Source organism: Malus sylvestris, chromosome 6, assembly GCF_916048215.2.
Source record: "Malus sylvestris chromosome 6, drMalSylv7.2, whole genome shotgun sequence".
Lineage (NCBI taxonomy): Eukaryota > Viridiplantae > Streptophyta > Magnoliopsida > Rosales > Rosaceae > Malus > Malus sylvestris.
In genome coordinates, this window is record NC_062265.1 from 14,492,956 (window position 1) to 14,565,044 (window position 72,089).

The 72,089-nt window shown below is 39.5% G+C and overlaps 1 protein-coding gene and 1 long non-coding RNA gene across 3 annotated transcripts; both read right to left on the reverse strand.

Annotated features, from left to right (window-relative positions):
• Positions 1–25,740: 25,740 nt before the first annotated feature.
• Positions 25,741–45,687, reverse strand: LOC126626438 (uncharacterized). Its single transcript, XR_007624690.1, has 2 exons — positions 44,820–45,687; positions 25,741–26,049 (listed from the first exon to the last, which is right to left on the reverse strand). It is a non-coding gene; the product is annotated as an uncharacterized LOC126626438 (long non-coding RNA).
• A 2,813-nt stretch (positions 45,688–48,500) lies between these two features.
• Positions 48,501–51,781, reverse strand: LOC126626436 (ACT domain-containing protein ACR8-like). Of its 2 annotated transcripts, XR_007624688.1 has the most exons (8): positions 51,362–51,780; positions 50,771–50,816; positions 50,537–50,651; positions 50,381–50,448; positions 49,712–50,278; positions 49,507–49,611; positions 48,966–49,395; positions 48,501–48,888 (listed from the first exon to the last, which is right to left on the reverse strand). XR_007624688.1 is itself a non-coding variant. In XM_050295762.1 (7 exons), exons 1-7 carry the CDS (start codon positions 51,421–51,423, stop codon positions 49,036–49,038), a joined length of 1,323 nt encoding a protein of 440 aa, XP_050151719.1. In that variant the 5' UTR covers positions 51,424–51,781; the 3' UTR covers positions 48,501–49,035. The 2 variants fall into 2 exon arrangements, 1 of the variants encoding a protein (XP_050151719.1); XM_050295762.1 differs by having other exon boundaries at positions 48,501–49,395; positions 51,362–51,781.
• Positions 51,782–72,089: the final 20,308 nt, after the last annotated feature.

The following is a 72,089-nucleotide window of genomic DNA, read 5'->3' on the forward strand; positions in this document are numbered from 1 at the left end:
CAGAAAACTTGGATTGATATTAGCATGGGTTTCATTGTTGGGTGCCTACTTGCCACGGGAAATTAGTTATATTTATGGTGGTTGATAGGCTAACCAAATATGAGTTTGGCATTGCTAAAGTCAATGTTGGAAGTATGCCCACAAAGCCACTCATTTGATGTAATAGCTTTTTGGAATACTTAATGTATTAAACTTTTATATGTTTAATGAATGGCAAAGCTTATTGTTGATCACTATTTATTGTATCATGTGTTTAAGTAATAAGGGAATCCAAGGGATGTATTTGATCTAAGAGACAAGTGATCTAAGTGAGTTAGATTATCGAGACCATTCTTTTATGTTCATTCCTAAAATGTTCCTAGCCATAGGATTGCCAATTGGGTATTGACAATCCGCTAAGGTTAGTATGTGTTATGTCGACTCAAGCTTGAGTATGACTAGTCTCAAGTCATTTGGTGTTGGACACTAAGACAAACACATAGGTGCTCGAAAGAGTAATCGAGTACACTGAACAACGATCGAAAGAGAGTTCGAACATACATGTCATGTAAGAACTCGAAAGTTGCAATATGCAAAGTAGTCATTTGACCTGAGGCATCATAGATGTCTAATGGTTAGGTCCTTGATCTTTGATCATGTCAACGGCATTCCATCGGAGTGTCCACGGCATTGTTGGGGTCAAGCTATCTAGTCTTGTAGGCATATGAATGCACAACAAGGGATCTCTAACTTTCCATGGTGGAAGGAGAATACTCTAAGATATGATTCGTAAGTCTTTGGCCAAAGCAAATGAATATGACATAGGAAGTTTGTTCCAATTCATATTCAAAGGAATCATATAGAAAAGTATCACATTGGATAGTAGACATGAAACAAACTATCACTTAAACAATGTGATTAAGAGTATTGTATTAGAGAAGGACCGTATTGCTTTGTAGTTGTAACTTGATAGGTTCTCCAACCAATTCTACTTTGCTTGGGTAACCATGACATACTGCTAGGTGTCACTCATGGTTTGTGGAAGCCCTAATGACTAGCAAACACTAATCATAAAGGGAGAATTGAAATGTGGTTTCAATTCACAATCGATCGTTAAGAGTAACAATCGCCCACTACCTCGCTAATTGGAACCTAATGGATCGTACACTGAGTAAGGGCGATAGTGAAGAAATTAAATGAAATGGATATGCAATTAAATGGTTTAATTGAAGAATGGTCAAGATTAATTAATTAGTTAATTAATTATACAAAAGGTTCGTATTGGGCTTTTAAGTTGGTTTTGGGTTTCGGGGCCCAAAAGTGTTTTGGTCCATAAGGCCTATTATGTTTAAGTTGTATGACAACTAAAACAAAATGGGCAATAAGCCCAATCACAACATATAGGCCGGCCATGGTGAGGAGATGGTGAAAGTTTGCTTAATTGCAAGTTTGCCACTCACCAAAGAAAAGTGTTATAAAAGAAACTTTATAGCTATTTTCTCATTAGGGTTTTCTTTGAGGCAAAGAGGTGAAACATTTTCTCTCTTTCTCTCTACAAAGAGGCCGGCCACTTAGGGAGATTAATCTAGCAATCTCTTCTTCCCTAAATCATCCATTTCATCTTCACACTTAACCCTTGGTGTGGAGACTTAGAGACACCAAACTTTTGGTGTTTTGGAGATCCTTTCCTTACACCCACAAAGTCCAAAGGAGCACAAAAGGAGAAGGAAATCACAAGCAATATCCAAGGAGCTAGGAGGTGACTTGAAGGCCCTTCACTTGGGTGAATCCCTTGTGTAAACAAGGATGAGCTTCAAGGGTAAAGAAACTCTAAATCTTTACTTCTCTTTAATGTTGTTAAAGAGTCTTTTGGTTCACCATATACTAGGCTTTGAAAGTCATGGGTTTTATGAATTGTTTTTTAATGCATGCCTACTTTAAAGTGTTAATAGTTTGCATATGTATTCAAATGTTCTTACATGTTCTTAGCTAGGACAAAAGTTTTCCTTCAATCAACACTTTTGAACATGAAATTTTGGAGAGGGATCACTTACTCACAGTGCTCAAGAACAACCTAGCTATGGCTCAGAACCAAATGAAAGTGTATGCAAACAAAAATAGGATCGAAAGGGAGTTCGAAGTTGGAGATTATGTCTATTTAAGGTTGCTGCCTTATCAGTTGCAATCTTTAGCCTCATATTCCTATCACAAACTACACCCCAGGTATTATGGACCATATAAGATGCTGGAAAGGATTGGCCCAGTTGCCTACAAACTGAAGCTACTGAAGGAACAAAGATACACCGATTTTCCATGTGTGTTGTCTAGAAAAAACATGTGGGAAATAGGGATTTGCAAATGGCAGCTCTCCTAATAATCAAAGAAGATGGAAAGGTACAGGATGCTCCATTAGCAGTGCTTGTTAGGAGGATGTACAAGAAAGGAAACAAAGCTAGTGTTCAATTCCTGATATAGTGGGTGGGATAAGAGGAGAATGTAGCGACCTGGGAGGATTATGACGACTTCCACATCCAATTTCCAAAGTTCCAGCTCTAGAACCTTGTGGACAAGGTTATTTTGAAGGGAGAAGTGATGTTAGGAATGGTTTTTCTTGCACCTCTTGTATTTTAAGGGTTTTATTTTAAATAAGAAAGGAGTTTGTTTTGTAAGTGAGTGAGTTAACTAGTGGAATGCTGAGTTGGCATTTCCCATTGGGATGTTTTAAATGGAGCAATAGCCTCAGTGCTTTCACGATGGTTATTTGGAGAATATACTAAAAAAAAATACCATATGAGTTTTTTGCTCGTTTTCTTCCTTCCTTCATTCCCTTTCTCAATCTTCATTGCTGCAATTGCTTGGTTGATGCAGGTTTTTATCAAAATTTCTCAATCAATCTCTCTCCTCCATCGAACTAAACCCTGCCCACTCATACCCAACCTTCTCCTTCGCCATGGCAGCATTTACACACCTGCTCACTCATTGGTCGTGACTTGGTGCCGCTTCCCTTCCTTGCCGCCATGGTTGCATCAAGAAAAAGATGGTCGCAGGTTTGACGAATGAGAGATAAAGGAGGAGGATACGTGGATGTGGTTGATGGAGGTAGAGGTTGGAAGAGTTCAGAATTTCTCCAACGCAGAACCTTAAGAGGATAAGAGGTGATTGGTTAAGGAAATTGTAGTAGTCTGAAATAACATAAAATGGACAGGTGTCACATTTTTATTGGTGGTTAGTAAAATTGGGTACTGACTAATCAGAACCCAAGTATTGTCCTAAACATATTGCATTCCCATGTGGAGATGCACATATTTTTCTATTTGTAACTAACGTGTCTTGATCGAATAAAATCAACAATTAAAATGGTTTAATTTATTAATCTTCATTTGAAGATTAATCGTACAAAAAAATTGTTCAAATTGGAGATCGTTCAATCATTTAAATGTTTTATATAAATGGACGGTTCATTATGAATATAGAGATAAATTATAGGGTAAATTACACTTTACCACCTCATGTTTGAGGTCTTTTGCAACCTCATACAACATCTTCAAAACATTTCACTTTCATACCTCAACTACTATTTTATTTCAATATAATACATTCGTTACATTTTCTATCCATTGATCTGTTAAAAGCTAACATGGCTGCCACATTTGTGCTGATGTGGATGCCAAATTTGTGCCACATGGCAAAAAATAATTTTTTTTATGAATTTAAAAATAATTAATTAAAGACAAGTTAAAAAAAAAAAAACCCTAAAACCCATCTTCCTCGATCCATTTATCCTCCACTCTCTTCACCTCCCCTCTTTTCTCTCTGCCACTCCTCCCTCTTCACCTCCCCGCCACATCATCCGCCTCCTCATTTTCCTCCCACTCCACCAAACCCACTATTCAATTCCCCTTCAACCCCCAAACCCCTACCCTCACCCACCGTGCCACCCATATTCGCCCCTTCGCCGCGGTCGAAGCCTAGAAAAGATCGAGAAGCTCGGCACCGACATCTCCAGCCTCACCCTCGAGGAAGCCCACATCTTCATCGACTACCTCCAGAATAAGCTCGATATCTCCGCTGCTACTGAAGGATAATTTTGTGAAAACATGTTCATTTGAATAACATCTATAGCATGCATTTAACAATTAAAAGGCGGAATCATGCTTGCATGCATTCAAAAACAAAACATTACCCATGAAATTCAAAGCCTAGTAGATTGGTGAACCAAGAATCAACTCAAAACAAAGTGAGTTGAGATTTATACCTTTGTAGATTCCTCTTTGCATAAGCAAAGGCTAATCACCCAAGGAGAGGGCCTTCATTCCTTGCATCTAAAATCTATGGATTTGGATGGATGAAAAGGTTTCTCCAAGTTCCCAAAATTCAGAACCTCTAAGTCTCCACACCAAGGAGAGATTGGAGAAGGAATGAGTGACCTTGGAGTAGTGGGATTGCTAGATCCACCCTCCAAGGGGGCCGGCCTCCTAGAGAGAAAAGGAGAGACAAGTTCTCACCAATTTTCTCCAAAAGAACCCCCTTATGAATTTTAGGCTATAAAGTTCTTTATATAGTCACTTCTATAAATGACCTAAAGAACCAAAAAACACTAATTTAACACATATGGCCGGCCACATTAGGGATTTGGGCTTTTGGGCCTTTGTGAATCGTTATTCATTAAATTGTCATACAACTTAAGTCAATGGGCTTGACGTTCGAAGCCCATTGGGCCTTAAGGTCCAAAACTATCCCGAGGTCTTTAACGAACTTATTCGTTTGATTAATTAACATATTAATTAATCCTTGCCATAAATAATTAAACCTTTTAATTATTCTTACTCATCTCCATTGTTTCTTCAATCTCCACCTTACACGGTGTACGATCCATTAGGTTCCTTTTAGCGAGGCAGTGGGCGATTAGAACTCTTTCAAATCGATTGTGAATTGAAACTTACTTTCAATTCTCCCTTTAGTGATTACACATGTTTAGGGCTTCCACAAACCATGAGTGACACCTAGCAGCATATCATGGTTACCCAAGCTAATCAGAAGAGGTGGAGAACCTATTCAGTTTAGGATTACAAATGCAATATGGTCTTTCTCTAATACAATACTCTTGACCACATTGTTTGGTTTGATAGTTTATTCATGTCTACTATCCAATGTGATTCGTGTGCTTATATGATTACCTTGAATGTGATTTGGAACGCCTTCCTAAATCTCATTCATAATTTGGCCAAAGATTCTTAATCATATCATAGAGTATTCTCCCTCAAACGGTTTGAAGGTTAGAGATCCCTTGTTGCGCATTCACTTGCCTCCATGGCTAAGTAGCTTAACCCCAACGATGCCGTGGACACCCGCGGATGGGGTGACTTTGACATAATCAAAGATTAAGGACTTAACCACAAGACAGCTGTGATGCCTCAGGTCAAAGGACTACCTTGCATTATCCCAACCATGAGTTCTCATGTGACATGAATATGAGAACTCTTCGTTGATCGTGTTCAGTAAACTCATTCTCTATTGAGCACCTACGTACTTGTCTTGATGTCACACACACCAATGACTCGAGACTAGTCACTCTTCCTGAGAGAAGACACAGCACGTACTGATCTTAACGGACTGTCAATGCCCAATTGGCAATCCTATGATCAGGAACGTTTAGGATGTGTCTACGAAAAAATGGTCTCATGAATCTAACATCTTTAGATCGTATTCTCCCAATCACATATTCCTTGGACTTATCGTTTAAGCATATAACATTTATATGAGACAGCTTAAAACAATAATCTATACCCTTGATATTAAACTAAATTAGTTTAACATGTGAAATGTCCGTAAAGTATCATCATATGATTGGTTTTAGGGCACATTTCCAACAATCTCCCACTTGCACTAGAGCCAATCAGCTTGTTCATCAGTGATGATACCTCTTCTGTAGTCATTTCATAAATGGCTGAATAGTAGGCCTAGACAATGGATATCTATATGTTATCCATAGAAGCAACCTTGAGAATAACGACGTCACCATTATACATGATTCTCAATCATGTGGTTCAGTCTCTCATTTGAGTTCGGACCTTGATGAGACCTTGATTCCCTGGCTTGAGCTATCGCCCCATTAGTGTCATACACTTTCTGGTTGGAACCGAATAGAGAGTTCATAAATGAACTTTCCCATCCAAACAACATTGTTGTAAACTTCTATATGGCAATATATTTTGCATTCATAATGGAACACACTAAAGTCATTACTTTAATGTTTCCATCCAAATATCTCTTTAGTCATAATAAAGAGATATTTGTTTATCTCTTCATTCATAATGAAGAAACATCCAATGATGGATTAGATTCATAATCTAATACATTTACGCTTCCATTACTTTACTCTAATTCTTCCTCGATCTTTGAGGAATTTATCCTTTAGTATTTCTTAAATACTTAAGGACTCACTTGACAGTTGCTATGGTTCTGATCCTGGGCTTGCACTGATATCGTCTTGCACCTTTCTAGGTACAACTCATATCAATGTTTTTCATACAATATGAAATACAAAAATCACCTTTCTGCGTATGCATAAAGGGTTCTATTTACGCATTATTTCTTTGGGAGTCAAAGAGTACGTTCTCTTTGAGAAGAGCAACTCCTTAGTCTTACTAGAGCTGTCCATTTGATTGAAGTTCATCATCATATGAGAAACTTCCTATCATCTTTTGTCTATATTTAGGGCTTGATATAATCCAATTATATCCTAAAATCTATCAATATAGATTTCCATCCCATGTATATATACTATGTCTCCCATATACATTCTATCTTCATATAATGTTTTAAAGTCATAACTTTAAAGAAGAAGTATTCTTTTCATTTCCAAAATTAATATATCATATATATTTAAATTTTAGGAACATGATTAACTCCCATATACATTCTATCTTCATATAATGTTTTAAAGTTATAACTTAATGAAGAAGTATTCTTTTCATTTCCAAAATTAATATATCATATATATTTAAATTTTAGGAACATGATTAACTCCCACTAACCTTTTGTAAACCTAGTAAACAAAAGATTCATTTACATCTTTATAAGAAATCAAACGATTTGATCCTTTTCTCACAAGATGCTTATAGCTCCCACTAGCTTGCTAAGATTCATGATGGTTGGATCTCTACAACTTATATGTCTTGTGATTCATAGTTTTAGACATATATATTATCAAGACTATCTTAATAATGGTTTCGGAAACCCATATAATGTCCAAACATTGAATCACAATTTAGTTGTAGCTAGCAATCTTCGAATTAATTGAAACCTAGACTATCTCAAAGATGGTTTCTTCAAAGTCAACCATTCTCTTTGATTGGAGTCACCTTAAGCTACCAATTAGCTTATGAAGGTTTCATTATTTCGGGTCAAATGGTACTTTACCATTTCCTTGAGTATATATCATATATACACTCAATGTAGTCATAAGGATTTTCATTCTTATTTCTTTCGAATTAAGAGGTGTAACTCTATGACATAGTCATAAAGTTCAAACCATTCAACTGAGACGGTTTATAAATCCTTCTCGACTACCTTGGAGCCTTTAGTATAGGAACTAGGTTGTTATATTTGTTGATTACTTTCTTGTCTCTCAAAGAACTCGTTCATTAGCTCTTAGGCAAATCAAATTGTAGGATTACAATGAACTACCCAACAAAACAACATTTGTTAGTTGGTTTATAGAAGCGATATCCAAAAGTTAATTTAAGGATATCCCACAAGATTGTTATCAAACAAATATTGCTAAGATTTGTCTTTCTTTCCAACTACATCTTATGGAGTCATGAAAATTTTGGAAAGATCTTCTAATTTACAATCATATTGTTTTTAGAAGTATATATCCTATATATGGGTAATAGATAACATCTAACGAACTAAATTTTATTCAAGTTCGTTCTTCTCCTAATGGAGAAATTCATTATCTTATGATGCTTCTTTCCTTGATATCTTTCAAGGAAACTCATCTAAAGTGTTACTTTTCCTTGGATCAAATCTAAGGAGGTAAATACTTTAGACGTCTTACTCATTAACTTACATTTCTTGAATTCTTTGAAACCTTTTGCAAAGTATTCGGACTTGTGTTTATTAAAATAAACTATAGTCCAACCGAGAGTGATCTTCGGTGAATGTCATATAACATGAGTAGTATTATGTTGTGGACAAGTGCCACTAACATCTAAGTGAATTAACCTCAACAACTTTGTGATTCTTTCTTCTTTCCAAAAGAATAAAGATTCGAACATTTCGCCTCTATACAATTTTAATAAGAAGGTATTGGATCCGGATCTAACAATCCAAAGCATCCATCTTTCATTTTCATCAACTCATAACTTATGTTTTAAAGGTATCACAACTCAGTTGGGATTAGTCACTACCTTGCAACCTTTTGGGTTTTAAGCATCATTATATTCTAAACAGTTAACACTACCATATCATCTCTACTATAGAGACAATCAATTAGATTACTATAATCCAATCATTGATTAATAAAGAACAATGTTTTGTCAAACAAAGCATTCATCCATCTCTACTATAGTGACGAAATTAAGTTCCTTAAAATTGGAATGTAAAGACTATCTTTGGTTTTTCCAATTTCTTTGGTAGTTCATATGAGGAAGTAAGTACTATCTGCTTTCGCAGAGATCTATATTTTATTCACGTTCCGAATGTGAAGCACCTTTTCTTCTCTCATATATCTTCTACTTCTTATTAGTCACACTTTTACAACGATTGTAAAACATAGTTACTAATACGGAATCAAGCATTCAAGTAGAAGAACCAACTGTTTTGAACTATTCAAGAACAATTTACAACACCTTCGAAAGGTGTGTTCTTGACACTTGCAAGACATTTCTTGCAAATACCCCTTCCAATGTCCATCCTTTCATAAAGAAAGTTTGTTCCCTTTGAGTTATTTTTATCTTCTTTATTTGACTTTCACCTTTGACTACATTAGTCATGGTCCCTAAACTCCCACTATCTCTCTTGAAACTTATTTCAATTGTGTTATACACATCAAACATTTTGGAGAGCATGTGGTTATTGTTCACTACATAGTTTACAATAAACTTAGTGAACCATTAGGATAAGGAAACAAAGGTGAAGTCCTTGCCTAGTTTCCGTCTCGTTAAGTGGTTTTAACACTTCAACACTCAATGATTCAAAATCATCATAAGTCCATGTTGATGGACTATTTTTGTCAACCAACCATTATGTTCTAAACATAATTACAAACTTTCAAGAGTTGTACAGGGCAACTCTCATTTCTTCATACAACAATTTGTAAGTGAAGAATCATGGCACATAAAGTGTCCATGCCCTTGTGCTTACTTCTCCAGTTCCTTGTTCATGTAACAAAGAAACAAGCACTAAGTGTTTGCATTGACTAAGGGTTGTTCAAAGCAACTCTTATTTCTTCATACAACAATTTGTAATTGAAGAATTATGACATTAAAAGTGTTGTCCTCTTTATGATAGACATTTTCTAACATATTCTTCTACTGATACATTATCAATAGGAAGATTGTGAGGATGAGACTACTTAGGTACATTTACAAGCCATTAAAGACAATCTATGGTTTTGTAGTACCAAATCCGGAAACTAAAGCTTTCGGCTTTTATTTGTCAAGTGTTGGATAGCGTTTGCAAATATATTGGTAAACAAATACATAACGAATATAAATTGATTGATTTTAAGCCATTTGATTCGGGTCTTTAAATCAAATAGCACCACCCACTATTTTTGGCAAATTCCATATCCCTCATTGGAATTCGAGAGTTTTGGAGGAAACTCTTAGTAGGGTATGGGAGACTCACTACTACCAAGCCCACCTCACAATGATATGATATTGGCTAGCATTAATAATAATGAGAGAGTACGCTTACTCATTTGCATCTCTTGCAAGTACCCATCTTATTTGGCCTCTAGAGAATGTAACCTCACAATGATATGATATTGGTTCCATTGCACTTAGTTAAGTCATTCCCACCATGCTTAGTTCATGAAGGGGTTCAAGAATAGCCTCACAATGATATGATATCGGCCATCCTCGTTGCCTACACTCACCTCATCAAGTATGTATATAGACTCCTCCTGAGTATAAGCATGCACTTTGCACTCCCCCATGATAGGGTGAAGGCGGTGTACAAGTCATAAACGATTGGAGCTACCATGGTAGAAGGCCACGAAAGAGTGTTCAAAGCACTCTCACGCTTATCAACTTAATAATGGTTTGGTTGAGGGTTTTAGGTCTCATCACATATAAACATTCATTTTAATCTATATTAAAACAATTTTGGTCCTATTACAACTATTGGTCCATTTGATTGTTTTAGTTGTATATAATACTCCCACTATGCTTATAAAACGGTTTTTAAAGCAAGAGCATATGATACTACTAACATAAGGTTTGCATTCATTGATGGACTATATAGTTGCCTTAGGGCCTTAGGATGACTATGAACCTTTGTTTAGATTCAACACGAGCCTAGTGTTGAATCTCGGTCTAGGGATGGTGATTGATTTTAGTTACGCGTTTAATCACATTAAGGCGTGTTGTCTTAGGGGCGTTGGACCCAACTACTTCATTTTCATGCATATCAAATAAAGCAAGAAAGAAGTACTTCAAAGTAAAGGTGAGCTTATGCTCATTACAACATTTGCATAAAACAAATTACCTTAAAGTAAAGAAGGGCTTATGCCCTTTTACAACATTTGATCAAATCAAATTACAACCAAAATCTAATCTACACATTCCCATGGTTCAAACAAATTTGAAACGGCCTTTCACATAGCTCAATTATATTAGGCTTAGGTTCATAATCACCCTTTAATTAATTAACACTTTAACTAATTAAAAAGAATGCAACATTTTCATTTGGTTTTTGTATCCATAAAATTGATTTAAATGGAGCTAAATGAAATGCAAATCCAATTCTCATTTAAAGAGACAAAACAATTTTGTTCTCAACCTAATTTGGGCCAAAATGCAATTACCACAACCTTTGGGCAATATTGCAAAATCATAAACTTTTGGGGTCACTTTGTAAGAACACAAGAGTCCACTACTTCATGTAATTACACTAGAACCCAAAATTTAAACAATGTAAAAACTTCATTAAAGGAGCAAAATAATTTGTCCTTTAGAGTTTTTGGACCTAAACGTAAAAACGTAAACTTTTGGGCCAAAGTGCAAATACACAAAAGTATCAAAACTTTATGTAATTGCATAAAAGGCCCCAAAAGTACCCCCACTAGGGGGTGGCCGGTTTTGGAAGAAGAAATGGAGTGATGTGTGTGTTGATTTGTGAGTTTTGACATAAAGCAATCAAGTGGTGCAAGTGGTGTGTGTGAAAGGAAATTAATCCTTACACACCCACCAATATCTCTTACACCATTTAAACAAATATCTAAAACATTTAAACATTTGAAAATCATAAAACATAAACTTTATGAAATAAATCAAAACTTTGAATCAAAACACAAAACTTTTTGTTCTTGGCTAAAATGTCAAGAACAATGAAGAACATTCATAAAAAACTCAAAAAATTTCCATGAACATTTTTCACCCAAAAACATTCCAAAACCATTCAAACTTTAGGGAAATAACATATAACCAAACTAGGGTACATAGGGGTTCCAAAAGTCACTTTAAAACACTTTTAACAAGTCAAACAAGAAACCAAAAAATCACCCTATGTATTTGGCCGAATTTTCCCAAAATCATGGCACCAAATTTTAGCTCCAATATTCATGCTCATATAAACTACTGTAGACATTGAAATTTCGGTGGCATAAATGTTAGCCATTGCATTAAGATTACATTTGTAAACATTGAAATTTTGGTGAAATAAATGTTGACCATTGTATTAAAATTACAACCTTCATTCACTTCACCTATATCATACACTAAGTTCACCTACAACATCCACCAAGTTCACCTACAACATCCACTAAGTTCACCTACAACATCCACCAAGTTTCACCTACAACATCCACCAAGTTTCACCTACAAACATCCACCAAGTTTCACCTACAACATCCACCAAAACAAATGGATGGTGGTGATTCGTTCACAAAGCCTATAAATAGGCTCCTCCATCAAAGAATCAAGGGAGGAATTCATATTACACCTTGAAGCTCTGAAGCTCTGAAACTCCGAAGCTCTCAAGCAATTCCCGAAAGATCAAGAAAGCCCTTTTCGATCAACAATCATCCACCTTCAAGATCAAGCCCCGACGGCCCTTGAAGAAAGTGTTCTTCGTTCTTCATTCTTCGTTCATCATTCTTCCAAGATCAAGCCCCGACGACCCCTTGGATCAACAATCATCCACCTTCAAGATCAAGCCCCGATGGCCCCGTGAAGAACTTCCACCAAATTCGAGATCAAGCCCCGACGGCCCTTGAAGAAAGTGTTCTTCGTTCTTCGTTCATCGTTCTTCTAAGATCAAGCCCCGACAGCCCCTTAGATCAACAACATCAACAAATCCACGCGTCCAACCGTTCTTCAAGATCAAAGCCCAAAAGCCCCTGGAGATCCGTTCATCACTGTTCTTCAAAGATCAAGCCCAAAAGCCCCTTTGAAGATCCGCTCAAATCCACCTTCAAGATCAAGTCCACAGCCCTTGAAGAACGCTCATCCTTAGATCAAGCCTAACGGCCCTTTGGATCAATCGCACATCCACAAATCAACACCTTACGGAGATTGAATCAGAGGATCAAATTTAAGAGAGATTGTAACCCAAAATCATCAAATACAAATATTATTTTGTGCACATTGTTCTTGTCTCTTTCGTTTCAGGAAAATTTCGTGTTTACAAATTTGGCACGCCCAGTGGGACAATCTCTACCTCTCATCTCTTTTTTCGTTCAAGAAATTCGAGCACACTTCCAAAATCAATGGCATCAAGGAAGGCTCAAGCTGTTCCCACAACCAACACGAAGAACAAGAGCATCCTTGCCGCAGGCGGCGCCATTTCAGGCATCATAACTCGAAGCAAGGCAAGAGCTCTTGTTGCCTCCTCTTCCACCCCTACATCAACCTTGCCAAAGGAACAAGAGTACCCGAGGTACAAACCTGTGATCACCCTGGCCTCGCTAAGGGCACCAAGGGAGGAAAGCCCGAAGAAGTACTCCGAGTCTTTGTTTTCCGATGCTGACTCAAGCGACAGCACATCCATGCAAGTTATGGCTACCGGAGCACCTTCAATCGATGAGCAGCTAGCTCAGATGAATGAAGCAATTGCAAGGTTAACCCGAACTGTGGAAGAAAAAGACTTACAAATTGCAGCACTCGTCAACCGACTGGAGGCGCAGGATGGCGAGAAACCCAACCCGAAGATTGATCATCTAAAGAAGGAAGACAACGAAGAAGACGAGCCCCCGGTGAAGAAAATCGATGTGAAGCCGGAGCCAGACCAAGCAGCGGCACTCATGGGATCTCTTTCTATCCAGCAGCTGCAAGAGATGATCATTAACACCATTAAGGCACAGTATGAAGGAAGCTCTCATGCCTCCACGTTGTACTCGAAGCCTTACTCCAGGAAGATCGACGCCTTAAGGATGCCGAAGGGCTATCAACCGCCGAAGTTTATGCAATTTGACGGAAAGGGAAACCCAAAGCAACATATCGCACATTTCGTTGAAACCTGCAACAATGCAGGGACGGAAAGAGATTACCTCGCCAAGCAGTTTGTGCGCTCGTTAAAAGGAAACGCCTTTGAGTGGTACACAGACCTGGAGCCCGAGTCCATCAACAGCTGGGAACAGTTAGAAAGGGAATTCCTCAACCGCTTCTACAGTACCCGCCGCACTGTGAGCATGCTGGAGTTGATGAGCATGAAACAATAGAGGGAAGAACCAGTCATGGACTACATCAACCGATGGCGTAATCTAAGCCTCGACTGTAAGGACAGACTCTCCGAGATTTCTTCAATCGAGATGTGTATCCAGGGCATGCAATGGGGTTTACAATACATCCTTCAAGGTATCAAGCCACGGACTTTTGAAGAATTAGCCACCCGTACCCACGACATGGAACTGAGCATCGCCCACCATGGAAAGAAGGAGCCAATCACCGATTTCAAAAGGGATAAGGTGTTTACTTCAAGAGCAGACAATCATGGGAAAAAGCTCGCCAAGGAAGCTTTTACCACCAAAACCATCCCTATCAAGACCTCGTCCGCACCCGTCAAAATCTCCTTCAATAACAAAGCAAAGGAGATAAAAAGAAATGAGCCTTCCCACACCCAAGATAGGTACAAAAACACTTTGAGGGAACTGGAGCAGAAGGTATACCCTTTTCCGGACTCCGACATGGATGCAATGCTGGACGACTTGCTGGAGAAGAAGGTGATTGATTTGCCTGAATGCAAACGCCCTGAAGAGATAAATCGTACCAACGATCCTAAGTACTGAAGTACCATCGTATCGTGGGTCATCATGTGGGCAAATGTTTCATCCTAAAAGAACTCATCATGAAGTTGGCACAGGAAGGGCGAATTGAGCTCGACCTAGAAGACACACCCGCAACGCATACCACTATGATCGTGTTCGGGTCCTTTGATCCTGTGCCTCTTCAAGAAATACCCGACCATTCCTATCAATGCACAAGCTACACGGCACCTTCTGCACAACCATCATTGGGGGCAAATGACCAGGATGCACCTATCGATGATGAAGAAAGGTGGACATTGGTGACCTATAAGAAGACGAGGAAGCCAAGACCACAAGCTATAAAGCCAAAGGGGGAGCAAGCGAGAAAGCATCGTCGTCGCAACAATAGGAAGCCTAAAAGAAGTATAAGAGCTGCTAAGTCAACATATGCTGGGGAACCTATGGAGCAAGAGCCACGTATCCCTGTTGATGTGAAAAATAAGTTAACACACAAAATTAAACCCTCTTTTTATCAATTGTAGTAAAGTATGTAAGTAGGGATCGTTCTAGGCTGGGGATTATGAGGGATTGCTAAATCACTTGGAAACTGACTTGAAAACGTGAAAACAAAGTTTAAAACACTAACTAGACTCAAAGAATGCAAAACTATACTTTAAAACACTAAAACAAACCAAAAGACTCAAAACAGCCCCTAAACACTCAAAACTACCTTAAACACACAATCTGGGCAGTTTTGGGACTTTAACACAAACTTGGACGAATTTTGGTTTTCTAATGAACTAAAACACTTAAAAACATAATCTAAGACAAGTTCTAATTAATATGACTCAAAGAAATAAGATGGGGTTGATTTTGGACGAAAATAATTAAATTAAGACAAGAACAAAGTAAACAAATTCTTAGACAAATTTAAGTGAATCAAAACAGATTGTAAAATGAATTTGAATGAAACTTATGGATGGAAGGCTAGCTAGGAGGTTCTTCTCCACACATGTCACACTTGCATACAAAACGATTTCCAGTTGCTTTTTGATAAGCTATGAATACTCAACGCCCCAAATTAACCGTGAATTGCACTAATTAACCCTCAGTTTTTCCACAAGTTATTGGATTGGATGATTGCATACGACAACCCAAAACATTCCTTACAAGTTCCCTACATGAATTGCATAATAGAGATACAAGCAAGAATCATTAAGTTCTATGAAAAACATAAGCATTGACGAGGCACTCGTTACTATGATTTGCATGAAACTTATGCCAAGAATTTACTTAACGTGATTGTGACTAGCAACCTTCACTACTTGTGAATATAAGTTCATAACGATTAGGTGAAACTCCCTTATATTCTAGCGTCAAATTCATGCATGAAAATTAAGCGTGCACTCTCAACCAACATACACAAATCAGTTTTTATACAAACGGATAAGTAAATTGAATTCACAACTTATGAATCACAACTGGATGTAATCAAATCATATTGCAAGCATGAACATAGTTTCGAATCACCCCCTAACTAAGAGGGGTTTAGTTCCTCATACTTACAAAGCAAAGATGCATAAATTTAGACATTAAAAACAAAGATAGAAAACACCTAGAAACGCTCCAACACTCCCAAGGCTTGGGCATAGGCACGGCACAAGATGTTCCTTCTCTTTCCTTCCTTGCAAGCAGCGGCACTAGAGGTTTTGGACGGTTTTGGGTGGTTTTTATGGTGTAGAATGGATGGGGAATGGTATGGAAAGGTTTAGGGTAAGTGTGGAGGAGTGTTTGAGGGTTAGAGGGTGGTGGAGAACTAGGCAAAGAGGGTGGAAGAAGGTGGAGTGGCTGTTATGTTTTCTAGGCACTAGAATGGTGTTTTTGGGGTGTTTTGCTACCTAGAGGTTGTATGGACGAATTTTCTGTGATGAATGATGAATATGAGAGTGTGAACCCTTTGCCAAGGGGTGTAAACATGTATATATAGGCCCCAAAAACCTTAGAGAATCAGGTTAGGCTAGGGAGAATGCACGGCAAAGAGTGTATGTGGTGTGCAATGGTCCAAGGGTGAAAATGAAGTGATGATGCAAAGTGTGAAGGGTAAAATGGAGTGGTCTTGTAGCTAAGGAGCATGATGATTGTGTACATTGCATAGAGATGGAAAGGGAGCTGAAAATGTGTCAATAAATGGGTCAAAGGTGCAGCAACATGTGGTACACAAGGCATGGGATTCCAAATGTGAATGATGGAGCATCAATTGGTGCATGTTATGGTTGTGAAAGTTGTATAAAATTTTGTGGGTGAAGGGAACAAGAGGTATCAAGAAATTAAGTGTAATAATTAAATGAATTGAAGCATGAAATCAGAAATTATGTAGGGGACAAGAGTGATCAAGCATGGCATGGGAATCCAAAGGGAATTCTATGTTGTTTTGCATGGCAATGAAGGCAAGTTGGGGTGACAAATTTTTGGGCTGAGTTCTTCATCTTTTGGACCATAATTCTTCACATTCTTGGCCTCTTTAGTTCTCAAATTCGTCCATCCACTTTGGCCCAAATATGTGACATGCATTCCAAGCTCCATTTTGCTCCAAAATGCTCCAAAATGCATCTTCTTGCCTACTTTGTCCATAAAATCTGAAAACACACGAAAATGACTTTAAACACTAAAATAACTAAGGAAACACGACATAAATGCACAAGAACAAGCCAACTAAGTCGCATAAATATGCTCCTATCAAATTTCCCCACACTTAGCTTTTGCTAGTCCTCGAGCAAAACAAAGAGATAAAACGAAACAAAGTAAATAAAACACAACCTAAACCTTCCAACATTTGCCTCAGGGATTTCCAATGCACATGACATGTTAAAAATCATTATCCCCACAGATTTGAGTCATCTTCACACTTAAGCACGTACTTAATCATAGTCACTACTTACTTGTTCACAATTAATCGATTAAAATAATGTTTTTGATGTAGTAACATGCCTTAGAGAAATCACTCAATTCCTTACAAGATATGCACTCAATTTTCACTCAGATTTTCTAACTACACACCCTTTACTAGTTATATGTGAGAAGATTGATGTAGATATGAAAACGAACGCTCACATATATGTATCACAAAGAAAGCAATTTCTGGAGTTAATAAGCATGTTTAGATATGATCTCATGAATGGAATGCTACTACTTAGATGCGAGAACCAGTGACACCATATGCTCATATCAATTTCAAACTCCACATATTGAAACGCATGACACTCAAGATGAAGTTAAGGGTTGTAACGGGGCTTGGGGTGATGGCTAACAAATGAAGGATAAGGATAACAATCGTTCTTAAAGCAATAGCAAGTAAAGTAATGAAATTGAAACTTAGAATTCACTTAGATTGCAGAAATCAGCTTTTAGACACGAAGGGAAAATTCAAACAATATTTAGGGCCGAATTCTATGTTTTGGACCCTTTCTTCAACAAGCAGCACTTTAAAACTCTTTTTCGCATATTTTTTTATTTTTTTATTTTTTTATTTTCAACTCTTCTTTTCTTTTCAACAAGCATAATACCTCACACTTCCCCCACACTTGTTTTCTGCCATACATTAATCAAAAGAAATTCAATTTGAATCATGCTTTACTATGCTTCAAGAACAAGGGTATGGATGGTCCTAAACTAGGCTAGGTAAGGATAATGTGGTTTAACAAAGAATGTAGGCTATCAAGGCTCAATGGGGTTAACTTAAACATATAACGATATGGGATACATGGCAGTTTGGCTTTGGTGGTGGTAACTACACAACTTCATCTTGAATATGTGTTATGCAAATCAATATCCTGCTTTGAATGAAATGGGCATGAGTTTTAGCATTTGGAACTAAATGATGAAACGCCTTCTAAGTAGTAACCAAGCAAAGAAAAATGAGATCATGCAACGACTTTAGAAAACAATAATGCACAGATTATCAACTCTCCAAATAACGTTTAGGCTCAAGTCTCACAAGGTTGTAGCGTTAGTTTGAGTTCTTTCCTTCAAGCATGTTACAAAAACTAATTTTTTCTTTTATGATTACATGTGATTTCATAAGTTATAACCACAACCACGCATAAATAAAGAGTAAATCAAACTTTCATCCATGTTTATAACTCTCTTTAACAGTCATGCAATTACAAACCGAATCCTCATCATTGTGTTGGAAGGTACCCTAAGACACAAATAAGCACACAAAAACAACTCGTTTTGGGATTTTCAAAAACAATTTTTCAAATTTTTATGAATTTTCGGATTTTTATGTCAAAACACACTGAAATACTCCAAAACAGCTTAAAAATACTTAAAACAACAAGGAACAACACTAGAAGTAATGGGTGATAAATTTCTACAAATTTCATGCAAAACAATGGTTACCCCCCACACTTAAATCAAACATTGTCCTCAATGTTTCAAGCATATACTCACACCAAAAACAAGCAAATAACAAACGACAAATAAACATGACAAATATGGCAAAGTAAAAACCAGACAGAGTAGAGTTTAAGAACGCAAATCTGGTTTTGGAGATAGTTGATCTTGTTAACTTTCCACAGCTTTGATCTTAAACTGGTTTGGAATTCTGAGCGGGGAATATCAGAGTGCAGGCTGCATTCTTCTTTGCTTGTTTCTTCTGCACGGCGGGCAGGCACGAGGTAAAGGTGTTGGTCTGTTTCTTTCTTCAATCTTTCCAAGTGCCCACCTCTTGCTTTCTTTCTCCTTGTCCCTAGTTGAGGATGAATCAGCACATTGTCTCCACATGCTTCGAGGTATCATCTTCACTTCCCTTATACGTGAGAGACGAAGAGAAAACACAAGATGATGAGTACTCGAGAGCAGGTGCTGGCTGGAGAAAGGACAGGGAGAAAACATGATATGAGATACTCGTGCTCTCAATCTTTATGATATGAAACACTTGTGCTCTGGATGGGTTGTTTGTAGGGGTATCCCAGGGGATGAAAAATACAGAGTGACTCGAGAGGGTTTGTTGGAAAGCCATTTCAGAGAGGATGAAGGGATAAGTGAGGCTGAAAGTTGGGTGAGACTGCTTCACTTTGAAGTTCAACATTTATAGAATTTTCTTAATGGCTAGGAAGGCATTGTTTCATTACTCGTGTCGGCAAGCCTGGGATAATTTAACAGTAGTTTTCACGTGCATTCCGCTTCTCCAAAAATTTTCGACAGATTGCGCGTGATTTACGCAACGCAGATGTGCAAATTGACAGATGTTGACACGTCTCGATAAAGCAGAGGCCTCTTTAATATCCGGAATTTACGCTTCGAGTTCTGAGCTTCGTTGAGGGCAGAGATTGCATGTGACAAGTGCTGACGAGGCTGAGAGAGACAGATGGTTGGAATCGGTGCTTCGACAGACTGCCCGTAATTTTCGCAAAGCTGAGTTGCGTGTGATGGGTGCTGACGAGGCTGAGACAGTTGACACTCTTCGGTATCTGGAATTGGTGGTTTGTGAGCAAGCCCAACTTTTGAGAAAGCTGGCGCCTCTTCGATCTCCGAATGGCTTCTTCGATTTCTGAGCTCACCTCTTCGATCTCTGAAATCCCATCGCTTGCTGTTTTTTATAGAGGGATGCAGGACGCTCAAAGCACTCTTGAATTTCTGCCTGTAAAAACTCCCGTTTTGCACTTCTACGATCTTGACTTGTCTGATCTCCTCTTTCTTTAACACCTCTGAAAAATGTCTGGCCCTTCCGACCGTCGTTTTGACTTGAACCTTGATGAAGGAGCAGCCCCTCCTTCTCCAGAAAACATATAGCGCCCGTCCCTCATATCCCCTACTGGTCCTCTTACCGTTGGGGATTCGGTGATGAAAAATGACATGACCGCTGCGGTGGTGGCCCGGAACCTTGTCACCCCCAAAGATAACAGACTGCTCGCTAGACGGTCTGATGAATCGGCGGTTAAGGAGTCTCTGGCTCTTAGCGTGCAGTGTGCGGGTTCTGTGTCCAACATGGCCCAACGCCTATTTGCTCGAACCCGTCACGTTGAATCGTTGGCGGCTGAAATACAGAGTCTCAAATAGGAGATTAGAGGACTCAAGCATGAAAATAAACAATTGCACAAGCTTGCACACAATTATGCCACAAACATGAAGAGGAAAATTGACCAGCTGCAGGAAACTGATGGTCAGATTTTAATTGATCACCGGAGGTTTGTGGGTTTGTTCCAACAGCATCTGCCTTCGTCTTCTAGGGCGGCACCGCGTAGTGAAGCTCCAACTGATCAACCTCCGATACCTCCTCCTTCTGTGGCCCCACCGACTGCTGAGACTCCGCCGACTACTGCAACCTCTCCCACGCAGCCTTTGTGAAGGCTCCCTCTTGTATTATGCTATGTTTCTTTATTTCCCAGTTTCCTGTTCATTTCCATGAAGTTTAATGTTAAAATCCTTTGCATATTTGTTAATGTTTCAAAATAGAAAGTCACAACCAAAAATAATTAAACAAGTAATAAAATTGACAATCAAGCAGAATAAATGGGTTGCCTCCCTTAAAACGCTTGCTTTAACGTCTTCCAGCCGGACGATGAACACCTTGATCAACCTTCATGGGAACCCACGGCATAGTGGGTTGTCTCCTCCACATCTTGTTCTACAAAGCTCTCGTACATTGCATCCTTGAACGGAAATGGATAGTGATGTTTGTTGATGGGTGCGTTGTGTTGCCTAAGGTTCACGTTCCTGTGCCCACCGTCGGGGATCTGCTTGGGTATCTGCATCAAAGAAGAGAACCACCTATCAACTTTAATGGGAATTGGATTTGGATTAGGTGGCTTACCTATGTGATGTGATGAAGTGGCAGCAATGTGAACATTCTTCCCCATGGTGCTTTCGGCCAATTTGAGCATTGTGAGGGCAGTGGCCGTATGGTCCTTGTACTCCACTCCAATTCCCTCGTCTTGCATGGTTGTTGATGCATCCTTTTTGCTTGGTGCTGAACGGTCCAGTCCTATCTTTTCAATTTTATCAATGGCACAACAAGAATGAACAACATTAGGAGTCTCAATGGATTCAGAAATTTTAAAACTAATCATGTCACCACCAAATGCCATAGTGACTAATCCTTTGGCCACATCAATCTTCGTTTGAGCCGTTTTCATGAATGGCCTTCCAAGGAGGATGGGCAATGAAGGGGCATGGTCCGATTCATCCATTTCGAGGACATAGAAATCTGCCGGGAAGATTAAATGATCAACCTGCACTAAAACGTCTTCCAAAACTCCCTTTGGATAAGCGTTAGATCTATCGGCCAATTGTATGATTAGACCATCATTTTTCAATGCTCCTAAGTTCATAGATGCATAAATGGAATATGGCATAACATTTATAGAAGCACCTAAATCAAGCATGGCAGATTTGAAATTGGTATTACCAATGACACACGGAATTGTAAAACTCCCCGGATCTTTGCATTTGGGGGGTAGTTTATGTTGCAAGATGGCGGAGACATTCTCACTTACATGTACCACCTCTTTCTCCCGGACACGTTTCTTTGTTGTACAAAGCTTCTTTAAACACTTGGCATACTTCGGGATTTCCTTTATGGCATCAAGGAGGGGAATGTTGACATGCACCTTTCTAAATGTCTCTAGAACATCTTTTTCCTCCTCTTCGTTCTTTGATTGCAAAAATCTGCTAGGAAAGGGGACATTCAAAGGAAAAACATTAGTCAGAATTGAATTTAACACATTCTTACCCTTATTGGACAGATTTGAAGGTTTATGGGCCATGGACACTTGCGGCATAGGTGTGTCCATCCTTGCCGTGGGTGGGCTTGATTCCTCCTCTTCCATTTGCAACATTTCATCCTCTTTGGGACCTGTTTTTGATGAAGAACCTACCCCAACCTCCTTACCACTTCTTAGGGTGATTGCTTTGGCTGATTCAAACCCTCCCTTTGGATTTGGAATGGTAGAACTAGGGAGCCTTCCTTGGTCTCTAATCTGCCCAACAACCTCGGCAATCTGTCCCATTTGTTTCTCTAGTTGGTCCACCCTTTTGTTTTGATTTTCCTGCCCATTAGTCAAAGTGGTTAGTAACTTAACAAGTGTATCATTATCCAAAGCATTACTTGAAGTATTTGGGGCAGATTGTGGTTGGAATTGAGGGGGTGCGTATGGTTTGTTGTAGAAGCCCGGGGGTTGTTGCCTAAAGCCTCCTTGTGGTTGGGCTTGTTGTGGCTCTCTCCATTTGAAGTTTGGATGGTCTCTCCACCCCGGATTATACGTGTTGGAATATGGATCATGTTTTGGCTGATTTTGGCTTTGAAACCCAATGGCATTAGCGTTCTCCCATCCACCATTCTCAATGAGTTGAGGACACTTTTCGGATGCATGTCCTTGGATAGAACATACGCCACACACCATGGGTCCTTGAATCTTCATTCCCTCGGCCATCTGTGAAACAAGAGAAGTAAGATTAGCTAACTGAGATTGAATATTGGAAGTGGAACTTACCTCATGCACTTGTTACCGTGGGGGTCCTCTTTGGCCTACACCCTCGTATTGTTGAGCGTTCAATGCTTGATTAGCAATCAAGATTTTTGCAGCCATGGGCGTTTTGTCTACCAATGCTCCACCCGCCGAGGCATCAAGCATTTGACGTTCTAGTGGTAGGAGCCCTTCGTAGAAGTATTGCAAAAGCAATTCCTCCTTCATCTGATGCTGTGGACAAGAAGCAACAAGTGATTTAAATCGTTCATAATATGTAGGAAAAGACTCACCTTCATCTTGTTGAATTCCACTTATTTTTTTACGAAGAAGAATGATGCGAGAAGTTGGGAAAAACTTCTCCAGAAACGCCCTCTTCATACTCTCCCAAGATGTAACTGTACCGGGAGCCAACTCGTATAACCAATCATTGGCTTTGTCCATTAAAGAGAATGGAAAAGCCTTCATCTTTAAAATACTTCCGTCAACGGTAACCGGAGTCATACTTGAACACACCACTTCAAATTCTTTCAAATGTTTGTTCGGATCCTCCATGGACAGCCCATGGAACTTTGGAATGTGGTGGAGCAAACTTGACTTTAACTCGAACTCTTCAGTTTTACCTTGAGCAGCCATGGGATATTGGATACACAATGGTGCGGCATTATCCAAACCCGAGGCGGCAAGCTCCTTGAGCGTACGGTTGTCCATGGCTATACCTTGCTCTTCTCCACCCACTTGTGCCGTGGCCTTCTCTTCAACCTCAACTTCTTGCTCTTCTAATTCAGGCTCGGGACTAGGAGGATTAGACTCTTGCAATTTCTTTTTCCTTCTCAAAGTCCTCTCAAAATCACCGTCAAAGTCAGAGATATGCTCACGAACAGGTTGTGAGCTACGGGTCATAAACTAGTACCTAAAAACAAAGAAAACAAAACAAATCAGCAACTTAAACAGAAACTTAAACAAAATACAATAATTCGAAAGAAAACAATCCAAGAGATTAGCAAAGTTGCTAATCCCCGGCAACGGCGCCAAAATTTGATGTGAAAAATAAGTTAACACACAAAATTAAACCCCATTTTTATCAATTGTAGTAAAGTATGTAAGTAGGGATCGTTCTAGGCCGGGGATTAGGAGGGATTGCTAAATCACTTGGAAACTGACTTGAAAACGTGAAAACAAAGTTTAAAACACTAACTAGACTCAAAGAATGCAAAACTATACTTTAAAACACTAAAACAAACCAAAAGACTCAAAACAGCCCCTAAACACTCAAAACTACCTTAAACACACAATCTGGGCAGTTTTGGGACTCTAACACAAACTTGGACGAATTTTGGTTTTCTAATGAACTAAAACACTTAAAAACATAATCTAAGACAAGTTCTAATTAATATGACTCAAAGAAATAAGATGGGGTTGATTTTGGACGAAAATAATTAAATTAAGACAAGAACAAAGTAAACAAATTCTTAGACAAATTTAAGTGAATCAAAACAGATTGTAAAATGAATTTGAATGAAACTTATGGATGGAAGGCTAGCTAGGAGGTTCTTCTCCACACATGTCACACTTGCATACAAAACGATTTCCAGTTGCTTTTTGATAAGCTATGAATACTCAACGCCCCAAATTAACCGTGAATTGCACTAATTAACCCTCAGTTTTTCCACAAGTTATTGGATTGGATGATTGCATACGACAACCCAAAACATTCCTTACAAGTTCCCTACATGAATTGCATAATAGAGATACAAGCAAGAATCATTAAGTTCTATGAAAACCATAAGCATTGACGAGGCACTCGTTACTATGATTTGCATGAAACTTATGCCAAGAATTTACTTAACGTGATTGTGACTAGCAACCTTCACTACTTGTGAATATAAGTTCATAACGATTAGGTGAAACTCCCTTATATTCTAGCGTCAAATTCATGCATGAAAATTAAGCATGCACTCTCAACCAACATACACAAATCAGTTTTTATACAAACGGATAAGTAAATTGAATTCACAACTTATGAATCACAACTGGATGTAATCAAATCATATTGCAAGCATGAACATAGTTTCGAATCACCCCCTAACTAAGAGGGGTTTAGTTCCTCATACTTACAAAGCAAAGATGCATAAATTTAGACATTAAAAACAAAGATAGAAAACACCTAGAAACGCTCCAACACTCCCAAGGCTTGGGCATAGGCACGGCACAAGATGTTCCTTCTCTTTCCTTCCTTGCAAGCAGCGGCACTAGAGGTTTTGGACGGTTTTGGGTGGTTTTTATGGTGTAGAATGGATGGGGAATGGTATGGAAAGGTTTAGGGTAAGTGTGGAGGAGTGTTTGAGGGTTAGAGGGTGGTGGAGAACTAGGCAAAGAAGGTGGAAGAAGGTGGAGTGGCTGTTATGTTTTCTAGGCACTAGAATGGTGTTTTTGGGGTGTTTTGCCACCTAGAGGTTGTTTGGACGAATTTTCTGTGATGAATGATGAATATGAGAGTGTGAACCCTTTGCCAAGGGGTGTAAACATGTATATATAGGCCCCAAAAACCTTAGAGAATCAGGTTAGGCTAGGGAGAATGCACGGCAAAGAGTGTATGTGGTGTGCAATGGTCCAAGGGTGAAAATGAAGTGATGATGCAAAGTGTGAAGGGTAAAATGGAGTGGTCTTGTAGCTAAGGAGCATGAATGATTGTGTACATTGCATAGAGATGGAAAGGGAGGTGAAAATGTGTCAATAAATGGGTCAAAGGTGCAGCAACATGTGGTACACAAGGCATGGGATTCCAAATGTGAATGATGGAGCATCAATTGGTGCATGTTATGGTTGTGAAAGTTGTATAAAATTTTGTGGGTGAAGGGAACAAGAGGTATCAAGCAATTAAGTGTAATAATTAAATGAATTGAAGCATGAAATCAGAAATTATGTAGGGGACAAGAGTGATCAAGCATGGCATGGGAATCCAAAGGGAATTCTATGTTGTTTTGCATGGCAATGAAGGCAAGTTGGGGTGACAAATTTTTGGGCTGAGTTCTTCATCTTTTGGACCATAATTCTTCACATTCTTGGCCTCTTTAGTTCTCAAATTCGTCCATCCACTTTGGCCCAAATATGTGACATGCATTCCAAGCTCCATTTTGCTCCAAAATGCTCCAAAATGCATCTTCTTGCCTACTTTGTCCATAAAATCTGTAAACACACGAAAATGACTTTAAACATTAAAATAACTAAGGAAACACGACATAAATGCACAAGAACAAGCCAACTAAGTCGCATAAATATGCTCCTATCACCTGTCTCCTTGCACGAATACTTCCCGGAGGACTTCTTCCAACAGTGCACTATCACTGCATGTCACATGGTCGAAGTAGAAATGGAAGAACCCTCAAAAGGCGAAGCTGTCACCACTGAGGGGGAAAAGACTCCTACAACTGAAGAAGGTCTGCCAACACACTTTAGCATCAAGGGAGCGCTCCGGTTGCCAAAAAAGATGCGAAAAGCACTGGCAGCGGTCTTGGCAAGTTCCGACGACCATGAAGTGCAAGAAAGCAAGAACGAAAGCTTGAAGCTTCAACCACATGAATGTGCCACATGCTGTGCCGCCGAGGACGCAATCCACTTCACCGACGAAGACTTGCTGCTAGGATCCAAGCCTCACAACCGACCTCTCTTCATCTCTGGTTACGTAAGGGAGCACAAAGTCAGCCGCATGCTTGTGGATGGCGGATCAGCCATAAATATCATGCCAAAGTCAACAATGACCACAATCGGCATCAAGGTGGATGAACTATCCCTAAGCCGTCTACTAATCGAAGGTTTTAATCAAGGAGGACAATGAGCGATGGGCATGATCCAAGTAGAGATGACCATTGGTGAACTCAAGTCAAGCACAATATTCCACGTGATTGATGCAAGAACTTCCTACAGTTTGCTCTTAGGAAGGCCTTGGATCCATGCGAATAGAGTAGTACCGTCCACCCTTCACCAATGCTTAAAATTTTACCGAGAAGGAGTAAAGGTGATCTATGGCGACACCAAGCCATTCACCGAAGCCGAATCACATTTCGCAGACGCCAAGTTCTACATGGATGAAGACATGGTGCCCGAAACTCTTCCAAAAGAGATCAAATCCATAGGCAAAGCAACACCTAAAAAACAGGAGTGGCAAGCCGTGCCCAAGAAACAAGAAGAAGAAGTTATGCCATCTTCAAACAAAAACGACGATGAGCTTGCTAAACCTGCAACAACCAGAGGGAATAGGACGCCTTCAAATGGACCAAACATACCCGTTTTCCGATACATCCCAACGTCGAGAAGAAAGAATGGTCAATCCCCGTTTGAAACTGTAGCAAGCAAAGCCAATACACAACGGCACATGGATAATGTAAAGTTGCTCAAAACAAATGCAGTTTTACCTCTGACACAGCTAAGCGACATTAAGGTTGCAAGGCCACCACAAGGCTTCATAAAAGGCCTGCCAAAGGGGGTAGAACCAAGCTTTCTCCCAACCAAAAGGACCGAAGAAGGTTTTGATCCAAACGCCTACAAACTCATGTCGAAAGCTGGGTACAACTTCACCTCTTCTGCAAATTTGGGAAAGAAGGATTTGAACACCATCAAAGACAACGAACGTGATCTTACTAAAACTCAGAAGAAGTTGGAGGAGCATGGTTACGGGGTCAACAACAACAAAGTTGGACTTGGCTTCACATCAAATGCACCGGTGAAGATCTCCAGCAAGGTAAAAAATGCTAGCGCTCAACACATCAGCGTGAGCATTATACAAGATAAAGAGGAGCCTCGAACTGCCTCTCAAGCGTCAGTATTCGATAGAATGAATCGTTTAAGGACCAGAGTTTCGGCACCTAAACTCATTGGCGGTCAAAACAGAACTTCCGTCTTCAAAAGGCTTAACACATCAGTATCTCGAAGCTCTGTTTTCAAAAGGTTATCGAAACCTAAGAAGCAAAGCGATACGACTAGCTTTCTTCCACGACAGTCAGTTATGGAAAGACTTGGAGAAGCCAAAGAGCCTTCCAAAAGGAGAAAGACAACACCAGAAGTAGAAAAGATCGATCGTCTGGCAGAAAAGGATGACGTTCGAAGTTCCATTCCTTCAAGAATGAAGCGCTAAACAATTTTGGAGGTTAACACAGTTGGATCACTGAAAGTAAAAAGGCGCACCATCATCCACACTGGACAATCTTCATGCCAACAAACTCAAGGGGTCAACACCGAAGAAGAGGCCCAAGACGTCTTCCACATCACAATCCAAGAAGGTGAAGAAGATGAAATCCTTGAGGAAGATGTCATTACAGCGCCGTCACAACTCGAAGGTGGGGGCCAAGCCACAGTTGACGATCTCAAGGAACTCAACTTAGGCACAAGTGAGGAACCAAAGCCTATCTTCGTGAGTGCATTACTAAGTGCAGACGAGATAGAGAAGTATTACCAGCTGCTATTAGAGTACAAGGACGTCTTCGCTTGGACCTATAAGGAAATGCCCGGCCTCGACCTCATCATTGCTGTGCATCATCTTGCAGTCAAGCCTGGAACGCGACCAATAAAGCAAACTCAAAGACGCTATCGATCCGAGCTCATCCCGCAAATCAAGGTTGAGATTGACAAGTTGATCGAAGCAGGCTTCATTCGAGAGGTGCAATACCCCAAGTGGATCTCCAATATCGTCATAGTCCTTAAGAAATTTGGACAAATACGTGTTTACGTAGACTTCCGAGACCTCAATGATGCTTGCCCAAAGGATGACTTCCCCTTGCCAATCATTGAAATCATGGTGGACGCAACCACTGGCCATGAGGCACTATCATTCATGGACGGCTCTTCTGGATACAATCAAATTCGTATGGCTCTTGAAGATGAGGAACTAACAGCATTCCGCACTCCAAAAGGTATCTACTGCTACAAGGTGATGCCCTTTGGTCTGAAGAATGCTGGAGCTACATATCAACGCGCAATGTAAAAGATCTTCAATGACATGCTACACAAGAACGTAGAATGCTATGTAGACGATGTGGTGGTCAAGACAAAGAAAAGATTAGATCACTTGAAGGATTTGCGAGTAGTGTTCGAAAGGTTGCGAAAATACAACCTCAAGATGAACCCATTAAAATGTGCATTTGGCGTCACATCTGGAAAGTTCCTTGGCTTCATTGTCAAGCATCGTGGCATTGAAGTGGACCAATCAAAGATCAAGGCCATTCAAAGCATGCTCGTGCCAAGAAACCTGCACGAGTTGAAAAGTCTACAAGGACGGCTAGCCTTCATCAGACGCTTCATCTCCAACCTTGCAGGGCGTTGTCAACCGTTCAGTCGACTCATGAAGAAAGATGTTCCGTTCGTATGGGACAAAGCATACAACAATGCTTTTGAAAGCATAAAGAAGTATTTATCAAGTCCACCTGTCCTGGGGGCACCTGTACCAGGGAAACCGCTCATATTGTACATCGCTGCTCAGGAAAGTTCAGTCAGAGCACTCTTGGCACAGGAAAATGAATCCCAGAAAGAATGAGCGCTCTACTACCTCAGTCGAACGCTCACCGGCGCTGAGTTGAACTACTCCCCAATAGAAAAAATGTGCCTTGCCTTGATATTTGCCATCCAGAAGCTCAGACATTACATGCATGCTTACACCATCCACTTGGTTGCTAAAGCTGACCCGGTCAAATACGTCATGTCCAAGCCAGTTTTGACAGGACGACTAGCTAAATGGGCATTGCTTCTCAATCAATACAAGATCATCTATGTCCCAGCTAAAGCCATCAAGGGACAAGCACTAGCAGACTTCCTTGCTGACCATCCAATCCCAGCCGATTGGAAAATCTCAGACAACTTGCCTGACGATGAGGTGTTCTACATCGACATATTCCCGACATGGACGATGTTCTTCGATGGATCTGCACGAGCAGCCGGAGCGGGGGCAGGAGTAGTATTCATGTCGCCACAAAGGCAAATACTACCTTATTCATTCCAACTAAGCGAATTATGCTCCAACAACATCGCTGAGTACCAAGCACTGATCATCGGGCTCCAAATGGCGATCAACATGGAAATTACAGCCCTTGAGATATATGGCGACTCCAAGCTCATAATCAATCAACTCCTGACTGAATATAAGGTGAGGAAAGATGATCTCGTCCCATACTTCCGGCTGGCAACACAATTGCTGCAAAAGATCGAGGCCGTAACACTAGAACACGTGCCGAGAAAAGAGAATCAAATGGCAGACGCTCTTGCCAACCTAGCCTCGAGCATAACGTTAGGAGAAGACGAAGCCACAAACATGCCAATCTGCCAAAGATGGGTAATCCCGCCTGTCACTGAAATGGTACTAAGTGATACAAATGTTATTTCCATACTTCCGGTCAACGTTGAAGAATGGAGACAGCCGCTGATCAACTACTTGGAGCATGGAATACTCCCAGATGATCCAAAACACCGTTCTGAAGTACGTCGACGAGCGCATCGCTTCCTCTATTACAAAGGGACACTCTACCGGCGATCTTTTGAATGAGTACTTCTGAGATGCTTAGGCGAGGAAGAAGCCAATCAAGCCATGGAAGAAGCACACTCAGGAATATGTGGAGTGCATCAGTCCGGACCGAAGCTTCATTTCCAGCTCAAAAGAATGGGTTACTACTGGCCAAGCATGGTAAAGGACTGCCTAGAACACGCCAAAAGGTGCCAAGCCTGCCAATTTCACGCCAACTTCATACATCAACCGCCTGAACCATTACACCCTACAGCTACTTCATGGCCATTCGATGCATGGGGATTAGACGTAGTAGGACCAATTGCGCCAAAGTCATCTGCTGGAGAAGCTTACATCCTGGCTGCAACAGATTACTTCTCCAAGTGGGCTGAAGCCATACCCCTGAAGGAAGTCAAGAAGGAAACTGTCGTCCGTTTCATCAAGGAATATATCATCCACCGATATGGCGTGCCTCGCTACATTGTCACTGACAACGGAAAACAGTTCTCCAACCGACTCGTGGACGAGCTCTGCGAGAAATACAAGTTCAAGCAGCACAAATCCTCCATGTATCAGGCTCCGGCCAACGGTCTTGCAGAAGCATTTAACAAGACATTGTGCAACCTCCTGAAGAAGGTAATCGGCAGAACAAAGAAAGACTGGCATGAAAGAATAGGCGAAGCACTTTGGGCATACAGGACGACATATAGAACGCCTACCCAAGCTACACCTTATTCTTTCGTATCTGGCGTGGAAGTTGTTCTACCGCTCGAAAGTCAAATCCCCTCGCTAAGGATAGCTCTACAAGAAGGCTTGACTGACGAAGATAATGCAAAGTTGCGCCTTCAAGAGCTGGAAGCCCTGGACGAGAAAAGACTCGAAGCCCAGAAACACTTGGAGTGTTATCAAGCACGACTCTCCAAGGCCTTCAACAAGAAAGTTTTCCCTCGTTCTTTTCAAATGGGAGATCTCGTCCTTTCATTGCGTAGGCCTATCATCACAACTCACAAGACAAAGAGCAAGTTCACGTCAAAATGGGATGGACCATACGTAATACAAGAAGTCTACACCAATGGCGCCTACTTAATCATGGCGGAAGACGGCTTGAAGATCGGCCCTATCAATGGCAGATTCTTGAAGCGCTACTACCCCTGAAAGGCGACAACTCATGCTCTTTGTTCGCACGAGCCTAAACTGCATGAACCAAAGCTCCTGGCCCGCAAGAGCATAAACTGTGTACGGCAAAATCATCATCAAAATTACTGTTAAATTCATCACTCATTTGAACTACGTTATGGCTTGATCTCTTCTTTGGAAGGGTACGTAGGCGGCTCGAACATTCAATTTCGAGTTCAGTCATATCAAAATTAAAAATATATATATATATATATAAGTTTTATTAAAGAAAGTCAATTTTATTACAAAAGAATAAATAAATAAATACATATGTTATTATGTATTTACAAAAAAAAAAAAACAAAACAAAAAAACAAAACAAAACAAATGCATTGAGAGAAATAAAGTCCATTTTTTATTTATTTTTGTAGAAATTTTACATAAATTTGCATTATACATACTTAAAAAAAAAAATATCAAATCAAATTTACAATAAGGGATCTTCAAGGACGATCAGGTGCCGCCTCACCACTCGACAGAGCTCCAGAAATGAGAGGCGCCGGAGGTTGACTGTTTGAAGCCACACCACTCGGCGGAACTCCAGGAAGAAGATGAGCCAAAGGTTGATCATTTGGAGCTTCATTACGCGGTACAGCCCTAGAAGACGAAGGCAAATGCTGCTGGAACAAACCCACAAACCTCTGATGATTAAGTAAAATCTGACCATCAGATTCCTGCATCTGGTCAATCTTCCTCTTCATGTTTGTCGCATAGCTATGTGCGAGCTTATGCAATTGTTTATTCTCCTGCTTGAGCCCTCTAATCTCCTGTTTGAGACTCGTCACTTCAGCCGCCAATGATTCAACTTGACGGGTTCGAGCAAATAGGCGTTGGGCCATATTAGACACAGAACCTGCACACTGCACACTGAGAGCCAGAGAATCCTTAACAGCCAACTCATCAGACCGTTTGGAAAGTAGTCTGTTATCTCTGGGAGTGACAAGGTTTCGGGCCACCACCGTAGCAGTCATATCATTCTTCACCACCGAATCCCCAACAGTAAGAGGACCAGTAGGGGATATGAAGGATGGGCGCCATATGTTATCTGGAGAAGACGGGACTACCTCTTCACCAAGGTTCAAATCAAAACGACAGTCGGAGCGTCCAGACATTTTCAAAGGTGTTGAAGAAAGAAGAGGTCGGACAAATCAAGACCTTAGAAGTGCAAGAAGGGAGTTTCTACAAGCGAAAATTCAAGTGTGCTTTGAAACGAACTGCGTGCCTCTATAAAGATCAACACTCAACGGGATTTCAAACGCGTTAGCACCCGTCACGCGCAAACTCAGCTTTGCGGAAATCACGGGCAATTTGTTAAAGCACCAATCCCAGATATCGAAGAGGCGCCAGTCTTTTTCAGCCTCGTTAGCACCCGTCACGCGCAAACTCAACTTTGCGGAAATCACGGGCAATTTGTCGAAGCGCCGATCCCAGATATCGAAGAGGCGCCAGTCTTTTTCAGCCTCGTCAACACATGTCACATGCACACTCAGCTTGACGAAAATTACGGAAAATTTGTCGAAGATTTCTGATAAAGAAGAAAGCACGTGAAGCTATACTGATCAAACACGCATTGGTTGCCGACACGAGTAAAAGAATAGTACCTCTACAGGTACTAAAGAATTTCCTATAACTGTCCACCTTCACCCTCCATAGCAAGGCAGACATACATAACCTTTCTTCATCTCCGAGAATGCCTTCCCAACAAAGCCTCTCGAGTCACTCAGTGTTTCTTATTCCTTGGGGTACCTCTACAAACAAATGACACCAAAGCAAAAGTATCTCATATCACCAGGGTAGAAAGCAAGAGTATCTCATATCATGTGTTCTCCCTGTCCTTTCCTTTTTCCTTGTTCTTACCTACAAAGACAAGGATAAAGAAAACAATATGCCGGAACCTCCACTCAAACTCGGATGCCACATTTGCCTGGAGAACAGATAAGGCAAGTGAAAATGATACCTTGCAGCATGTGGAGACAACGTACAGAAGAAACAAGCAGAGAAGAATGCAGTCTTCACAGTCAGCTCAGCAGAAGGAGTCCGAGCTGAGGAACTCAAGAAGCTGCCACATCTGCCTGAAGAAACAAGCAGAGAAGAATGCAGCCTGCACAGTCAGCTCAGCAGAAGGAGTCTGAGCTGAAGAACTCGAAAAGATACTACATTCTACCAGAAGAATAGATAAGACAAGGGAAAATGATACATTGAAGCATGTGGAGACAAGCACAACAAAGCACGTGTCGATTCATCCGCTACTTCTTCAAAATCAAAAGTATCTCATATCATCAGGTTTGCAATCACTCTGGGTGGAGGACTCGTTTTGACCCTCAAATTCTTGGGTCGACTTGCTAGGCGTTGTGGGCTGCATGTGCCGTTTCACCACCCTTGAATCAAGTCCTTAAAGATCAAGTCACCAACTGGAAGAAGAGCCCATCAATCTTGAAGATCATATCGTTGACCAAACTGCTCAAGTGTGAATTAGAAAGATTGAACAAAGCAACAAGTCGTCACCTTCACCTCGTGCCTGCTTGCCATGTGTTCGAGTCAACCTTCAAGAATCAAGCATCAACGGCCCTTGAAGAAGTTTCCGGCCAAATTCAAGATCAAGCATCGACGGCCCTTGAGGAAATCACAAGTCCGATTCAAGATCAAGCGTCCACCATATTTGAATCAAATCCAGTTCAAGAATAAGCTGTGGAAAATCAACAATTGGAGGAATCCAAAAAAATCCTCCAACCCAGTTCAAGATCAAAGCTGTGGAAAGTCAACAAAGCGCAAAAACAAATACGTGCCAATTCATCCACTACCAAAGCCAAAGATCATCTACCACATAAAACTCCTTGTGGTCCAATTTCAACCTTCAAGATCAAGCCTCGACGGCCCTTGAAGGAATTTCAAACAAAGTCCAAGAACAAGCCTCAACGGCCCTTGAAGAAATCTCCAGCCCAATTCAAGATCAAGCCTCGATGGCCCTTGGATTGACAACTACATTAAGGGACTTCAAAACGCATCTCCTACATGTAACAAGCACATGTATACAACGCGCCTTGAAGTGGGGGCATTTGTAGACATTGAAATTTCGGTGGCATAAATGTTAGCCATTGCATTAAGATTACATTTGTAAACATTGAAATTTTGGTGAAATAAATGTTGACCATTGTATTAAAATTACAACCTTCATTCACTTCACCTACATCATACACTAAGGTCACCTACAACATCCACCAAGTTCACCTACAACATCCACTAAGTTCACCTACAACATCCACCAAGTTCACCTACAACATCCACCAAGTTTCACCTACAACATCCACCAAGTTTCACCTACAAACATCCACCAAGTTTCACCTACAACATCCACCAAAATTCACCTACAACATCCACCAAAACAAATGGATGGTGGTGATTCGTTCCCAAAGCCTATAAATAGGCTCCTCCATCAAAGAATCAAGGGAGGAATTCATATTACACCTTAAAGCTCTGAAGCTCTGAAACTCCGAAGCTCTCAAGCAATTCCCGAAAGATCAAGAAAGCCCTTTTCGATCAACAATCATCCACCTTCAAGATCAAGCCCCGATGGCCCTTGAAGAAAGTGTTCTTCGTTCTTTGTTCTTTGTTCATCATTCTTCCAAGATTAAGCCCCGACGACCCCTTGGATCAACAATCATCCACCTTCAAGATCAAGCCCCGACGGCCCCGTGAAGAACTTCCACCAAATTCGAGATCAAGCCCCGACAGCCCTTGAAGAAAGTGTTCTTCGTTCTTCGTTCATCGTTCTTCTAAGATCAAGCCCCGACGGCCCCTTGGATCAACAACATCAACAAATCCACGCGTCCAACCGTTCTTCAAGATCAAAGCCCAAAAGCCCCTGAAGATCCGTTCATCACTGTTCTTCAAAGATCAAGCCCAAAAGCCCCTTTGAAGATCCGCTTAAATCCACCTTCAAGATCAAGTCCATGGCCCTTGAAGAACGCTCATCCTTAGATCAAGCCCAACGGCCCTTTGGATCAATCGCACATCCACAAATCAACACCTTACGGAGATTGAATCAGAGGATCAAATTTAAGAGAGATTGTAACCCAAAATCATCAAATACAAATATTATTTTGTGCACGTTGTTCTTGTCTCTTTCGTTTCAGGAAAATTTCGTGTTTACAACTACATCTACAACATTTGAGATGGCAAATTTTCTAACAAAATTTACATTCAAAGAAACAAGAATAAAGATTGTAACATATTACAACTTTTAAATCAAAACTATGAACTACAAAACCCAAAAGGATTCACCAACTACTAGACCTAGGCTCTGATACCACTTGAAGGATAATTTTGTGAAAACATGTTCATTTGAATAACATCTATAGCATGCATTTAACAATTAAAAGGCGGAATCATGCTTGCATGCATTCAAAAGCAAAACATTACCCATGAAATTCAAAGCCTAATAGATTGGTGAACCAAGAATCAACTCAAAACAAAGTGAGTTGAGATTTATACCTTTGTAGATTCCTCTTTGCATAAGCAAAGGCTAATCACCCAAGGAGAGGGCCTTCATTCCTTGCATCTAAAATCTATGGATTTGGATGGAGGAAAAGGTTTCTCCAAGTTCCCAAAATTGAGAACCTCTAAGTCTCCACACCAAGGAGAGATTGGAGAAGGAATGAGTGACCTTGGAGTAGTGGGATTGCTAGATCCACCCTCCAAGGGGGCCGGCCTCCTAGAGAGAAAAGGAGAGACAAGTTCTCACCAATTTTCTCCAAAAGAACCCCCTTATGAATTTTAGGCTATAAAGTTCTTTATATAGTCACTTCTATAAATGACCTAAAGAACCAAAAAACCCTAATTCAACACATATGGCCGGCCACATTAGGGATTTGGGCTTTTGGGCCTTTGTGAATCTGTATTCATTAAATTGTCATACAACTTAAGTCAATGGGCTTGACGTTCGAAGCCCATTGGGCCTTAAGGTCCAAAACTATCCCGAGGTCTTTAACGAACTTATTTGTTTGATTAATTAACATATTAATTAATCCTTGCTATAAATAATTAAACCTTTTAATTATTCTTACTCATCTCCATTGTTTCTTCAATCTCCACCTTACACGGTGTACGATCCATTAGGTTCCTTTTAGCGAGGCAGTGGGCGATTAGAACTCTTTCAAATCGATTGTGAATTGAAACTTACTTTCAATTCTCCCTTTAGTGATTACACACGTTCAGGGCTTCCACAAACCATGAGTGACACCTAGCAGCATATCATGGTTACCCAAGCTAATCAGAAGAGGTGGAAAACCTATTCAGTTTAGGATTACAAATGCAATACGGTTTTTCTCTAATACAATACTCTTGACCACATTGTTTGGTTTGATAGTTTATTCATGTCTACTATCCAATGTGATTCATGTGCTTATATGATTACCTTGAATGTGATTCGTGTGCTTATATGATTCCTAAATCTCATTCATACTTTGGCCAAAGATTCTTAATCATATCATAGAGTATTCTCCCTCAAACGGTTTGAAGGTTAGAGATCCCTTGTTGCGCATTCACTTGCCTTCATGGCTAAGTAGCTTAACCCCAACGATGTCGTGGACACCCGCGGATGGGGTGACTTTGACATAATCAAAGATCAAGGACTTAACCACAAGACAGCTGTGATGCCTCAGGTCAAAGGACTACTTTGCATTATCCCAACCATGAGTTCTCATGTGACATGAATATGAGAACTCTTCGTTGATCGTGTTCAGTGAACTCATTCTCTATTGAGCACCTACGTACTTGTCTTGATGTCACACACACCAATGACTCGAGACTAGTCACTCTCCCTGAGAGAAGACACAGCACGTGCTGATCTTAACGGACTGTCAATGCCCAATTGGCAATCCTATGATCAGGAACGTTTAGGATGTGTCTACGAAAGAATGGTCTCATGAATCTAACTTCTTTAGATCGTATTCTCCCAATCACATATTCCTTGGACTTATCGTTTAAGCATATAACATTTATATGAGACGGCTTAAAACAATAATCTATGCCCTTGATATTAAACTAGATTAGTTTAACATGTGAAATGTCCATAAAGTATCATCATATGATTGGTTTTAGGGCACATTTCCAACAGCTACCCTTGCTCCAACCATCACTGTGGTTGTTGCATCAAGAGCCGGCAAGGCCCCGCTGTTGTGGAGGAGAAGACGGAGTTCGATGTAAAGGAGAAGGTGGAGAGAAGGAGGGTGGGGTAATTAACTAGGAGTTGTTTGGTGTCACATCACAGCCCGAGCCCCCACCACATCCCGGGCTTGACTCCGCCGTAACACTATATTGTCCGCTTTGGGCCCCGACCAAGCCCTCACGGTTTTGTTTCTGGGAACTCACACAAGAACTTCCCAATGGATCACCCATCATGGGATTGCTCTTGCGCGAACTCGCTTAACTTTGGAGTTCCAACGAAACCTGAAGCCAGTAAGCTCTCAAAAGGCATCTTGCTATGTAGAGATGCGAATATACATATAAGGCTTACAGGATCCACTCTCCTAGGCGATATGGGATGTTACAATCCACCCCCCTGAAGGGCTCGACATCCTCGTCGGCACACATCCGGCCAAGGATTGGCTCTGATACCAAATTGTCACATCCCAGCCCGAGCCCCCACCACATCCCGAGCTCAACTCCGCTATAGCACGATATTGTCTACTTTGGGCCCCGACCACGCCCTTACGGTTTTGTTTCTAAGAACTCATATGAAAACTTCCCTGTCATTTCCCGACCCGGGCTTCACCACTTCCCGGGCCCGACTCCGTTTTAGCATGATATTGTTCTTTTTGGGCCCCGACCATGCCCTCACGGTTTTATTTCTAGGAACTCATGAGCAACTTCTTAGGGGGTCACCCATCCTGGGATTGCTCTTGCGTAAACTCGCTTAACTTCGAAGTTCCGACGGAACCCCAAGCCAGTGAGCTCCCAAAAAGCCTTGTGCTAGGAAAGGATGGGAATATACATATAAGGGTTACAGGATCCACTCCCTTGGGCGATGTGGGATGTTACAATCCACCCCCTTTAGGGGCCCGGCATCCTTGTCTGCACACTTTTGGCCAAGGATTGGCTCTGATACCAAACTGTCATATCCTGACCCGGGCTCTACCACTTCCCGGGCTTGACTCCGCCGTAGCACGATATTGTCCGCTTTGGGCCCCGACCACGCCCTCACAGTTTTGTTTCTGAGAACTCACACGAGAACTTCCCAATGGGTCACCCGTCCTGGGATTGCTCTCGTGCGAACTCACTTAAATTTGGAGTTCCGACAGAACCCGAAGCCAGTGAGCTCCCAAAAGGCCTCATGCAAGGTAGAGATGGGAATATACATATAAAGCTTACAGGATCCACTCCCATGGGCGATGTGGGATGTTACATTTGGCATTGGGTCCAAATTTTTTAGTTTTAATCTTTTGCAAAATTTGAATTTTTTGCATTTTTGTTCTTGGGTTCGGATTCTGGAAAATTGGGGTTGGAATCCATTGAATTTTTGAAGTTATTTACTATTTGGTTGCCAAGAAAATGAGGGAAAATTGATGGGAAAGCTGGGTAATCTGTTTTGGAACAAATCTAGGTAATCTGGGTAATCTAGGTAGGGTGGGGGGTTGCGGGGGAGGTGGGGTTAGGCTGGGTGGGCTGGGGGGGTTGCGGGGGAGGTGGGGGTAGGCTGGGGGGGTTGCGAGGGAGGTAGGCGTAGGTTGTGGTGGGCTGGGGGAGGGGTTGCGGGGGAGGTAGGGGTAGGGTTGGATAGGGGGTTTTGGGTTGCGGGGAAAAGGGGAAGGGATCGGTTGGGGGAGGTGAAGAGAGTGGAGGATAGGGGTTATGGGGGGGGTTGTGGGGAAGGGGAAGGGATGGGTTTTAGTGATTTCTTTTCTTTTTTTTTTTACTTTTCTTTAATTAATTATTTTTAAATGCATAAAAAATATTTTTTAGCCACGTGGCACAAATGTGGCAGCCACGTGGCATAAATGTGGTAGCTACATCATCTCTTAACAGAATAACGGATGGAAAATGTAATGGATGTATTATATTGAAGTAAAATAGTACTTGAGGTATGAAAGTGAAATGTTTTGAAGATGTTGTATGAGATTGTAATAGACCTCAAACTTGAGGTGGTAAAGTGTAATTTACCCTAAATTATATTGTCACATATCTAGCTATCAATCTTATAATCAACTAGTAATCTAAAATTAGGCATAAAACATTTTAAATTGTTTGTTAAATATTTTCAATGTCTAGTATGAAAGGGTTGGAGGTCAAGTATTGATGATGTGCCATCCTACTCTAAGATTTATTATAATTTTATTTATGTTAAATAGCTAATGTATATTATGTATGAGTTCCGACTGTTTCTATATATTATTGTACCACTACTTGTTTTTGTTGGGTATTAATCTTGAATGTATCTCGAGAGAGCGTGACATATGAGATGAACAAATGTTATATAACTTATATTCATTAAAATTCAAATGAAAAAGAACTCAGGTGTATCTCTCTTAAATCCGCTGACCAATAGCCTCCAATTCCACAAGCAAATCATAAAGACAGACAACACAACCAATTGGGCATTGACCTACAACTGATCTCAGCCATCCATCAGATCTGTACTGTCAAGGTGATGGCTTCGGGGCCTACAGTAGGAGAAGGTGATGAAGCCAGAAAGAAACAGAGGTTCACGGAGAGTAATGTCTATACTCGAAAAGCTTTCAAAGGCCTCAAGAAGAACAGCATCGTCAACACCACCGCCAACACTGACGCAAACACAAATACCAACACAACCGCCACAACCACCACCGCCTTAGCTACCCGCTACCGCCCCCGCCCCTGTCCCTGCCCCTACCTCTGTCGCTACCCCAACCACCACCAACGGCAACATCAACGGGATCGACAACAGCATTAACGGGAAGGACAGTAGCATCAGTAAGAAGGATAACAGCATTAACGAGAACAAGAAGGACAACAACATCAATGAGAACCAAAGCTCTCAGCTACCAGTCACTCCTCCCACACCAACATTTCAATGCTTTCCTTCCTTCCTTCCTTCCTTCCTTCCTTCCTTCCCTATGATTGCCAGTTTCCCGGAGTAATCAACAACGCCGGTACAGAAAGAGATGTCATGCTACTTGTCTTGCTGCACCGCTTCCACCTGCGGCCTATGCGGCTCTGTAGCCTCTGGGATTTCCAACAAATTGGCTAGGCTTGCGTACTGCTATCTCTTCGGGCTTTCCCTGATCGTGTCTTGGATTTCAAAGAAGTTGGAGCTCCTCTCTTGGAGAAAATCCTATGGATAGGCTCTTTTAAGACTCACACCAAGAAGTGGTATAAAAAAGAAGCGGTTCTTCGTCATTACAACATCATGCAAGTGACAAAGCAAGAGTATATGCAGTGCGGTACGGTGGTCACGTGCAAGAGGACCGAAGGTGGGGAGCTGCACGTGAGGGAGGTAAACATGCATGTGGAGGCCAGCAAGGAGAATAATTTGAACGGGAGGGAGAATCATGGGGGAACACATGGGGGACAATGCAAAAGAAAAAGAAAAAGAAAAGGGAGACCACCAGTAAAGCTACAGGAAAAAAAACAAAAGCAGAAAAGAGAAAGTAAAAGCAAAAGAAAGCAAAAAAGGAAAAGTCCAAAAGAAGATGCTCCACTATTCCACGGGATAACATGATTAAAGATAAGAAGATACCCACCAAGGTTCCCCGTCTCCACTTTCTGTTGGACCAGAAGATGCCCATCAACATGCTGAAAACATTTAATTTATTTTTCTTATCTTTCGAAGACATCTGTATAATTACAAAGTTGTTGAGGTTAATTCACTTAGATGTTAGTGGCACTTGTCCACAACATAATACTACTCATGTTGTATGACATTCACCGAAGATCGCTCTCAGTTGGACTATCGTTTATTTTGAATAAACACAAGTCCGAATACTTTGCAAAAGGTTTCAAAGAATTCAAGAATGTAAGTTGATGAGTAAGACGTCTAAAGTATTTACCTCGTTAGATTTGATTCAAGGAAAGGTAACACTTTAGAACAGTTTCCTTGAAAGATATTAAGGAAAGAAGCATCATAAGATAATGGATTTCTCCATTCGGAGAAGAACGAACTTGAATAAGATTTAGTTTGTTGAATGTTATCAATTACCCATACATAGGATATATACTTCTAGGACAATATGATTGTCAATTAGAAGATCTTCCAAAATTTTCATGACTCCATAGGATGTAGTTGGAAAGAAAGATAAGTCTTAATCGTGTTAAGATTTGGGGTTGTGTGCTAATAAGCAATATTTGTTTAAGAATTATCTTGTGGATATCCTTAAATTAACCTTTGGATATCACTTCTATAAACCAACTAACAAATGTTGTTTTGTTGGGTAGTTCATTGTAATCCTACAATATGATTTGCCTAACGCAAATGAACGAGAGATAGAACTCAAAGAATGGGTTCTTTGAGAGACAAGATAATCAACAAATATAACACCCTAGTTCCTACACCACAAGCTCCAAGGTAGTCGAGAAGGATTTATAAATTGTCTTAGTTGAATGGTTTGAACTTTATGACTATGTCATTGCATTACACCTCTTAATTCGAAAGAAATAAGAATGAAAATCCTTATGACTACATTGAGTGTACATATGACATATACTCAAGGAAATGGTAAAGTACCATTTGACCCGAAATAGTGAAACCTTTAATAGCTAATTGGCAGCTTAAGGTGACTGCAATCAAAGAGATTGGTTGACTTGGAAGAAACCATCTTTGACGTAGTCTTGGTTTCAATTAATTCAAAGATTGCTAGCTACAACTAAATGGTGATTCAATGTTTAGACATTATATGGGTTTTCGAAACCATTATTAAGACTATGAATCACAAGGCATGTAAGTTGTAGAGATCCATCCATCATGAATCTTAGCAAGCTAGTGGGAGCCATAAGCATCTTATGAGAGAAAGATCAAATCGTTTGATTTCTCATAAAGATGTAAATGAATCTTTTGTTTACTAGGTTTACAAAAGATTAGTGGGAGTTAATCATGTTCCTAAATTTGAATATATATATACACATATATGATATATTAATTTTGGAAATGAAAAGAATACTTCTTTGTTAAAATTATGACTTTAAACATTCTATAACGATATAATGTATATGAGAGACATAGTCTATAAACATGGGATGGAAATCTATAATGATGGATTTCAGGATATAATTGGATTATATGAAGCCCTAATGATAGACAAAAGATGCTAGGAAGTTTCTCATATGATGATAAACTTCAATCAGAAGAACAACTCTAGTGAGACTAGGAGGTAGCTCTTCTCAAAGGGAACGTACCCTTTGACTCCCAAAGAAATAATGCGTAAATATAATCCTTTATGTATACGCAGAAAGGTGATTTATGCATTTCATATTGTATGAAAAACGTTGATATAAGTTGTACCAAGATCGGTACAAGACGATATCAGTGCAAGCCCAGGATCATGGCAACTGTCAAGTGAGTCCTTAAGTATTTAAGAAATACTAAAGGATAGATTCCTCAAAAAACGAGGAAGAATTAGAGTAACGTAATGGAAGCGTAAATGTATTAGATTATGAATCTAATCCATCATTGGATGTTTCTTCACTATGAATGAAGAGATAATCAGATATCTTTTTATTATGACTAAAGAGATATTTGGATGGAAACATTAAAAGTAATGACTTTAGTGTGTTCCATTGTGAATGCAAAATATATTGCCATAACCTTGCAACAATGTTGTTTGGATGGGAAAGTTCATTTATGAACTCTCTTTTTGGTTCCAACCAGAAAGTGTCTCCAGTGTACCGACACTATGACATTAATGGGGCGATAGCTCAAGATAGGGAATCAAGGTCTCATCAAGATCCGAACTCAAATGAGAGGCTAAACCACATGATTAAGAATCATGTATAATGGTGACGTCGTTATTCTCAAGGTTGCTTCTATGGATAAAATATAGATATCCATTGTCTAGGCCTACTACTCAGCCATTTTTGAAAGGGAACTTTAACGAAAAGCACCTGGTACTGTTCACTTTAACGAAAAACCACATTTTTACACTAAAAAGTCAATCCTGGTACTATTCACTTTACCCTTTATTTTGTCCTTATCATTAAAACTCAAAATTTTCAAGCCCTTTTCATTAGTTTTCCTTTTTTGAAATGACTACAGAAGAGGTATCATCATTGATGACCAAGTTGATTGGCTCTAGTACAAGTGGGAAATTGTTGAAAATGTGCCTTAAAACCAATCATATGATGATACTTTATGGACATTTCACATGTTAAACTAATATAGTTTAATTTAAAGGGCAAAGATTATTGTTGGAAGCATGAGTATCACAGTGATGGAGCTTGTACTTGAATCCATTCTTGGAGAATTCCATAATTAACAGTTGGAAATCCCACAAAACTGGGCTAATGGATGACAACCAATGGACCCCTAGAACAATATCACACCCACACAATGGCAGAGAGTATAGGTCCATAAAATAATTGTAACCCCTGACAGATAGAGCAGCCCCCATGCAACAACCTGAGCTATTAACCCTTCCATCACCTGCAATCATAACTTTAAAGGGTTTGGTAGGTTGAGTGTGCCAAGAAAATCGTTTGAGCAATTTGGAGTCCACAAAGTTATATGTATTGCCATAATTCCGAAGGATTTTCATGGTTTGTCCATTCACTATCCTAGTGACCTTCATTGTTTGCATATTGTTCTTAGCGAAAGTGCCATAAAAAGCACATTCATTAAGTTCCATCTGTTGAAATTCTAGGGAAGGTTGAGGAGGTTCTTTCAATGACTGAGCATCAATGACATACTCACAAGGAGTCAAATCAAGCATTAAAAGCTACTTGTTAGAACACTTATGCCCCCTACTCCACTTCTCATCGCAAAACCAACAATCTCCATGGTCACGTTTGCGTTGAATCTCTTCGGGAGAGAGACGCTTCATAGGAAAATTGGGTGTTCTAGCAGGGGTAACATTTAGAGTAGTGTTGGTGGTTGGTGCACGCACCTGGGGAAGAGACTTAGGGTACCCAGGTTTGAGATCAGCCAATTTCGGGTCAATTTGCAAGGCAATAAAGATAACTTTATGCACAGTAGAAGGGCATAACAGTTTAACATCATACTTAAGTTCACGCTTTAATCCTCCCAGAAAACAACTCTTAAGAAGAATAGGTCCTAAATCTTGAGTTCTATTAGCTAATCTTAGAAACTCAGTAATATAGGCACGGAGGGTACCTTATTATCTCAGTTTGAAGAGTGCATTTGCACTACCTTCAAACTCAGAGAGGCTAAATTTGCGACAAAAGGCACGGGTGAAGTCCTCCCAGCGAGGAATACTTTGGAGACAATCGTGCCAACGGAACCACTGGAGTGCCTGCTTGTCCAAATGGAATGAGACGGTGACAACCTTTTGGTGCTTAGCGGTGGAGTAGTACACAAAGAATTACTCAGATTTGTAAATCCAAGCCAGTGGATCTTCGCCAAGAATGAATATGGGAAACTCAATTCGAGGTTGCCACTGGTGACGTAAATTGGAACCGCCACCTTCAAGGAGCTTACGATGATGAGTGCGATTGGGGTTGATGTCACCGGTATCGAGAAGATCGGTAAGAATCATTGGCGGAACAGGGTCAGATTCAGAGGGAACATCTCTGACGCCTCTAGCACACGCTTGTTCGCAACAAAATTGTTTGAAAAAAGGCCAATTTTGTCCCTAGAGAATCGGAGAGAGCGGCGATCGAAGATTCCAAAGCTGCAATCCGACCATCCATCAGAGAGAGGCGAGTGTTTGGATTCGGGCGGGGCATGCAAAGAAGGAAACCAGGATCGAAAATTGGATGATACCAATGATAGAAACCTGTATCAACCAAGCAATTGCAGCAATGGAGATAGAGAAAGGGATTGGAGGAAGGAAGAAGACGAGCAGAAAACTCGTGTGGTATGTTTTTAGTATATTCTCCTAATAACCGTTGTGAGAGCACTGAGGCTATTGCTCCATTTAAAGCATCCCAATGGGAAATGCCAACTCAACAACTAGCTAACTCACTCACTTACAAAACAAACTCCTTTCTTATTTAAAATAAAACCCTCAAAATACAAGAGGTGCAAAAAAATAAAAACCATTCCTAACAAATTTGGGTTGGATTTGATCATAGATGAAAATATCGATAATATCGGCGTCGTTTTTTTCATATAACGATATTTCGCGAGTATTTCTTTAATTATCACTATAATATCGCGAAAATATCGATAGTATCGCGATATTATAGATAATATCGCGAGATGAACCTAAAAATATTTGAAAATTTCTGAAAAGTCTCAAACATGCACATAAAGGGATTCGAACTCCTCCCATCTAACTCCTTCAGCACCTTGACCACTATACCACTTACGTTTTTGTGAAAACATGCTAAACTATTTATATATATGGTTTTGTTTTGAATTCTTTTTGCAAGAAACAAATTTGCACATATTCCAAATTTTTTGTGGTATTATATTTTAAATTGTGTCAATTAATTACTTAGTCAATGGCATGTGGTTTTTAATTTTTCTATTTTTTATTTGGTCACTTACATGTATGGTTGGAAAAAATTCTCAAAAATCCCAAACCAAACCGAAAAAGTCCCAAACCAAAACCATCCCGAAAAATACCGAAATTTTCGATATGGGATTGGTTTCCAAATCCCATTTGTTTGGTAATCCCGAAATCCCGAAAAATACCGAAGTATTCGGTTTCCTATTGACTTTTGGGTTTCGGTTCTTGAAAGTCATTGTCATGGTTGCTGACTACTCTTCACAATACACTTACTCTACACATAGAGATGATGAAGATAGTGAAAATTTTGAACCTCATAGGAACTCTATGTGGTACTTAGTCACTCATGTATCTTACCATGCAATGTATAAAGTGTAAAATATTGTACTAATTCATTATATATAAATGATTATGGTGTGTTTAAACTTCTTTCATTAATTACTACATATTTTCTACACTCACAATATTTGACAGCTCGCTATATAATCAACTTAAATCAGTTAAATTCATCATGCAATGCATTTCATTCTAATTTTTTGTGATAAACTAATAGATAATTGACTAAATAAACATCCTGCAAAGTTTCAATAAAAATTTCCAAGTTTTTCTTACAATTTCCGTGGTTTCCATGTAATTTTTATCGATATCGATATTATCCCGATATTTCCATCAATATTTCCGTGTTTTCGGACTACCGATATTTCCGATATTACCGATATTTTCTTCCTTGGATTTGATGCAATGGGATCTGCGGCATGGCCTGAGGAGGACAGAGGACAGAGACTGGTTATTTGGTTACAGAAGCAATCTTAGAATTGTTGTTTGGTTATAGGTTTAGGAGCTTTAAATGACACATGGCTTTATTTGATTGGACCAAAGGTAATTTCAGTATATTGGGTCCTCCCCCCCCCCGGTGAGGACCCGAGTATTATCCATACGTTTAAAGAAGTAATTTAGAACTTCCCAAGAGAGGCAAGATGGAGACAAAGCTGGTACTAGCAGATTGTTCGATTAATTGTCGGGAGTCGTGGTGTTTGCCTTGGAGACATAAACCACGATTAGCACTTAATTAATTAATTATTTAATCGTTTTAATTTCTTCTCTTTTTCTTTCTTGACTACCTTCATATCCAATTTGTCTCTCAACTAGTTGATAAATATTATCTCTAATAATAATTAGCTTATTTTTTGTTTAATACCTATTGGTCCATTGGAACCAAAGCTCCTTGGAATTACTAATTTAATTAATTTGAAATTATCAAATAAAAAGACTAATCACGTTTTTTATTTTTGCGCGTGTGAAAAGAGTGAAGACACGCTAAAGATATTAACAATGGACCTGACTTCTTTGCTCTCCCACTTTACATACATTCTCATCCTCTCTTATTTATGCGGTCACGGTTAAACTACGTTAATATTTTATATTACTATTATTTTTTTCTTATTATTTCTATAAAAAAAATCAATATAAAATGTTGACGTGGCTTAACCGTGATCGCACAAAATAAGAAGAGATGAGAGTGTATGGGTCCTATGAGAAGTGGGAGGGCAGACAAACCGGGTCCATTAACAATACGATGACTATATATCCATCTTGTCCATTAACAATACGATGACTATAAGTGTCTGTTGTGTTTGAATTGTTCTTCACCCTTCATAAAATTTTTGCCATGCAACTATTTATATGTGGCCAAAATTAGTGGCATTTTTATACCAATTTTGATCAGTTGATAAAATAACACATGGAATATGAACTTTTATGATACGACGTACACTCTAAATTAGTCCAATTTTAATAAGTGAGTTTAGATTTAAGGGACAAAGAAAACCACATTACCTTGATTGACTTGTCTAAATAGCTATCAGCCGCACATTTGTACATAGCAATTATTTGAAAGTTGGATATTATCAACAATGTTAAACTATCGGTATTCATAGAAATATTGATGTACAAATTTGTAAAAATATCGACAGATATATCTAATATTGATATCGGTTGTTTTTGATGAAAAATATAAAAATTAGAAATGAAACTTTTGGAAATGTCTAACACTAGTTTGAACAAATATTAAAGTTTCTTCGATATTGAATTGATAAGTCAGAAATATAAAAAAAAATATGTCGATTTTAACCTAAACTTAAGAGTTTCTTCGATATGAGGTTAAACTCCAGCTCCTATTTTCATATCTTTTTCAGATTTTTAAGATACTTTCACGGAAATATCAAGGAAATTTCAAACACGGTTAAAAAGGCTATTATGGTTAGTCCTGTTTAGACGGGGCTTCATGTGCTCATTTCATCATACTAATCAAAAGGGGGATTAGATTCTTCCACCATTCCAAACAATGTGAAAACAAAAAGGCCTCCTAGCCTACACTAATATTAAACACTAAAGATAAAGTAATGTTTCATTCAAAAAATCAAGTCAACCATTAAAAAGCTAAATACTTAACAAACAGTCTTCTGTACAAATGTTTGGTGCCTTGTTTTGCTGTATATTCCCCAAACTCTAATTTTCTTTTTTACCTAATCTCTCTAAGTCCCTGTCTCCTCTAAAACATCACTTCCACAACACGAATTCACTATCACTGCCTTTTCTTTTTACTTTGTCATTTGTTTTTCCCTCTCCAAAATTCAAACAAATGCATTTTAAAATGGTGGGCCCCACCCCTCCGGCCTTTCAATTCTGCCGACTACAAAAAAACCAAGCCCACCTACAATGTCCAACTACTGTCGCCAAACTCCTCTCTCTCTCTCTCTCTCTCTCTCTCTCTCTCTCTGTGTACAATGCCCAAACCCTAAGCAAAGAGTAACATGATAAAAACTTCTACCCACCAAATTGGAAACTTCCTCCTCAAGCCTGAAGCAAAGAGTAACATGATAAAAACTTCTACCCACCAAATTGGAAACTTCCTCCTCAAGAATGAGATCTGATGAGCCCCAAATTGTACAGATTCCTTCTCACTAGGCTCCCAAGTGATAACAAAACTGCCCCACCAACTCCTTGCTGCTCCTCCCTTTCCCTCTTTTGATGGTAAATCAATGGAAGTTCCTTCACTTTCAAGTTACTCAACCCGATTTTCTGTCTCACTGATTCTATGGTTTTCGCATCTGCAAGGTTTCCCATTGCATCCGTCACGTAGAATACGTTTAGCGCCTTGTCCGTTGTCGTGGATATCTCAGCCCTTGTCACGTTTAGACCGTTCTCGCGGAATGTCCTTGTAACATAAGCTAGAAGACCTTGTCTATCCTCGGTGCATAGTTCTAGCCTCACACCCTGAAATACAACAAAACCCAATTTAACTAATGCATTTGCAACATCATGGAACAATAACAAAATGACATGATAAACAATTTGATTGAAGAGGAACTGAAAAATGAGCAATACCTCAGATGCTCTTCTTTGAACTGCGGCTTGTAAGCATTGGATTACACGCTGTTGTTCGGGTTCAGAGCTAATTGGGGTTCCATCAGTGTGCCTAATGTAAAATTCCTGAAACATAATTCAACCACAAAACACAAGCAATCTCATGCTTCAATATAATAATAACACACATGCAATAAACCAGATTATTAGGAAAATAAGTGCATACCATGTATCCTCTGTCCCCTGATGTATTAATAGTGGCATGAAAAACCACGTAGTCCATGTCTGTCAACGTGCAAACAACATCGAACAAAAGCTTTGCCCTATCTTTGCACTGAATATTCACTATGGAATAACCCCTTTCAGCCCAATTCTGCACCGATATGACCGGAGAATTGGTGCAATGCTGTAAAACGGGCTTTCTGTCATAATCGCGATCTACAAACATCATTTGATGCAGTCTTCTTTCAGTGTGTGTAACTGCCATTGAAACAGAGGTTTTCGCACTTCGAATATCATTGTCCCCTTTAAGGACATTCCTTAACCGCGCTTCAATCCTATCAATTTTCTGTGAGTCCTCAATCGGGCAACCAGAATCACAATCCTTAACATAAATCAATGAAGCAATTCGGCCATTGTGCGTCCACACCTTGGACTCAACCACATTGCATTGCAGGTCAGCTAGCACCGCAAACACCTCGGAAAGAAGGCCTACTCGGTCTGTCCCGGTGAGCTCAAGGGCCGTAAGACCGTTACTACAGTTGGATGAACCAAAATGAATTGTCCCAAGTGACTGCCAAACACAAGAAATTAAACAATTTCAGTTTCAATTGAAAATGAATCTCACTGGTAAAAAAAGGGGATTAAACTAGAATTAAATGAATGATTTATTAACCTGCTCAATATAGTTAATAACGCTCTCGTCTGTTAATTTATTCCCGTTCTGATCAGTTACATGAAAAACTGCAGTAAAAACAGAAACCATATTAAGAAAAATAATTCAAAAATAAATACCAAAAAACGAAAAGGAAAAAATTGAAGATATTCGTACCATCCATGAACCAGCGACCATCAGAAGAAATGTAAGCTTTTTTAATGGAGAGGTTAAGATCCGTGAGGACCTGAACAGCCTCCAGAAGAATTCCATGCCTTCTCGCACTGTCAACCTGCGGACCCAAAAACAAAAAAAACCCCATTAGTCAAACTTTGTGGAAGAATTCAAACCTTCTTTTGGGGTTTTTGGAAGGAAGAAATTACAAAATTATGGTTTTTCGGAGAAGCAAACCTTGACTAAAGTCGCAGTGGAGCAGACGGCATTGTCGATCACGACCCTACAAACCGAAAGCGTGAAAAATGGTCAAGTCAGAGAAGCACCACCGCCATACCTTTTTCATTTAATTGTTTTCTATTTTTATTTCCCCGAGTTTTTAAATTTCAAAGTGAGGAAGCATCAAGTATGTACGAGAAATTGTAAGAAAAACCCAGAAAATTCAAAAAAAATATTAAAATAAAACCATGGAATTTAGGAGAGAAAATAAAAAAATATTAAAATAAAACCATGGAATTTAGGAGAGAAAATAAATGTGGAGTGAAAAATGGGTCAGATGGGAAAAATCGAGAAGAGATTTGGATCGTTGAAAATTCTCTCGAGAAAATTCGAGATCACAGCTGTAATGAAAATTTTTGAAAGCCAGAAAATCCATAATACCCAAAAAAAAAAAGGATAAAAACATCCAAACCCAGAAACCAAAAGACCCAAAATGTTGAATGAGTGGTGAAAATTTTCTCGAGAAAATTGGAGATCACAGTGGCGATGGACCGGAAACATAGAATAAAACCCAGAAAAACCCAATGTTTGAAGAAATGATGTAAGTACCTGGGAGTGTTCATCCGGAAGACAAGCTTCTCATATTCGCCGAGGCAAGCAGTCCACTCCATCGCTCTGATTTCGTCGAGACAGAGGGAAGCAACTCTTGTTGTCCTTTAAAGGGAAAGAAAAATCTCAGAGATTCTGTGCGTGTTTTAGCGACGAATGTATCGATGAAACAGTAAGCGAGTAACCACAAACTTCTCCGCCGTATGAAACAAATTCAAATGCCAGATGCCTTCAGACTCTTGCTTCTTCGGCCAAATCGCCGTGAATTCTCTCTCTCTCTCTCACTTTTTATTTCGCAGCGGAAAGCACGCCTTGTTCTCAACACGCTGCCTCCACGACGCTCTCTCTCTATATAAATTTATATTTATTTACAAACCAGTCCATCAATTTTTTTGTACTTTTATTATTGTTCTAATTTGATCATTAGTCCCCGGCATGGTACAAAATCGCCGATATTATCGGTTTTTACGGGAACCGATATTTTTTTAACTATCCAAATGGTTTTCGTGATAATATATCGATAATCTCGCGATATTTTCGAAATTATCGATAATATCGGAACTGGGCTACTCAGAGAAGAACGCCGGAGCTTCTACAGCTCCGGCCGACTGTAAAACAGGACCCTAGACTCCGATCTAGGTATGAAAATGAAATAGAAGACGAGATGAACGTTTTTATATATTTCGTTTGCTGTGAAACGATCGGAGGTGTTCGGAAAGTTTGTCGACACCCACGGCCTCGCCGGAGATGGGTGTGCCTATTCCTGAGCCGATTTCGTCCAAAAAACCTTGCAAAAACACGATTTTGAACTTAAATTTCACATATAAGGTTCAATCTAGAACAGAAAGAGGCAAACCCGAAGCTTACCTAACCGGAGACATTCAAGAAACTCGCCGGAGTTCCTGCGTTCGCCAAGTTGCAGAGACGAGAATGAGAGGGAGAAAGACGAGGTTGCTGATGATGATGATGGGTGTGCATGTGTGTATGTGGGTCTCGGACCCTCGGTGCAGAGAGAAAGGAGAGAGACGGCGGCGACGAGGGAGAAGCAGAAGCCGATGTGGGTCTCTATGCGTGTGTGTGGGAGAAGGATCGAGAGACCTTGGGTCTCTGTGCGTGTGTGTGTGATATCTGTGTGTGTGGGAGTGAGAGATCTGTGTGTGTGGGAGAATGGAGAAGGGGGAGAAGGGAGCTCAGAGTCAGAGAAGAGAGAAGGTTCGAGAGACTGAGAGAGAGACTGTATGCGTGTGAGGTGAGTGTGCGTGTGTTGTGTGTGTGTGTGGTGGCATGTTTGTGTGTGTGTGTGGTTGGGTCATCTCATCTGACTCACCTGACTGATTTTACAGTATGTCAATAACTTTTTGCAATTTCAGACCATGGACAACAAATAATAGTGCTTTCATAATGAAACCGTGTGCCACTGACAGTGGCCCACTGTGAGTCCGTGATATTCTTTCACATGCAAAACAGTGTACCATTGTCTGTTATATTCTTTCACCTTATCAGAGGTGGAGTATCAGAGGCATTCAGAGCATTTTCGTTTCTTCTTCTTCCCTTACCAATTTCGAAGCCATTCCACATCCATTCCAAAGCTTGAACGCAAAGGGTTCCATATTTAAGGTAAGTTTACAAACTTATATTTATATTATTGTAATTTATACAACAACAAATAAATTTGTGTGGACTCGTATGTTAATTTTTTTAAGTAATTAATACTTGCATGTTAAGTTTTGTAAGTAATTAAGTAATGTTAACAATTACATGTTAATTTTTTTAAGTAATTAAGTAATGTTGTATAATTATTCTATTCTTTCACATTCTTAAAGGTGGAGTATCAGAGCCATTCAAAGGATTTTCGTTTCTTCTTCTTCGTTTACCCCTTTCAAAGCCATTCCAGATCCATTCCAAAGCTTGAACACAAAGGGTTCCATATTTAAGGTAAGTTTACAAACTTATATTTATATTATTCTAATTTATACAACAACAAATAAATTTGTGTGGACTCGTATGTTAATTTTTTTAAGTAATTAATACTTGCATGTTACTTTTTGAAAGTAATTAAGTAATGTTAACAATTACATGTTAATTTTTTTAAGTAATTAAATAATGTTGTATAATTATTCCCTAGGATAATTTTAATATGTTTAATGTTATTTATTATTTTATTAATATTAGGTTTTATTATCAAATTGGATTATTATTCATTAATATTAGGTTTTTTTTATTATTAAATTGGATTATTATTCATTAAATTGGATTATTCATTAAATTGGATTATTATTCATTAAATTGGATTATTCATTAAATTGGATTATTATCAAATTGGATTATTATTCATTAATATTAGGTTTTATTATCAAATTGGATTATTTTTCATTAATATTAGGTTTTTTTTATCAAATTGGATTATTATTCATTAAATTGGATTATTATCAAATTGGATTATTATTCATCACCATGTTTTATATTAGGATTATTTTTTTATCAAATTGGATTATTATTCATTAATATTAGGTTTTATTATCAAATTGGATTATTATTCATTAATATTGTCACAGCGCGTCCCGGGATTTCTATATCGGGAATGTGAAATGACGGAAATGACCTTAACGTGACTAAGGTATGTGTGTGTGTGATATATTTTGGACTAAATGCACACATTTCATAAACTTTTGGAAATTATATTTATGTAGATTAAATTTTGGTTTGTGTTTTGTGTGGTAAGAAATAGATTTTGGATTGTGGTTGGACCACACACATACACCTCATCCCTCTCTCTTTCCCCCGTGTCTCTCTCTCCTCCCCTTCGACTTCCTCTCTCTCTCACCCTCGAAGGTACGGACTGTTGGAAGTATGCCCACAAAGCCACTCATTTGATGTAATAGCTTTTTGGAATACTTATTATGTTAAACTTTTATATGTTTAATGGAGGGCAAATCTTATTGTTAATCACTGTTTATTGTATCATGTGTTTAAGCAATAAGTGAATCCAAGGAATGTATTTGTTCTAAGAGATAAGTGATCTAAGTGAGTTAGATTATCGAGACCTTTCTCTTATGTTCATTCCTAAAACGTTCCTAGCCATAGGATTGCCAATTGGGCATTGACAATCCGCTAAGGTTAGTATGTGTTATGTTGACTCAAGCGTGAGTATGACTAGTCTCAAGTGATTTGGTGTTGGACACTAAGACAGACACATAGGTGCTCGAAAGAGTAATCGAGTACACTGAACTACGATCAAATCAGAGTTCGAACATACATGTCATGTAAGAACTCTAAGGTTGCAATATGCAAAGTAGTCATTTGACCTGAGGCATCATAGATGTCTAATGGTTAGGTCCTTGATCTTTGATCCTGTCAATGGCATTCCCTCGGAGTGTCCACGGCATTGTTGGGGTCAAGCTATCTAGTCATGTAGGCATATGAATGTACAACAAGGGATCTCTAACCTTCCATGGTGGAGGGAGAATACTCTAAGATATGATTCTAAAGTCTTTGGCCAAAGCAAATGAATATGACTAAAGGAAGGATGTTCCAAATCATATTCAAGGGAATCATATAAGAAAGTATCACATTGGATAGTAGACATGAAACAAACTATCACTTAAACAATGTGATTAAGAGTATTGTATTAGAGAAGGACCGTATTGCATTGTAGTTGTAACTGGATAGGTTCTCCAACCAATTCTACTTAGCTTGGGTAACCATGACATGCTGCTAGGCGTCAACCATGGTTTGTGGAAGCCCTAATGGTTAGCAAACACTAATCAATGAAAGGGAGAATTGAAATGTGGTTTCAATTCATGATCGATAGTTAAGAGTAACATCGCCCACTGCCTCGCTAATTAGAACCTAATGGATCGTACACCGAGTAAGGATGTATGTGAAGAAATCAAATGAAATGGATAAGCAATTAAATGGTTTAATTGAAGAATGGTCAAGATTAATTAATTAGTTAATTAATTATACGAAAGGTTCGTATTGGGCTTATATGTTGGTTTTGGGTTTCGGAGCCCAAAAGCGTTTTGGTCCAAAAGGCCCATTATGTTTAAGTTGTATGACAACTAAAACAAAATGGGCAAATAGCCCAATAACACCAAGGAGGCCGGCCATTAGGGTTGGATGGGCAAAGTTTGCTTAATTGCAAGCTTGCCACTCACCAAAGAAATGAAGTATAAATTCAACTTTATAGCTTTAGGGTTTGGTAAGTTGAAATTGGGTGAAAACATGTTCTCCATTTTCTTCCAAGAGGCCGGCCATTAAAGGAAGAAACATCTAGCAATCTCTTCTTCTTTTAATCATCCATATCATCTTCACAAGATACAACCTTGGTGAAGAGACTTAGAGACATCAAGCTTTTGGTGTTTTGGAGAACAAATCCTTTTTCCTCAAATCATCAAATGAGCACTAAAGGGAGGAAAACACAAGAAGGATTCAAGGAGCTTGGAGGTGACTTGAAGGCCCTCCACTTGGGTGAATCCCTTGTGTAAACAAGGATGAGCTTCAAGGGTAAAGAATCACTAAATTCTTCTTTCTCTTTAATGTTGTTAAAGAGTTTATTTTGGTTCACCATATACTAGGCTTTGAAAGTCATGGGTTTTATTGAATTGTTTTTTGGATGCATGCCTATATTAATGAGTTAATAGTATGCATATGTATTCAAATGTTCATACTTGTTCTTAGCTAGGACAAAATTTTTCCTTCAAGTGGTATTAGAGCCTAGGCCTAGTTTACGGTGAATCCTTTTGGGTTTTGTGACTTTCATATTTTGTGATTTAAATGTTGTAAATGTTACAAGCTTTGTTCTTGCTTTTGAATTTATAAATTTTGCTAGAAAATTTAGCATCTCAAATGTTGTAGATGTATTTCATTTAAGCATGAATATTGGAACTAAAATTTGGTGCCATGTGTTTTGGGAAATTCGGCCAAATCCAAAGGGTGATTTTTTGGGTTCATGTTTGTCTTGTTAAAATGGTTTTAAAGTGACTTTTGGAACCCCTAAGTACCCTAGGATGTTAGCCCTCTTTTGAATGGTGAAAATTTGAGTTTTGGTAAGTGAAAACATTCATGGAGCTATTATGAGTTTTCATGAGTGTTCTTCAATGTTCTTGAAGTTCTTGCCAAGAACATAAAGTTTTGAAGTTTTGATTCAAAAGTTTTATGTTTTTCATAAAGTTTTGGTTTAAATTTTGATGATTGAGGTTATTGGTGAGATGTGATGAAATGATTTTAATATTTGTCATAATTAGTCATAGACTTTATTTTTTCAAACAAATCATCATTTTCATCCTTTTCCTCACCCACCAAAAACCACTAGCAAAATTTTTTAGATTTTTTTTTCAAATTTTTCCCAAATGGCCGGCCACCCCAAGTGGGGTTATTTTTGGGGCCTTTTGTGCAATTACATAATGTTTTAGATACTTTTGTGTATTTGCATTTTAGCCCAAAAAGTTTATGTTTTTACGTTGTGGCCCAAATGTTGTGGTCATAGTTTCCTTTTGGCCCAAAAGGATGAGAACAAAATTGTTTTGTCTCTTTAAATGAGAATTGGATTTTCATTTCATTTAGTTCCATTTAAATCAATTCTATGGATCCAAAAACCAATTGTTTAAAGTTGTTTTCTTAGTTAATTTGATTGATTAAGAAAAGGGTGATTATGAACCAAAGGCCACTATAATTGAGCTATGTGATTGGCCGATTAACATTATGAATGTTTGGGTTTTAGTAGAATAGATTTGAATGTAATTTGATTAATTCAAGTTGTTGTAAATGGACATAAGTCCATCATTTGATTTATGTTGTAAAAGGGCATAATCCCTTCTTATTATTTCATGTATTCCTTTTTGTTTATATGCATGCAAAATGGAATAGTTGGGTCCAATGCCCAATAGGAAATAACGGTTTAATTGGATTAAACGCGTAACTAAAATCAACAACTACCTACCTAAGACCCAAGGTCCAACACAAGGCTCGTGTTGGATCAAATTGAACGGTTCATAATCATCTTTAAACCTAATATGACTATATAGTCCATATGAGGATGCAATGCATTCGTTAGTAGTTCTATATAGTCTCGCTTGTTTCTTCGAAATAGTGGGAGTATTATAAACTACTAATTCATATTAACTTGGACCAATGGTTGTGATAGGACCAAGTTCTTTTAATATGATTAAAATGTTTTGATGTAGCCCAAAACTACTCCCTCAAAAACCGGATATTAAGTTGATAAGCGAGAGATGTTTTGAACATCTCTTCGTAGGCCTTCCACCGTGGTGGGCTCCAATCGTTTGTGACTCATGCACCGGCTTCACCCTATAATGGGGAAGGACAAAGTATGTGCTTACATCCAGGAGGAGTCCATAAACATATGATGAGGTGAGTGTAGACAACGAGTATGACCAACATGATATAATTCTGAGGTTGTGCTTGAACCTCTGCATAAACTAAGCATGGTGGGAATGACTTAACTAAGTGCAATGGTGCCAACATGATATAATTCTGAGGCAAACATTCTCTAGAGGCCAAACTAGATGGGTAATTGCAAGAGGTTGTTGCAAATGAATAATGCGTTATTCTCTCATCATTATTTTTGCTAACCAACATGATATAATTCTGAGGTGGGCTTGGTAATGGTGAGTCTCCCATAACCCGCTAAGAGTTCAATATAACTCTCGAATTCTATTGAGGGATGTGGAATTTGCCAAAAATAGTGGGTGGTACTATTTGATTCAAAGACCCAATCAAATAGTTTTATACAACAATCTAATACGATTTCTGTTATGTTATGTAGTGAACGACATGCCTAAAATTATACCCACCATTATACTTGACAAAAGGGGCCTTAAGGGCCAACGTTTCCTTGCTTGGTATCTGATAGGAGCATATTTATGCGCCTTAGTTAGCTAGTTCTTATGCACTTTTGTATGTTTTCTTTGTTAAAATAGTCTTTTAAGCTACTTTCTTGTGTTTTCAGGTTTAGCGGACGTATTACATGAAATGATGCAATTGGGAGCTTTTGGAGCAAAAAGTGAGCTTGAATTGAAAAGGACATGCTTGGAACGCAAGGTTGGGATGGAATTGAAGAATTGAAGATTTGAGGTTTCCTACTTGAAGTAGGAAAGCTAAGCCTAAAAGTTTCCATTTTGGGTCGATCTTTCCTAAATCGGAATTGGCAACCAAAGTTTCTAAAAGTTGGAAGTTTCTATTCTTGGAGGTTTCCATTTTCGAGAGTTTCTATTCTTGGCGTTGGGCTTTTAGATGACCTAAACCCAAAAATTTGCTTGTGGACCTTCAACCCATGCCGAACCCTAGGGCCTAATCATCTAAAATCTGCCATGTTAAACCCTAGCCCATGTTCACTTAAGTGCCGCACAAACCCTAGCCCATTGTGGTCTAATCTGATTTCATTAGGGTTTTAGGTGCTTATATATTTGTGTTTTACCACCCTAGCCGCAGATCTTCTTCCCTCTCCATAAAAATCAGAAAACCATATCCCTTTCCCCACCTTGCCGCAGCCACCATCACCCAAATCCCTTCCTTGCCGCAGCCATTCATCCATTCCAGCCACCATCCTCCACCTTTAGACACCATTCCACACCTCCATAACTCTTTCCCACACCTTGCCGCACCACCCTACCATCCTAACTCCATTCTAAAAAACCAAAAACACATACAGAAACTCCATTCACGCCAGAACCTGTCCCTCACCTTTGCCGAGCCCAACCTTCACCCAACTCCATATTTTCTGACCCCAAACCTTCCTAGCCGTGCCCTACACCTATCCTAGATAGTTTTCCACCATTCTCCCTCATCCAAAAACCCCCTAACCCTCACTGCCGCAGCAAGGAGAAGAAGAAAGAGGAGCTTTCTGTGCAGATTTCAAAGTGGACTTCCTTGGCATTTTAGGTGTAATCTTTCTTATGTCTTCGATGTTTCAATTCAATAAACTTTGTGTTGTGAGTATGAGGAACTAAACCCCCTTAGTTGGGGGGTGATTCGAAACCATGTACATGCTTGCAATTTGATTCGATTACATTCAGTTGTTATTTCATAAGTTGTGGATTCAATTCGTTCATCTATTTGATTGATACTTATTTATGTATGTTGATTGAGAGTGCACGCTTAGTTTTCATGCATGAATATGATGCTAGATTATGAGGGAGTTTCACCTAATAGTTATAATCTTATAATCACAAGTAGTGAAGATCGCTTGAAAACGATCGCGTTGAATGAATTCTTAGCATAAGTTTCATGCAATTCATAGTAACAAATGCTTCGTCAATGCTTATGTTTTTCATAAAACGTAATGATTCTTGCTTGTATCTCTATTATGCAATTCATGTAGGGAACTTGTAGGGAATGTTTTGAGTTGTCGTATGCAATCATCCAACTTGATAAATTCTGGAAAAACTGAGGGTTAATTAGTGCAATTCACGGTTAACTTGGGGCGTTGAGTATTCATAGTTTATCGGAAGAACAACTGAAAATCGTTTTGTTTGCAAGTGTGACATGTGTGGAGAAGAACCTCCTAACTAGCCTTTTATCCATCCTTTTCACCAAAATCGTTTTTACAATCTGTGTTAATTAAAGTTTCTGTTTTGTTTTCAATTTCTGTCCAAAACTATTCCCCCTTTATTTTGAAGTCTTAGATTAGTTAGAAAGTGTTTTGATTTGTGTTTCTAGGTGTTTTGATTCAAGTTTTCAACCAATTTCGTCCAGATTAGTGTAAGTGCTCAAAACTGCCCAGAAAGTGGTTTTTAGGCAGTTTTGAGCCTTCTAGTTGCTGTTTTAAGTTTTAGGTTTGTTTAAGTGTTTTAACTTTTAGTTTTGCATTCTTTGAGTCTAGTTTAGTGTTTTTAACTTTGTTTTTGAGTGTTTAAGTCAGTTTCCAAGCGTTTAGCAATCCCTCCTAATCCCCGGTCTAGAACGATCCCTACTTACATCTTTGCTACAATTTGACAAAAAGAGGGTTTAATTTGTGTGCTTAATCTATTTCGCATCAAATTTTTGGCGCCGTTGCCGGGGATTAGCAAATTTGCTAATCCCTTGGATTGTTTTTGTTTCTTTTATTTCACTTTGTTTCTGACTTTGTTTAAGTTTCTGACCTAATTTTGTTTCTTGTTTCTTAGGTACTAATGTATGACTAGAAGCTCTCAACCGATTCGTGCAAACATCTTGGAGTTTGACGACGATTTTGAGAGGAAGTTGAGAAGAGTTAGAAACCAGCAAGCACATCATCCACCCAGTTCTGAATCTGACCTTGAAGGAAACGTACAAGAAGAGGAGGAGGAAGCCACGGCAGGGATATTTGAAGAAGTCCAAGGCATGGCCATGGACAATCGTACACTCAAGGAGCTTTCCGCCTCGGGTTTGGATAATGCCGCGCCCTTGTGCATTCAATACCCCATGGCTGCCCAAGGTAAGACAGATGAGTTTGAATTAAAGTCAAGTTTACTTCATCATATTCCTAAATACCATGGCTTGTCCATGGAAGATCCTAACAAACATTTGAAAGAATTTGAAGTAGTTTGCTCTAGTATGACTCCCGTCAATGTTGACGGAAATATCTTGAAGATGAAGGCTTTTCCATTCTCTTTGATGGATAAAGCCAAGGATTGGTTATATGAGTTAGCTCCCGGAACTGTCACATCGTGGGAAAGTATGAAGAGAGCGTTCTTGGAGAAGTTCTTTCCAACTTCTCGCATCATCCTCCTCCGCAAAAAGATAAGCGGAATTCAGCAAGAAGAAGGTGAGTCTTTTCCTACATATTATGAACGATTTAAATCACTTGTTGCTTCTTGTCCACAGCATCAGATGAAGGAGGAGTTACTGTTGCAATACTTCTACGAGGGTCTCCTACCTCTAGAACGTCAAATGCTTGATGCTTCGGCGGGGGGAGCATTGGTGGACAAGACACCCATGGCTGCCAAGGTCTTGATTGCTAATAGAGCGTTGAACGCTCAACAGTACGAAGGTGTAGGCCAAAGAGGACCCCCACGGCACCAAGTACATGAGGTAAGTTCGACTCCTGATCTTCATTCACAATTGGCTAATCTTACTTCTCTTGTGTCTCAGATGGCCGAGGGCATGAAGATGCAAGGACCAATTGTATGTGGCGTATGTTCCATCCAAGGACATGTCTCTGAAAAATGTCCACAGTTGATTGAAAATGGTGGATGGGAAAGCGCTCATGCAATTGGGTTTCAAGGGCAAAACCAACCAAGGAACGATCCATATTCAAACACATATAATCCCGGTTGGAGAGATCACCCAAATTTCAAGGGAAGGGAGCCTCAGCAACCTCAGAACCAAGGAGGCTTTAGGCAACAACCCCCGGGATTCTTTCCCAAAACCTACGGCCCACCCCAAAATCAAGCCCAATCCGGCCCAAGTGCCTCAGGTACGTCTCTTGACAATGATGCACTTCTTAAGATACTAACTAAGTTGTCTAATGAGCAGGAAGATCAAGCAAAGGCTATGCAAAACCAAGATAAAAGGGTGGATCAACTTGAGAAACAAATTGGGCAGATTGCCGAGTTTGTAGGTAAGTTTCGAGATCCCGGACAACTCCCTAGTTCCACCATTCCAAATCCGAAGGGAGGTTTCGAAAGTGCCAAAGCTATCACCTTAAGAAGTGGTAAGGAAGTTGGGGCAGGTTCTACACCAAAAACAGGTCATAATGAGGATGAACTTTTGGAAATGGAAGAGGAGGCATCAAAGCAGCCCACGGCAAAGGTGGTTCCACCTTTGCCGCAAGTCCCTAATGTCCCAAATCTGCTCAATTCGTCCCACAAAGGTAAGAATGTGTCCAATTCAGTTCATACTAATGTTTTCCCTTCAAATGTGCCTTTTCCTAGTAGGTTCATGCAAACGAAGAAAGAAGAGGCCGAAAAGGATATCCTTGAAACCTTTAGGAAAGTTCAAGTTAACATACCTTTGTTAGATGCAATCAAGCAAGTTCCGAGGTATGCTAAGTTCTTGAAGGAGTTGTGTACCACGAGGAAGAGGATGGCAACCAAGGAAGTGGTCAAGGTAGGTGAGAATGTGTCCGCCATCTTGCAACGCAAATTACCTCCCAAATGTAAAGATCCAGGTAGCTTTACCATTCCTTGTGTTATTGGGAATACTAGATTTGAGTCTGCCATGCTTGACTTAGGTGCTTCTATAAATGTTATGCCATATTCCATTTATGCATCTATGAACTTAGGAGCATTGAAAAATGATGGGGTAATAATACAATTGGCCGATAGATCTAACGCCTATCCAAAGGGAGTTTTGGAAGATGTGCTTGTGCAGGTTAATCATTTAGTTTTCCCAGCGGATTTCTATGTCCTCGAAATGGATGAATCGGACCATGCTCCTTCACTGCCCATTCTACTTGGAAGGCCATTCATGAAGACGGCCCGGACGAAGATTGACGTGTATAGTGGAACTTTGTCTATGGAATTCGATGGGGAAGTTGTTAATTTTAATCTTTCTGATTCCATTAAATACCCTAGTGATGACCATTCATGCTTTTCTATTGATATAATTGACTCTTTGGCGCAGGGATATCTCGATGATTTAAATGACGATGCGCTTGAAAAAGTCATTACACGAGGCATGGAACTCAAAACAAAGGGGGCTGATTGCATGCATGCTCACGGCATACATGGTTCATCCCATGCCGTGCCCCCTAGTGAGGAATTACTTGAAGTTGTGGCTGCCCTTGAGTCCTTACCTAAGCTTGATGGTAAGTATACTAACCGTGAGTCCATTCCCATTTCGACTAACAAATTGCTTCCATCTACAATTCAGGCACCTATCCTTGAACTCAAGCCTTTGCCAAGCCATCTGAAGTACATTTTCTTGGGAGAAAATGAAACACTACCTGCCATTATTTCCTCCTCCCTCACGGCACAAGAGGAGGAGAAGTTGCTTCGAGTTTTGAAGGAGTTCAAATCTGCCCTAGGTTGGACATTGGCCGATATTAAAGGTATAAGCCCTACGACTTGTATGCATCACATATTTCTTGAGGAGGGGGCCAAACCAACTAGAGAGGCTCAACGCCGTCTTAACCCTCCGATGATGGAAGTAGTGAAAAAGGAGATCATAAAACTTCTAGATTGTGGGGTTATCTATCCAATCTCGGATAGTAGGTGGGTTTCGCCGGTTCAATGCGTACCAAAGAAATCAGGAGTGACGGTGGTAGCTAATGCTGAGAATGAGCTTGTCCCTCAACGGATTCAAACCGGTTGGAGGGTGTGCATTGACTATAGGAAGCTAAACACCACCACGAGGAAGGACCACTTCCCATTGCCGTTCATTGACCAAATGCTCGAGAGGTTAGCGGGTTATGCTTTTTATTGTTTTCTTGATGGTTATTCTGGTTATAATCAAATTGTCATTTCACCCGAGGACCAAGAAAAAACCACTTTTACATGCCCGTTTGGTACGTTTGCATATCGTCGCATGCCTTTTGGTTTATGTAATGCACCTGCTACATTTCAAAGATGTATGATGAGCATATTTTCTGATCATGTAGAAAAGATAATTGAAGTGTTTATGGATGATTTTAGCGTATTTGGTGATTCGTTTGATAGTTGTTTGCATAATCTAAGTGTGATCCTAAAACGTTGTGTGGAAACTAACCTTGTACTTAATTGGGAAAAGTGTCATTTTATGGTTAAACAAGGTATCGTTTTAGGTCATATAATCTCTGAAAAGGGTATTGAGGTTGATAAGGCGAAAATAGATCTTGTACGTCACTTACCCTCTCCGACTTCGGTTAGAGAGGTTCGTTCGTTTCTTGGCCATGCAGGATTTTATCGTAGGTTTATTAAAGATTTCTCGAAGATAGCACAACCTCTTTGCCGACTCCTACAAAAAGAAGTGGCGTTTGAATTCACCAAGGAGTGCATGGCATCATTCAACCAACTCAAGGAGTTGTTGACCACGGCACCCATCATTGTTCCACCGGATTGGAGTCTACCTTTCGAGCTCATGTGTGATGCGTCCGACTATGCTCTAGGAGCTGTTTTAGGACAAAGAAAGGACAAGAGGCCGCATGTCATTTACTACGCCTCACGGACGTTGAACGATGCACAATTGAACTACTCCACTACGGAAAAAGAACTTCTTGCCGTTGTCTTTGCTTTAGATAAATTTCGATCATATTTAATTGGAACTAAAGTAATTGTTTTCACTGATCATGCAGCTCTGAAGTACTTGCTCACCAAAAAGGAAGCCAAGCCACGGCTAATTCGATGGATATTATTACTTCAAGAGTTCGACATAGAGATTCGGGACAAGAAGGGAAGTGAGAACGTGGTGGCTGACCACCTAAGCCGAATGGTGCATAATGAGGAGTTGGTGCCGATTTTGGAGACATTCCCCGATGAACAATTGCTGTCCATTAAGGTTAGTGCACCTTGGTATGCCGATATTGTTAATTTTTTGGTGTCAAAACGTATTCCAAGTGAGTTCACTAGGCACCAACGTGATAAACTTAGGCATGATGCACGGTTTTATGTGTGGGATGATCCGTACTTATGGAAATTTTGCCCCGATCAGATTATACGTCGTTGTGTGCACGATTCTGAATGTCATTCAATTTTGAGTTTTTGTCACACATATGCATGTGGAGGGCACTTTGGTACACAACGCACAGCCCTTAAGGTGTTACAATGTGGATTTTATTGGCCTAGTATTTTTAAAGATGCTAAAACTTTTTGCTTAACATGTGATAAATGCCAACGAATGGGTGGTATTAGTGCTAGGGACCAAATGCCGCAGGTTTCTATCCTAAATGTTGAAATTTTTGATGTTTGGGGTATTGATTTTATGGGTCCTTTTCCTTCTTCGTATGGTTTTACATATATTTTGCTTGCGGTTGATTATGTGTCGAAGTGGGTGGAAGCAAAGGCCACCCGAACTAATGATTCTAAAGTGGTTGCAGATTTTATTAGAACTAACATTTTTGCAAGGTTCGGAATGCCACGAGTGATCATTAGTGACGGAGGGTCACACTTTTGCAATCGGACTATTGAAGCGTTATTGAGGAAATACAGTGTCACCCATAAGGTTTCTACACCTTACCATCCTCAAACTAATGGGCAAGCCGAGGTTTCTAACCGTGAGATCAAGCAAATCCTAGAGAAGACCGTTGGGCCAACAAGGAAGGATTGGAGCTTACGGTTAGATGATGCACTTTGGGCGCATCGTACGGCGTACAAAACCCCCATTGGGATGTCCCCCTTCCGACTTGTCTATGGCAAGGCGTGCCATCTTCCTGTTGAATTGGAGCACAAAGCACTTTGGGCCATTAAGAAGTTTAACATGAACCTCGAGGAAGCAGGAAGTCAAAGGAGATTGCAATTGAATGAGCTTGATGAGATACGGCTTGAGGCGTACGATAATGCAAGCATTTACAAGCAAAAGACCAAAGCTTTCCATGACAACATGATCCGTGGGAAATCATTTTCAATTGGGCAGAAAGTGCTATTGTTCAATTCCCGTTTACGTTTGTTTCCCGGTAAGTTACGTTCTAAGTGGATTGGACCGTTTGTTATTACTAACATATCTTCTTATGGTGCCATCCAGATTCAAAGTCTCAAAACAGGTCATGAATTCCAAGTGAACGGACACCGTTTGAAGCCATATTATGAGAACTTTGTTGAACAAACCGTGGAGGATATTTCTTTGGGTGCCGTGGGCACAAATGGAGAATAAAAGGGCTTTTCGTCCGGCTGTACGACGTAAAAGAAAGCGCTACTTGGGAGGCAACCCATGCAATTCAACAAAGGAAGACCAAGAAATTACTTCAATTCCAGATTTGCGTTCCTAAACCCTTCTCTTTGTTGTCTATTTTGAATCTGCCTATTTAGTTGTTTTACTTGCTGTTTTATGTTTCTTTTTGTTTAGTGTGGTTTTATGCTTGAAACATTGAGGACAATGTTTGATTTAAGTGTGGGGGGGTAACTAAGTGTTTTAGATACAAATTCGTGGGATTTTATCACCCTAAACTTGAAGACTTGTTCCTTGCTGTTTTTAAGTGTTTTTGAGCAGTTTTGATGTGTTTTAGTGTGTTTTGAAGTAAAAATCCGAAAATTACATAAAAATTTGAAAAATTTGTTTTAAAAACCCAAAAAGAGTTGTTTTTGTGTTTGTTTGTGTCTAAGGGTACCTTCCAACACAATGATGAGGATTTGGTTTTTAAGTGCATGACTGTTAAAGAAAGTGACTAACATGGATGAAAGTTTGATTTACTCTTTGTTATGTTTAGTTGTGGTTATAACTTATGAATTCACATGCAATCATAAAAGAAAAAATCAGTTTTTGTAACATGCTTGAAGGAAGGAACTCAAACTAACGCTACAACCTTGTGAGACTTGAGCCTAAACGCTTATTTGGAGAGTTAAAATCTGTGCATTCTTTGTTTTCTAAGTCGTTGCATGATCTCATTATTCCTTGCTTGGTTGCTACTTAGAAGGCGTTTCATCATTTAGTTCCAAATGCTAGAACTCATGCCCATTTCATTCAAAGCATGTTATTGATTTGCATAACACATATTCAAGATGAAGTTGTGTAGTGACCACCACCTTAGCCAAAAAGCCGTGTGCCCTATGTCATTGTGATTTGTAGGTTTTAACCCCATTGAGCCTTGTTAGCCTTCGTTATTTGTTAACCCATGTTTTCCTCACCTAGCCTAGTTTAGGACCATCCAAACCCTTGTTCTTAAAGCATAGTAAAGCATGATTCAAATTGAATTCCTTTTGATTTATGTTGGCAGAAAACTAGTGTGGGGGAAGTATTTCTTTTGTGATTTTGTGTGCCATAGGCACGTGTGGAAAGAAAAGAAAAAAAAAAAAGAGAAAAGAAAAAAAATTCGTGGAAAAAGAAAAAATGAAGAAAAAAAAAAATATGAAAAGTGAGAAAAAGAGTTCCAAAGTATTGTTTGTTGAAGTAAGGGTCCAAAACAATGAATTCGGCCCTAAGGAGTTGTTTAAATCTTCCCCTTGTGTTTTAAAGTTAATTTCTGCACTCTAAGTGAATTCTAAGTCTCAATTTCATTGCTTTGCTTACTATTGCTTGAAGAACGTTTGTTTTCCTTATCCTTTCCTTGTTAACCAACACCCCAAGCCCCATTACAACCCTTAACTTCTATCTTGAATGTTATGTGTTTCAATTTGTGGAGTTTGAATTTGGTATGAGCATATGGTGTCACTGGTTCTCGCATCTAAGTAGTAGCATTCCATTCATGAGATCATATCTAAACATGCTTCTTAACTCTAGAAATTGCGTTCTTTGTGATACATATATGTGAGCATTCGTTTCATTTCTACATCAATCTTCTCACATATGACTAGTGTAGGGTGTGGAGTTAGAAAATCTGAGTGAAAATAGAGTGTATATCTTGTAAGGAATTGAGGGAATTCTCTAAGGCATGTTACTACATTCAAAGCATTGTTTTGATTGATTACTTGTGAATTAGTAAGTGGTGGCTTTAATTAAGTATGTGCTTGTGTAAAGATGACTCAAATGTGTGGGGATAACAATCTTTAACATGTCATGTGCATTGGAAATCCCTGAGGCAAACGTTGGAAGGTTTAGGTTTTGTTTTGGTTAGTTTGTTTCGTTTTGTTTTCTTTCTTTGTTTGTTTTGCTCGAGGACTAGCAAAAGCTAAGTGTGGGGGAATTTGATAGGAGCATATTTATGCGCCTTAGTTAGCTAGTTCTTATGCACTTTTGTATGTTTTCTTTGTTAAAATAGTCTTTTAAGCTACTTTCTTGTGTTTTCAGGTTTAGCGGACGTATTACATGAAATGATGCAATTGGGAGCTTTTGGAGCAAAAAGTGAGCTTGAATTGAAAAGGACATGCTTGGAACGCAAGGTTGGGATGGAATTGAAGAATTGAAGATTTGAGGTTTCCTACTTGAAGTAGGAAAGCTAAGCCTAAAAGTTTCCATTTTGGGTCGATCTTTCCTAAATCGGAATTGGCAACCAAAGTTTCTAAAAGTTGGAAGTTTCTATTCTTGGAGGTTTCCATTTTCGAGAGTTTCTATTCTTGGCGTTGGGCTTTTAGATCACCTAAACCCAAAAATTTGCTTGTGGACCTTCAACCCATGCCGAACCCTAGGGCCTAATCATCTAAAATCTGCCATGTTAAACCCTAGCCCATGTTCACTTAAGTGCCGCACAAACCCTAGCCCATTGTGGTCTAATCTGATTTCATTAGGGTTTTAGGTGCTTATATATTTGTGTTTTACCACCCTAGCCGCAGATCTTCTTCCCTCTCCATAAAAATCAGAAAACCATATCCCTTTCCCCACCTTGCCGCAGCCACCATCACCCAAATCCCTTCCTTGCCGCAGCCATTCATCCATTCCAGCCACCATCCTCCACCTTTAGACACCATTCCACACCTCCATAACTCTTTCCCACACCTTGCCGCACCACCCTACCATCCTAACTCCATTCTAAAAAACCAAAAACACATACAGAAACTCCATTCACGCCAGAACCTGTCCCTCACCTTTGCCGAGCCCAACCTTCACCCAACTCCATATTTTCTGACCCCAAACCTTCCTAGCCGTGCCCTACACCTATCCTAGATAGTTTTCCACCATTCTCCCTCATCCAAAAACCCCCTAACCCTCACTGCCGCAGCAAGGAGAAGAAGAAAGAGGAGCTTTCTGTGCAGATTTCAAAGTGGACTTCCTTGGCATTTTAGGTGTAATCTTTCTTATGTCTTCGATGTTTCAATTCAATAAACTTTGTGTTGTGAGTATGAGGAACTAAACCCCCTTAGTTGGGGGGTGATTCGAAACCATGTACATGCTTGCAATTTGATTCGATTACATTCAGTTGTTATTTCATAAGTTGTGGATTCAATTCGTTCATCTATTTGATTGATACTTATTTATGTATGTTGATTGAGAGTGCACGCTTAGTTTTCATGCATGAATATGATGCTAGATTATGAGGGAGTTTCACCTAATAGTTATAATCTTATAATCACAAGTAGTGAAGATCGCTTGAAAACGATCGCGTTGAATGAATTCTTAGCATAAGTTTCATGCAATTCATAGTAACAAATGCTTCGTCAATGCTTATGTTTTTCATAAAACGTAATGATTCTTGCTTGTATCTCTATTATGCAATTCATGTAGGGAACTTGTAGGGAATGTTTTGAGTTGTCGTATGCAATCATCCAACTTGATAAATTCTGGAAAAACTGAGGGTTAATTAGTGCAATTCACGGTTAACTTGGGGCGTTGAGTATTCATAGTTTATCGGAAGAACAACTGAAAATCGTTTTGTTTGCAAGTGTGACATGTGTGGAGAAGAACCTCCTAACTAGCCTTTTATCCATCCTTTTCACCAAAATCGTTTTTACAATCTGTGTTAATTAAAGTTTCTGTTTTGTTTTCAATTTCTGTCCAAAACTATTCCCCCTTTATTTTGAAGTCTTAGATTAGTTAGAAAGTGTTTTGATTTGTGTTTCTAGGTGTTTTGATTCAAGTTTTCAACCAATTTCGTCCAGATTAGTGTAAGTGCTCAAAACTGCCCAGAAAGTGGTTTTTAGGCAGTTTTGAGCCTTCTAGTTGCTGTTTTAAGTTTTAGGTTTGTTTAAGTGTTTTAACTTTTAGTTTTGCATTCTTTGAGTCTAGTTTAGTGTTTTTAACTTTGTTTTTGAGTGTTTAAGTCAGTTTCCAAGCGTTTAGCAATCCCTCCTAATCCCCGGTCTAGAACGATCCCTACTTACATCTTTGCTACAATTTGACAAAAAGAGGGTTTAATTTGTGTGCTTAATCTATTTCGCATCAGTATCGCCACATTGAGAATGTCTCAAAGGTGAAAGACATATTGTATGTGCTTAAGCAATCCCCTCCTCATGTACCTCCTACGAAACTAGCTTCAAAGGAGGAGTGTCAAAATAACGTTAGACACTATGAGGATGACTTACAAGCCAAATGCTTAATCCTTACTTCACTTAGTGAGGAGCTTATGAAGCTACATAGGCACATGGACACTTCTTGTGCCATGGTTGAAAGTTTGCATAAGATGCATGACATTGAGACTAGTAATGTACGATTCTCAAATGTTTGTAGTCTAATGAATGCCAAGATGGCAAAAGGGACATCAGTCCATAAACATGGACAAAAGATGGAAAAGATATTTAAAGATCTTAAAAGTTTAGGAACTTCCATCGATGGGAAAATGGCCCAGGACTTTTTCCTTGCATCTCTCTCGGATGATTTCACTAAGTTTATTGTAAACTATAAAGTGAATAGATTCGATCATTCTTTGAAAGAGATGATCGACATGTGCTGTAAATTTGAAAAAGGTTTCAAAAAGGACAGTGGGAGTGAGAATGCAATGATAAGGAAAAGGTTGCATAAGAAGAAGGCAAACAAAGGAACATGCTTTCATTGTGGAAAGGATGAACGTTGGAAGAAGAAATACAGGGTGCGCATTGCGAGCCTTATGACACGAACTTTTGAAGAGACTATTTCTGTCATAGAGAGTGCTTTTACAGTGAGCTCCAGTTCCTGGATATTTGATTCAGGCGCTAGTCAACATATCTGCAATACGTTGCAGGGACTAGCAGGGAGCAGGCCACTGCGCAATGAGGAGATGGTTGTGCGAGTTGGGAACGACACTAAAATCTCTGCAAAAGCAATAGGCACCTACATGCTTAACCTACCCTCTGGGGAAGTCCTGGAACTTAAAAATTGTTTATATTTTCCTTCATGTATAAAGAATTTGATTTCCATCTCAAAGCTTTTACGAGATGGGCACTCAGTATTGTTTGACAAAATGAGTTGCACTTTATACTTGAACGGTCGTATTATCTCTCATGGTAATATGATAGATGGACTTTTTCACCTAGAGACGAATAGTGGGATGCACTGTATTGAAAGCGGGAATACCTCAAAACCCAAAAGGGCTAGAGAAGAAGTTAACCAAGAAAAGATGTGGCATCTTAAACTTGGACATGTGAACCTTGATAAAATTCGCAAGATGTCGAAAGACGGATATATCCGCCCATTAGGTAATGACCAGATGGGTACTTGTGAGTGTTGCTTGAAAGGGAAAATGACCAAATCTCCATTTACTGGAAAAGGAGAGCGTGCCACTGAAATTCTAGGGTTAATCCACATTGACGTATGTGGACCTATGTCTACTACGTCGAGAGGAGGCTTCTCCTACTATATCACATTCACCGACGATCACTCTCGGTTTGGCTATGTGTATCTTATGAAGTACAAGTCAGAATCCTTTGAAAGATTCAAAGAATTCAAGAATGAAGTTGAGAAGCAAACTGGGAAACAGATAAAGACTCTAAGATCGGATCGAGGGGGTGAATATCTGAGTAATGAGTTCCTAGATTATCTCAAAGAGTGTGGAATTGTATCACAGTGGACTCCACCAGGAACTCCTCAACATAACGGAGTTTCTGAGAGGAGAAACCGAACCTTGATGAACATGGTTCGTTCTATGATGAGTTCCGCTGATCTACCAATATCATTCTGGGGATATGCACTACACACAGCAGCTTATTTGATAAATGCAGTGCCCTCTAAATCTGTTCCACAAACACCATATGAGATATGGTATGGAAAGAAGCCAAGTCTTAAACATCTTAAGATTTGGGGTTGTCCAGCATACGTTAAGAAACAAGATGCTGAAAAGCTTGAATCGAGATCCATTAAATGCTATTTTGTGGGGTATCCTAAACAGACTTAT

Excerpts from the sequence above, each read along its gene's own strand:
- LOC126626436 (XM_050295762.1), bottom strand. The coding sequence starts at position 51,423 with ATGGAGTGGACTGCTTGCCTCGGCGAATATGAGAAGCTTGTCTTCCGG. Across the intron at positions 50,449-50,536 it reads TGGTCGCTGGTTCATGGATG|TTTTTCATGTAACTGATCAG; the intron begins GTACGAATATCT and ends TTTTTACTGCAG. Across the intron at positions 49,396-49,506 it reads TTCAAAGAAGAGCATCTGAG|GGTGTGAGGCTAGAACTATG; the intron begins GTATTGCTCATT and ends GTTGTATTTCAG.